Source organism: Aethalodelphis obliquidens, unplaced genomic scaffold (assembly GCF_003676395.1).
Source record: "Aethalodelphis obliquidens isolate GAN/ISIS:26980383/991018 unplaced genomic scaffold, ASM367639v1 scaffold13, whole genome shotgun sequence".
Lineage (NCBI taxonomy): Eukaryota > Metazoa > Chordata > Mammalia > Artiodactyla > Delphinidae > Aethalodelphis > Aethalodelphis obliquidens.
Genome location: NW_020837957.1, coordinates 31480241 through 31552329, shown reverse-complemented (window position 1 = coordinate 31552329; position 72089 = coordinate 31480241). Strand labels below are relative to the sequence as shown.

At 36.0% G+C, this 72089-nt stretch overlaps 1 pseudogene; it reads right to left on the bottom strand.

Annotated features, from left to right (window-relative positions):
• Positions 1-18363: 18363 nt before the first annotated feature.
• On the bottom strand, positions 18364-18962 carry LOC113624606 (bifunctional 3'-phosphoadenosine 5'-phosphosulfate synthase 1-like; annotated as a pseudogene).
• Between the last annotated feature and the right edge of the window lie 53127 nt (positions 18963-72089).

The following is a 72089-nucleotide window of genomic DNA, read 5'->3' as shown; positions in this document are numbered from 1 at the left end:
AATCCACTTATTTCCTAAGGTATGCTGTTTTTTTATTTTGTTGTAGATAGATGATAATCCTTCCCTTCCTATAACTCACACAAAGACAGTGAAGAGCTTCTTAGCATTTGAAAAGAATTTTATTTTTCCTGGATTTTGGGACTGGCCTTGCCTGGATCTCTATTCATGTTAGAGAAAAGTCAAAGAACATTATTTTTCTATTAAAGCAAAGGTTTATACATTAACTCTGAGCTTCAGGACACCACATAGAGCTGAAGATAGAAGTTAGAGTGACAGTGACACAGAAATGAAATGAATTGAAATTGCCACTGACAATAAAGCAGGAGGTAGTGGTAGGCAGTGAAGTCTTGTCCCTGAAAATTTTACAGCATTGCTGTTGCTGAAGGGAAGAGTAATTTAAGACAGTTATGGACCTAAAAAAAAAAAAAAAAGCAATAATGTTGAAGTCAGACCCAGTCTGTACGGGATGAATATTATTTGGTTTAAAACAGTGCAGAATGCATTTATGACTTTGGTAAAAAAAGAGAGGCTGATCTTGATGCAGTGAAAATTTGAAATGGGATTAGAGGGCCTTGTTCTTGGATTGCTGCTAAAGACAGGAGAGCAACAGTAAAAGAACGTCCTGGCATTAAATAGACATATGTGTGTGCAGTTCCATCCACTCAAGGTTTAGAATCAGCAGAAGCTTGCATTTTAAGGATATATTTGAAAAGCTCTAAAAAGACAGAAGTGGCACTCTGGGAGCATATATACATATGTTCCTAGTCTCACTGAGGGAGAATCCTGTATTATATAGGAAGTTGGTTGTAGAATAAAGAATCTGGATGGACCCAGAGGGTTTTATGCTAAGTGAAATAAATCAGACAGAGAAAGACAAATATTGTATGATTTCACTTATATGTGGAATCTAAAAATCAAAACAAATAAACAAACATAACAAAATAGAAACAGTCCTGGATACCGAGAACAAACAGGTGGTTGCCAGAGGGGAGGCGGTGGAGGGAGGTGAGAAATAGGTGAGGGAGATTAAGAGGTACCAACTTTCAGTTGCAAAATAAATGTCATGCATATGAAATGTGCAGTGTGGGAAATACAGTCAATAACTATGTAATATCTTTGTATGGTGACATTTCTTATTAGGCTTATCGTGGTGATGATTTTGAAGTGTATAAAAATATTGAATCACTATACTGTGTAACAGGAACTAACATAGTGTTGTAGGTCTATACTTCAAAAACAAACAATCTCATAGAAAAAGAGATCAGATTAGTAGTTATCAGAGATGAGGTAGTGTAGGTGGGAGGGAGAATTGGATGAAGGAGTCAAAATGTACAAACTTCCAGTTATAAGATAAATAGGTACTAGGGATGTAATGTACAACATGATAAATATATTTAACTCTGCTCTATGTCACATATGAAAGTTGTGAAGACAGTAAGCCCTAGGAGTTCTCATCACAAGGACATTTTTTTCTATTTCTTTAATTTGGTATACATATGAGATGATAGAAGTTCCCTAAACTTATTGTGGTAATCATTTCATGGTGTAAGTCAAATTATTATGTTGTACACCTTAAATGTGCACAGTACTCTATGTCAATTATGTCTCAATAAAACCAGAAGAAAAAAAATTAGGATGACATCATGTGTGCATCCACGTCCTGGCTCTCCCTCTTACTGTCTTTGTTACTCTGGGCAAGTTATATTCTTTCTCTGATTTTCAATTTGTAACCTATAATATGGGATTATAATTATATTTAGTTTATAAGATTAAGGGGTCGAATGAAAGAAATTGAGGATGTTTTGCCAATATCAAGCACTATATAAATGCCCAATATTGCACCTACCAGGTTGGACTCCCCCTTCTAAATATACATGGATAGTTTCACATTGGCATTTTATATCAGTTACCACCAAGGTCTTGGACAAAATTGCAAAGGAGTCAAAATTTGCATCATCCTAGTTTCTGTATGAAAACCTTGTCCATTCATTTCTTCTTTACCCCTGTTATACAGAGAGCCACCTCAGAACAGAGGAAAATTGAGAGGATGATGAAGTGAGTGGGGCAAAGATTACAACATGTAGGCTCAGGGTCTAGGGTGTATAGAAATTCAAGAACTATTATATAGTTTGAGACCTGAAAAAAACAATTTCGGCTCCAAATTCAGCTCAGCCCAGCTTATGTGGAATTACTATATCACACATTTATTGTGATGTGAGCATATTTTAATATGTTTGATATTATGTCTATCATATGCCTAGAATCTTAGAAGAGCTTAAAAGGGCCTGGTGGGGATGGCAAGGAAAGACTTGTTCACTACAGGTAAACCAGCATTTGGAAGCTGAGTTAGCAAAGAAAATGGATGCAAATGTCCAGCTAGAACAAGATGTGTGTGTGTGTGTGTGTGTGTGTGTGTGTGTGTGTGTGTGTGTGTGGTGAGGGATGAAGTGATCAGGCATATCCTCCAGCTACTGCTAAATATCCTTAGCAGTAGCTGGAGGATATTTTCAAAATTCACGTATTTCTGTCTCTTATTACAGAACATACAGTGAAATGTGGGGAGTGACATTCCAGACTATGACAGTTTTTGCTCCTCAGTGTATTCCCAGCTCCAGCAAAGGTCCTAGCACATATTAGGCACTCAATAAATGTTGAGTGAATAAACAGCCATCTAACAAGTCAGGGAGTACCCAGTGGTGCCAGAGAAGGCAGGGGGAGGATAGTGTCAGGTGCCTTGAATCAGGCATTAGGCAATGACTGGCCTGACAGTTACCCCAACTGAGGTGATGCATCAGGAGAAATTGAATTTCTGCAAGGGACCCTAAATAATAATAATAACATCATAAATAATGATATTATGAGTTTACTCTCTGCCAGGTGTTATAGCAGAACACTGACATTCATTATCACATTAGCGCTATACTGTAGGCACTATTACCATAGTCATTTTATGGACAAAGACTTAGAGAACACATGTTATTACCTAAGATCCCAGCATGTGGCAGAACTGGGACTGAAACTCAGGATGTTCAGGCTTCAGAACTGAGAGCTCTTAATGACTACAGTGTAGGAATCCTCAAGGGATCCAGCAAGAGGAAAACAGCTTAGTATGAAGGAGCTCAGATGGGGTCCTGGTTCTTAAGGCAGGAAACTGATCTGAAGGGAAGAAAACAGAAACCAGTTTCCTTGAATAGGAGGTTAACGTGCAGGTTAAGATATGGGGGAAGAAAGGAGCCTGATTTCTTGAGCTGTGACACAGGACCTAGGTTGTGCTGGAGCAGGACTGGGGTGGCTCCAAAGTTCAGACTAGCGGTCCTAAGTAGGAGAACAGGGCCACAGCTGCACACATAAAGGAGCACCGGATCTCACAGTTAGCATACTCGTGCCCATTCAAGTCGTAGACGTTCTTCACCGTATGTGAACCTGCCCTTTCTAAGCCTGGTCATCTCTCTCTCCTTACAGGGGAGTCTTTCTCTAAATAGGTCTATACGGTGGTTCTCGTCCATAATTGGTCATTAGAAGCACCTGAGGAGCTCAAAAACTATCCATGTGTAGGCTTCACCTCACACAGGTAAAATTGGGCTCTGTGGTATCACTATTTCTAAAAATTCCTACAGTCGATTCTACTGTGCAGCCAAGGTTGAGAACCATTGTTGGAGATCAACATTTATGATTAAACTAACCACTATTAATGTAAATTTGGCTTATAGGTATTAAGTGACATGAATGTATATATTTGAACATTTATGTATACTTTGAAAGAAATTTTTGGGTTACAAGTGAAGTCAAATTCATAACAGTAAATTTTTAAAATACAAAAATATAAAAGGAAAACGGGAGTAACCAATGATAACTACTGTCCATTTTAATAACATGTACTGAATTTAGTTTTAATTTAATTTAACAGAAGTAAAATAAATGAAACCCAAAGATTTGCTGAACTGCACATAAATGTTTCTTCACAAGAAAAGATACTTATCATTTCTTGACAATGTGATAGAAAACTGAAAGGCTCACAGAACAATAGCCAAAAGTACTAGCTAAAAGCCCTTTTGAATGCATAGAAGAATGCCTGAGAAATTAATAGAAATCACCAGAAATAAAAAGTGAAAGGAAAGCTGAGTGTTAGACTAGTGTTAATACTAAGGCTGCAGTTGGAGCAGAATTGGGTTATAATGGCTCAACTTCTAATGGAGAAAAAGTCCTAGGTCTGTGCAAGATGAAGGCTTGGAACTGAGACTCTTAATAAAACCAGGTATGTGAAAGCCTTTATCCTCAGTGAAAAGGAGTCTTTATCTTCAGTGAAAAGGTGAGTTAGGAAAAACAAGAACAAAAACAAAACAAAAACAAGTTGGCTCTGTTAACCTGGGCTCAAAGTAGAAGAAATTTCTTCTCTGACAGTTTATATCTAAGACCCAATCCATTGGACACAATTTATGTGCCTTCTCAGATCTGGTTGGACTTTCACATCTCTGGAGCCCTTAGTTGTTTCCTCATGGGGATCCCCAGCTGTTACCTCTGTTGTATTAGCTGCAGTTGTCACCACCTTATCTGTTAATGGTTTCTATACTTTCCACAGGAGCTGTAGCAGTTCTGGAGACCAGGCCCAACCCAACTGTACTCAAGAAATACTGTGGATCGATTCAAATAAGGCATTGTGCTGCATTATTTGGGAAATTCAAGTTAGAAATGACTATAATTTGACTTTTGGTTCATAACACTCTGACAAACCTAGTAGAGACAAAGAACAAACCTTCAGAAAAAAAAAAAGAACCCATAACTTATGGATTGTAAGACTCTCATAGATAAACCATGCAAAACATAAAGTTATAGTTCAAAAAATAACAAGGAAAATGCACACACACACACACATAAGTCAACGAAAAGCATGAATCAGGAGGGAAAAACAAAAATGAGACAACACAGGGAACATGTCCTTCAAGAGTTCCACAGAATAAGCATATCAAATGGTGAATATAAGGTAAAATTTTGAGTTTCCCCCAGAAGTAGACTCTAAGGGAAGGGCTCAAATGAAAGTAGTTTATGTAGTAAATGACCCCAGGATATACCAGGAGAGGATTGGGAAAATTAGGTGCAAAGGGGAAAGAAGCCAACAGACAAAGTGATACTAAACCAGTTTCTACTTTGGGCAAGTGGATCCAGTGTCACTCTGCTAGATGGTGTAGAACATACTTCAGAATTATCCCAAATGAGAGACAAGGAAGATGAGGATATTTAGACTTTGACTTCCTTTCCATCACTGGAAGAAAGATGCTTCTGGGACCATTAACTCTTCCATCCTTTGGATTTGCCTTGTGCATGGGTTGAGTGTGCTCCTAGGGTCAGGTAAAATTAAACAGACAGAGCTGCGGGTTTCCAGCAACAGACTCTGCCTTGTAGAGGTGAATGCAAAGGGTTGTGAACAGGAATATCAGGATTTGACTGCTAAGAATGTTTAAAGAAATAAAGGCTGTAATAAGAATATTTAAACAACAGTGGGGTATCATTAAGAAAATGGCCAGGCAGATTTAAAAATAAACTGAATAAAACTTTGAGGGAAAAAGAAATCCAGATATCAAAGTCCAAGTGGATGAGTTAAATGAATTAGAGACAGCTACAGAGACATTTAGTGAAATCAAATAAATATTTAAAAAATTATACAAAGTACAACACAGAGGAAATAAATGGTAGAAAATATGAAAGAAAGTCCAGAGTAAAAAGTTTTTAAGTATACTTAAATGGAATCCAAAATAATAGAGAAAATGGGATAGAGGAAATATTCCAAGAGATAATGGCTGAGAATTTTTCAGAATTTTTAAAAGATTTAAAACTTCAGAATCAACAATCCACCCAAAGTCCCAAGCAGAAACAAGAAAACCACTTATTAATACACAATTAGGCATATGCCAGTAACCACAGAGCATTGGAGACAACTAGGAAGTGTTATAGGCAGTCAGAGAAAGAAAAACTAGAACAGATCTCTCAGGAGCCAAAAAGGACAGAAGTATAATGCCTTCAAAATGCTTGCAGAATTTGCTGCCTACCTAAAATTGAATTCTCAATGAAACTATTATTCAAAATCAGAATAAAAACAAGGTGTTTTCCGATGAACAAAAATGAGAGTTTACCACCAACAGAGTTGGTTGTACTTCACCAAAGACATTTCTAAAAGACTCCAAGAAGATGGAAATGGACCCCAGAATGAAGGTTTTTTAGATCAGAGTTCAAGAAACCAAGGCCTGCCCTCTAAATCCAGCCTGTGGCCTGGTTTTATAAGGCCTGAGAGCTAAAAATGTTTTTTTTTGTTTTTTTGATAGTTTATATATATATATTTTTTTAACTTTTTTATTGGAGTATAATTTCTTTACAATGGTGTGTTAGTTTCTGCTTTATAACAAAGTGAATCAGCTATACATATACATATATCCCCATTTCTCCTCCCTCTTGCGTCTCCCTCCCACCCTCCCTATCCCACCCCTCTAGGCGGTCACAAAGCACTGAGCTGATCTCCCTGTGCTATGCGGCTGCTTCCCACTACCTAGCTATTTTACATTTGGTAGTGTATATATGTCCACATATATACTACCACTCTCTCACTTTGTCCTAGATTTATATTTTATAACAGCTTTAGGTTTACAGAAAAATTGAGCAGATAGTACACAGTTTCCATATACATTCTACTCTTCCCCACCTTCACCCCAGTTTCCCTTATTATTAACATCTTACATGAGTATATTTGTCAAGATTGATAAACAAATATTGATACATTGTACACATACATATATATAAACATATATACACATAAACAGATTAGTAGGGGCACACATACACGCCTAAGTGTATACCCATACATATACAAATGAACACCCACATTATCGATTGTTATGTCTTCTTGGAAACTGACCCCTGTTTATTCCTGGTATAGTAGTTTCCCTCGAGGGCAGGGCTTTTGTTATGCAGAGCAGAAGGCTCTGGGTGTATTTCAAAATGGCTGCTTTTCCCTTCCCCCTTCCCAAAGCAGAAGGGGATTTTTCCCTCTGATATGAGCTCCTGGAACTACAACTCATGAAAGTGCAGAGACCTCCTTATGATGGGGCCTTTAGGAGTTTTTAACTCTCAAGCTAGTCCACACTCAGCCTTCAGCAATTTATCGATTGCCATCTAAGTGTTCCTACCAGTTACTGGCTTCAGCTTCTGGTAAGCTGTATTGTATTAAGCCACTAATATATGGGGACTAGTTATAAAAGATAGTTTTACCTGAATACATATAACTTTCTAGCCACTGGTGGAGGGAAAATGGAATGTAAAATGCCTGATGGAGATTCAAAAGCAAGCAGGAAAGGAGTAGAGAAAAGAAAAGAAGCAAAGAAAAAGCAGGGTAAATATAAAGTAGTAGAACTAATTCACAATGCACTAGTGATCACAATAAATGTCAGTAGAGTAAACATGCAAGTCAAAATAAGAATATTTTCAAGTTTGGATAAATAATAAAATCTCTATATGTGCTCTTTTCAAACACAACATTAAACATTTTGACACATAATAGTGAAAAGTTAAAGGATAAATATTAGGCAAACACTAAACAAAGTAATCTGGTGTAGGTGTGTAAATATATCCATCTCTCTTTATTAGACAACATTGACTTCCAAATAAAAATATTTTGAGGGGCTAAGGAAAGTCAATGTTTAATGATAGAAGGTATAATTCTTACAGAAAGATGAAGAAAATCAGAATTTTTAAGCACCCAACACTGTAATGTTTATATATATATATATTTATTTATCTATATGTATAATATATTGTAATACATATATAGTAAAACTGACTGAATTTTAAAGAGAAATTACTAAATTAACATTCATGATAGGAAGTTTTAAACTCATTCATAAGGCATGATAGAGATAGAGACAAAAACATTGGTAAGGACATGGAGGATTTTTACAACACAGTTAGCAAGTCTGATGCAGCAGGCACATACACAGCTCTGTAATAGGGAGAAACAAATCTGATTCCATATTGGATCTGTTTCTTTAACCTTTGTATTCTATTGCTTTTGCTACAACTTAATCACTAAAGGGATGCTGCCTATAACTTAAAGTATACATAATGGCCCATCTCTAGGAACACTGCCTCCCATGTCTGAACTAAAATACCTTTCAGCTCATAGGAAACATCCTAACCAGGCCCACCTATGAACGGCTGCAGGAAAGAAGGAATTAACACATCCCTTCTGGAGTCTGGCTGAAACCAGGAGATATTTGCAACAGCTTATCACCTTTTTAACTTTACCTCTTCACTCCCCTGCTCTTTGTAAAAGAAACTAGCATCCAAACCCTGGCAAGATGGTTCTTTGGAACACCAGTCTACCATTTTCTTGGTCTGCTGGCTTCCTGAAAAAAGTCACTACTTCTTGCCCTAACAACTTGTCTCTCCATTTTTTGACCTGTCGTGCGGCGAGTGGTACAAGCTTGGACTCAGTAACAGCTCTATATCCAACAATTAGAGAATGTACATCCTTCACAAACACACATGGAACATTTATAAGAAATGTCCATATTCTACATCATTAAGCAGGTTCTTAAAAAAAAAAGAATTGATAAACAGATGATTTTTCTGTTTATAGTTTATATACTTTAGAAATCATTAAAAATGCTTATTTAAAAATCTATATGGAAATTATAATAAAAGACACTTGCAAATAATCTTTGGTTCTAAACAGGAATAATTATGGACATTAGAAAATATTTAGGACTGAAAATTGATGAAAACAATTCATCTAAAATTTAGGAGATGTAGGTAAAGCATTACTTAAAATAATTTTAACTCTTCTATTATTGTTTGAAAATTGATAACCTTAGTTTTAAACTTAAAGCAGTTAGAAAAAGAACAATAGAATAAAACAAAAGTAAGTTGGAAGAATGAAATAATAACAAGAGGAGAAATTAATTAAATAGAAAAAAAATTAAATAGAGAGGATCCACAGAGCCAAACACTCACTTTTTGAAATGTCTAATAAAATAGGCACCCCCTGGCAAGATTGAGCAAGGAAAAAAGAGAGAGAGAGGGAGAGAGAGCAAGAGAGAGAGAGAGAGAGAGAGAGAGAGAGAGAGAGAGAGAGAGAATCCATCAAAGAAGAATATTAGCAGTGAAAAAAAGTCATAACCCCATAAACAGAAAAAGATTTTTTTAAAAGAAGATATTATAAACAAGTCATTAAATTTGAAAACTTAAGACAAAATGTTCAATTTCTAGAAATATAACTAGCCAATAGTGATTCAGAAGAAAGTAAAACCCTGACTAGTCCTCAATGATCAAAGAAAATGAATATAATATTTAAGCCTCAGCCTCCCTCCTCGCATCAAAACTGGATATCTGAGGCAGCGAAATAAGACAAAATTCCAATCAACATCCTGGCTTTTTATTTTTTTTTAACCTACTTAGAACTTGACAAAATGATTATAAAATATATATTGAAGTCCAAAAGACTAAAATAGTCACAATAATTTGGAAGAAGTACAATATAAGGAGACCTCCTTCCATATACAAATACTCATTATAAACTGTAAATAATATAAAGCTATAAACAATAAAGGCAGTGTGCATTTCTCCAGGAAAGAAAAATAGACCGATGGAACTGAACAGAGACTTGAAATAGATCAGTACATGAATGGAAACCTTATATATGACAGAGGCAACATTGCTTACCAGTGGAGAAGGATAGGCTGTTGATTAAATAGTATTTAAAACTTCGATTATCAATATAGAGAAAAAAAATGAGAATCCCTGTCTCCAACCAAAAGCTATAAATAATTCTGTGTGGATTAAAGATCTAAATGTGGCAGCAACAGTGTAAAATGTTTTGGAGGAATTGTAAGAGACTATCTTTATAATTTCAGAATAGGGAAAGGAATAAATTTTAGTCAATTATTTGCTTACTTGGTATTATGAACTCAAACATTAGGATTGCCTAATAATTTTTACTAATATAATATCTGAACTGTTTTTTCTATGTTATATATACAGAGCCTTGGTTGATCACACTTATTCATCCCTTGAATGGAATACTATTGTTCAATGAATCAATAATATTTCATAGCTCAAGTAATTTTAAAACAGAGTTTAAATAAGTGGAATTCTTTAAATCTCAGATGTTATATTTTTTCCTCTAAAGCATGGGGAAAATGAGTTTGAAATATGTATTCAACAAATAGGGGGGAAAAGGTTGTAGCATTTAGTTTTAACTTTTAAAAGAACAATAAAATATGTGTTTTAAGTGAGCTTATTTTAAAAACTAAATTCATTGAATAAATCCTATGAGCAATAAGCTCAAATATTTTTATGTCATTCTAGATTTAGAGCAGAGTACTATAGAGTATTTATATTGATTTGCATTACTCTTAATACTCTTTGATTTAGTACCTCACATATAAAGACAAATTTGAAGATTGGCATGTAATGCTTTTCATATCATACTTTTGCCAATGGAAACATGATGATTGTCTATTTTTTATGTAATTGTTAATGACTAACTTAACTATAATATGATTTAAAAGTAAAATTTATTTTTATATAGTCTGTAGTTTTACAAACACAGGATTTTCTGTTCATTTGCACACAAGATGCAGCTATAAATACTTTGTACATTTGAAGTGACAAAACTAAGATGAGAGTGGAAGTCTTAATTGTATTCCTTTTTCCTTTTATTTTAAGCAACAAAACAATTTCATTAATGTATTTATTTGGGGATAGTTTTATTCAACTAAGAATATTTTGCTAATTTTAAAATGCAAAAACTATATATCTTTTCATAGACTAATATGATGGATCATCATATTTCCACTAATGTTTTTATGTGACTGTCTTAGGAACACTATTTCCTTAAAATACCTGCAGGATATCAGCTACATAAAGAAAGACAAGCAACTTTCAGTGTTATTTATTCATCCAGGAATAGAGGCTGTAGCATACAACACCACAGTTTTTGTTCTTTGATTAGCATGGGTGCTTCTGGTGACTCTTACTAATGTCTGCAAAGAATGTGAATGAAAGATGGGAATAGACAATATATTCAGTGCACTGACTTTCCCTCACAACCTTCACCACCACAGTTTCATGACTTTGCTCCATCATGAAGTATAGGGAAATAAAATACCATTTTTTTTCCCTTGGAAGGCTATATTCTATTGTTAATTTTTGCTGTTGTTGATTTACAGGTGAAAAGTAATCTAAAGTAATTTTTAAGATTTCTGGTCTACATAGAATGATTTTTTTTTTTTTTAAATGGTACGCGGGCCTCTCACTGTTGTGGCCTCTCCTGTTGCGGAGCACAGGCTCTAGACGCGCAGGCTCAGCGGCCATGGCTCACGGGCCCAACCGCTCCGCAGCATGTGGGATCTTCCTGGACCGGGGCACGAACCCGTGTCCCCTGCATCAGCAGGCGGACTCTCAACCACTGCACCACCAGGGAAGCCCTACATAGAATGATTTTGATACCATAGTATAGAATAGTGCCTGGAACCATTTTGAAGGATATTTTTTGTTACCTTCCTTTAATCTATTCTCCCCTTCTCCACATTTTTGTTTTTAACCAAGAGAATCTTTATATTTGGGGAGGAAATCTGCTCCTTCCTTTTTTCTAGCCATGCAGTTTGGGTGAAATTGAATGCACGTCCTGCTTCAGGGGTGACTCTTTGTTGTCTAAAATAAGAGTACAGACGGTCCTCGACTTACAATGGTTTGACTTAAGATTTTTTGGCTTTACGATGGTGCAAAAGCTATACACATTCGGTAGAAACCATACTTCAAATTGTGAATTTTGATCTTTTCCCAGGCCAGTCATATGTGGTACAATACTTCCTCATGTTGCTGGGAAGTACTGAGGGTAAAAAAACGATATACTTACCACCATTCTGTACTCATACAACCATTCTCTTTTTCACTCTCAGTACAGTATTCAATACATGACATGAGATGTTCATTATTTTATTTATAGGCTTTGAGGTAGGTGATTTTGCCCACTGTAGGCTAATGTAAATGTTGACCTGAAATAGACTTTCATATATCTCTCCAGCAAAGATGGGTTCAGATAAGCAGAGAATTGCAATTTGGAGTCTGCAAAGATGGCAAACCACTTGCAAGCACCACTTGCTCCCCTCCCTCACGTCTCCCCCCACAAGGGAGATAGAACACTTCTATAGAGGAGAAAAGGAAGTTGGGAGGGCTATAGTAAACAAAGAGTCCTTGGCTGTCCTTTCCAGGAAATAAGAGAAGTCTTTCTTCTTCCTTTTGTAGCTGGGTAGGGCCTCAAGGCATGAAAGCTCCCCTTTCTGGTCTCCCAACTCTTTTTAATTGAAGTTTCTGTTTATTAATTTTTACATACGTTTTCTGACCATGTTTAAGATAGGCTAAGCTAAGCTCTGATGTTTCTTAGGTTAGATGTATTAAATGCATTTCAACTTTGACATTTTCAAGTTATGATGGATGGGATGTAATCCCATCACAAATTAAGGAAGATCGGCATTGTAATCTTGTCACAGTGGTTGGATTAGGGAAGGACACGGATGTTCAGGCCAGTGAAAGGAACTGATGTACAACAGCTACTGTAAGAGACTCTTAGTTCCCTGAGTGTGAAGATATGACATCTAGAACTGCTGCAAACATTCTGCTGAAACTATCAGAAGAACCTGGAACTCCCAGAGGGCTACCAGGGTGGCACAGGGATACAGCCATCAGAAAACCACAGTAGAGAGGATATGAGAAAGAAGATCCTTGGGGATTTCATCTGAGGTGTGAGATCAAGCCTCATATTCTGACTTTTCAGTTACTTAAATCAATAATCCTCTTTGCTGTTTAAGTCATTTTGAGTTTAGAGATTTTTATTTTATTTTTTGTCACTTGTTATTGAAACATTTCTATTACAAATACTACATGGATATTTTGACTCTGAGAGACTGAAAACAGACAAATATCTTGATTCTTATTTAAAGATTCTTTGGTTTCAAGGAATAAAAAGATACAATTGGAAAATGGGAATTATTGGACAGATCTGGGGAAATGGAACAAAACTACCAGGGAAAAAAACAAAACTTTTTCAGGACCTCCAGTTTCTGTCTGTCTCTCTCTCTGTCTCTCTCTTGAGCACAAATTCATCTCATGTCTCTGAACATGTCTACTTCAACTTTAGTCCTTAAATTCAACAGATTTACTTGTATACCAATGATCATCTTTCTCCAAACCCTCCTCTACAAACTGCGTCTTCTCCAGTGTTCTCTTTCTTGCTGTTGAATCAACCATTCATCTTGTTACACTAACCAAAAAACTCAGAGTCATGTGTCTCACCTTTTCCTTATCTTCAGGCAAACAACATTCACTACATTACCAAGCCGTATGCTTTCTGCCTCCAGAATAATTGTCAAATTAATTCATTTCTATGTCACTACTGCCTTACTCCAGTCCAACCCTCATAATCTTGAGACTTGTCTATTGCAATTGATTCCTTTCTATTCTAATTTCTGCTCTTTCTATCCTTCAATCCATTTACCACATTGTAGCCAGTGATAATTTTAAAGCCTTTTAATAGATTTCTATTATTTAGAATACTACTAAAGCTTCTTTCCATGGCCTAAGGGATTCTGATCTGGTCATTCTTAAACTATGCCAAACTCTGTTGCTTCTCAAAATATTTACACATGCTGCTTCCCTCACTTAATTCTTGTGTTTTTTTTTTGTTTGTTTGTTTGTTTGTTTGTTTGTTTGTTTTGCAGTATGCAGGCCTCTCACTGTTGTGGCCTCTCCCATTGTGGAGCACAGGCTCCGGACGCGCAGGCTCAGCGGTCATGGCTCACGGGCCCAGCCGCTGCACGGCATGTGGGATCTTCCTGGACCGGGGCATGAACCCGTGTCCCCTGCATCGGCAGGCGGACTCTCAACCACTGCACCACCAGGGGAGCCCTCTTATTTGTTTTATTATATGTTTTCCTGACATCCACAAACTCCTAGCTAGTCACTGAGTTCCCTTGAATTTTGTACACAATATTTAATGGCTTTATTGATATGATTCAAATACCATCAAATTAACCCATTTAACGTGTAAAATTTGATATCCTTAGTATATTAACAGGGTTGTATCAATCACCAAAATGTAATTCTTAGAACATTTTAATCCCCCCTAAAAGAAACCCCATACTCACTAGCAGTCACTCCCTATTTGCTCCGATGATTTCCTTACTCCCTTACCCCCAGTCTTAGGTAAATATTTATCTACTTTCTGTCTCTATAGATTTGGCTAATCCAAATATTCCACGCAGGTGAAACTACGTATTGTAACATGTGGTCTTTTGTAATTAGCTTCTTTCACTTAGCAATGTTTTCAAGGTTCATCCATGTTGTAGCGTGTACCAATACTTCATTCCTTTTTATGGACGAAGAATATTGAATTTTATGGATGTGCCACATTTTGTTTATCCATTCATTGGTTAATAGACATTTGGATTTTTTCTATCTTTTGGCCATTATGGATAATGCTGCTATAAGCATTCATGTACAAGTTTTTGTGTGGGTATATGTTTTTATTCCCCTTAGGTTTACTCCTAGAAGTGGAATTACTGGGTCATATTGATAACTCTATATTTAACATTTTGAGAAACTGCAAAACTGTTTTCCAAAGTGGCTAGACATTACTACCATCAATATATGAAGCCTCTAATTTCTTTACATCTTCCTCAACACGTGTTATTATCTGTCTTTTTGAGTATAGCCATCCTAGTGGGTATTTCTCACTGTAGTTTTGATTTGCATTTCCCTAATGACTAATAATGTCAAGCATCTTTTGATGTGCTTATTGGTCATTCGCATGTCTTCCTTGGAGAAATATTCAAATTCCTTTCTCATTTCTTAATTGGGTTGTTCATTTTATTTTTGAATCATAAGAGTTCTGCATATTTTCTGGATACAAATCTCTTTTATATATGATATGCAAATATTTTCTCTCATTTTGTGTGCTGTCTTTTCACTTTCTTGATGGTATCATTGACAGAATAAAGTTTGAAATTTCAATGTACATAATTTATTTATTTTTTCTTTTGTTGCTTGTGCTTTTGGTCTCATATCTAAGGAACAATTGCCTCACCCAAGGTCACAAAGACATACTCCTATGTTTTCTTCTAAGAGTTTTATAGTTTTAACTCTTACATTTAAGTCTATAATCTATATTGAGTTAATTTTTTTCTATTTTATGAACTGAAGGACCAACTTTGTTCTTCTGTGTGTAGGTATCCAGTATTGCCAGGACAATTTGTTGAAAAGACTGTTCTTTCCCCACTTAGTTGCCTTGGCACACTTGTCAAAAATCAATTGACTATAAATATAAGGATTTATTTCTGGATTCTCATATTGTGACATTAGTCTAATTGATCTATTCTTTTGTTAGTACCACACTGCCTTGTCTTGATTACTATAGCTTCCTAGTAAATTTTGAAATCAGAAAATGTGAGTCTTCCAACTTCATTTTTCTTTTTTAAGATTGTGTGGTCTATTCTGGGACCTTTGACTTTTGTTTAAATTTTAGGATCAGTTCATCAATTTCTGTATACAAGCCAGATGGGATTTTAATAAGGATTACATTGAATCTGTAGATCAATTTGGGGATTATTGACAGCTTGATATTAAATCTTCTGATTGACGGACATAAAGTATCTTTCCATTTATTTAGATCTTTTAAAATTTATTTCAACAATGCTTTGTAGTTTCAGTGTGCAAATCTTGTACTTTTAAAGAATATATACCTAATAATTTATTTTTTGATGCTATTGCAAAGAGAATTGCTTTCCTGATTTCATTTGAAAATTGTTCCTTGTTAGTGTATAGAAATGCAATTGATTTTTGTATATTGATTTAATATTCTGTAACCTTCTTAAACTTGCTTATTAGTTCTAGTAAGTGTGTGAATGTGTGTGTGTGTGTGTGTGTGTGTGCGTGAGTTCCTTAAGGTTTTCTATATACAAGATGATGTCATCTGCAAATAAAGATAGCTTTACTTCTTCCTTTCCAATCTGTATGCTTTTTACTTCTTTTTCTTGCCTAATTTCCTTGGCTAGAATCTTCAATACAATGTTAAATAGGAGAGGCATGAACAAATATCCTTATCTTGTTCTTGATCTTAAGAGGGAAGTGTTCAGTCTTTCATCATTAAATATGATGGTATCTGTGGATAACATCATTAATGCTTTGTCAAGTTGGGGAAGATCTCTTATAGTTTGTTGAACATTTTTATCATGAAAGGATGTTATATTTTCTTTAATAGTTTTTTGGTATCTATTAAGATGGTTGTAGGATTTTTCTCCTTTATGATATTAATGTGATGTATTACATTAATTAATTTTGATGTTAAACTAACTTTGCATTCCTAGGATAAATTCTACTTGGTCACTGTCACCTTTTTTGTTTATTGCTGTATTTAGTTTGCTAGCATTTTGTTGAGAATTTTTGCATCTATATTCATAGGGGATATTCATCTTTGGTTTGCTTCACTTTTTAACAAAAAGAAAGCAAAATGTTTAATTTTACTGAATAAAGAAAGTTTACTCAGAGTTTACGCAGATCATAAGAATACTTAGATTATAACACCTGAAAGATCCACAGCTGATTGGAAGGAAGGAATAAAGAACGTAACTTATATTTTCAATGCTGAAACAAAAATCTAATTGCTACAGACGTCTTGTAAAGTTCCCCAAATAAGGTCTAGCCAAATTTATTTTCTAGTGGATTTTTTTTCAGAGATAAAAAGTAAGATTCAATATGTATATTATTGATTACAACTAATATCACAGTTTGAAAAAGTCATGGGACAGAAGCATAAATATAAAATAAAAAGACAAGATTTTCAAATTGTATTAAAGGTATATTAACCATAGTAACTGGAAAAGATATATTAAACTTAGCAGTGTACCACACAAGTTCAAAACAAAACTCATAAGGCAGACCAAAACTGATGCTAATTAAGGAAAACGGTCTGTTTTTTAGAAAGGGTGTCCAGACAGACACCACTACAAAGAAATGCCAACAGTAACTATTGGTCCCTTCTGTTACTTAGTGAAGTGTCAAAGATAGAGTGACTGGGTTAACAGCCTAAGGTTTCTCCAAGCATCTGCAGTATTATCAGCACGGTCCAGGCCTTGGGAGTCTTGACACTTCAGGATGTTTCTGGCCTTCTTGGGCAAGTCTGCACATTTGTGTTCCTGAAATAAATTCAAAGTCTTCATGGTGTTCAGAGTCATGGTAGTCTACACGCTTCTTTTTCTTGTTGTAAACTGTAACTTGAAGGGAAACTATTTCCAAGGTGATTAAGCCAAGGGCCATTGTTATCTCTTTGCTGTTATGAGTTGACTCATAAAGACCCTTCCCTGTTTTCTGGATGAGACATGCCAGCAGAGTCTCACCCAACAGTATAAAAGTTGATTCCTGCGACCATCAGTGTTCTGCAATGCTACTGGACCTCAGTTGGTCCATGATGGGATATGGAAGGATGGCCACCACTGTTGTTTCAGGATTCCTCTAGCACTACAGCCTGTTGCTTCCTGTGTCACTTCAAAGGAACATTATTATTTTTTCTCCAGCCATCAAGAGGGTGAAGGAGAAAGACAGGGCACCTATAAGCCCCTTTCTAGAAGTTGCTTTTGAGTATCCTGTATTAATGGAGCATGTCCATTGTGGACTGAGTTTCATAATTAAATTCAAAGGCAGCATCAGCCTTCATATCTTTAAACATCTGCTTTAGCTCAGTAGGAGTGAAACAATACTGATCAAGATCATCATTCTAATAAATTTGGTCAAAGACTTGAAGATCTCCTTCAGTCAGCCAATCTCCTTGTTCCAAAACAATTCTTGATGTAGGGGTGGACCTGAATGTTGTTCCTCACTGTCTAGCACAGTGTTCCTCCTTCCTGTGTTAAAAAAAAAGCTCTGGATTGTGAAGAAGAAGAGCTGCACAGTGACCCTCCTACATCAGAGCAAAAGCTGTCCAGATGTCCAGCATTTATCTTCTTGAGTAGCTGTCAGAAATATAGGCACTGACAAATTAATGATGTCCCCAGCCAGAAGATAATCAAAATGAAGGCAGAGCAAGTACTCCCCATTTCTCATAAAGTCGTTCAGTGAGATGCACCAATCTTTTGCCAAAACCTGCACACACTGCACAACCACTTTATTAATTTTTAATGCTGATAATATTTCTCCATCTGTTTTTGCCAAATGAAGTTTATTTTCTGGCACACACAAGATGTCACAGGTACAATATCCCATTCCCAAAGAAGTTCCATAACTCTTACTGCACACAGCCATTTATGTCACAGGAGTCTGTTTTCAGCGTCAATTCAGGGGCTTTTGGTTTTTTATATTCAGAACCAAGCCCAGTGAAACATTTAATTTCTCTAGCCCATGCTTTTTCTTAGAGTCCTTTGATAACCTCTGTTCACAAACATGCAGAGGTGCATTTAACAAATACTTCAAAGAAAGGCAAACTTGTACCCTCCCGAATTTGCCTTGTATTATTGTGATCTTGAGTATAAGGCGATATAAAACTTGTAATGCACACTAAGCCAGCACCTGTAAACAGCTTAGCAACTCCTGCAACTCAACGAACATTCTCATCTCTCTTCAATACTAAAGCCAAGGTTTTTATTGAGACCTTGATGAACGTTGTCACCAATCAAAGTACAGCACGGATAACCTGGCAAACCAAGTATTCCTCCAAAGTCATGCTCACCGTGGTTTTTCCTGCTCCAGATAAGCCTGTTAGCCAAACTGTGCAACCAAAAAAAAAGCCACCTCTGGTCTCTACCACCTGACCTCTTGTTCCTGCTGACATGGTGAGCCTGATAGGTGACATTAGGTGCTCTCTGCCTTCCCTAGTTCTGCATGTTATTGCTCAGTATGTCTTTCTTGTACAGGTTCCCAAGGACCTTCATGGCTGTAGAGAGTGCACAGGGTGCCGGGGTTTTCAACCCCCAAAGGTTAGAAGGAGGAGGGGAGGCCTGTGGGGGTGGAGCAGAGCAGGAAGGTATGCTCTGACCTAGGCACTTTATGCTCTAGATTCTAGTTGTGTGGCTCGTTGGCTGTACCTCTGATATGGGTCAGGGCAGAAGTATATGGGATTTTTTTTTTTTCTTGTGATATCTTTGGTTTTGGTATCAGGGTAATACTGGCCTCATAGAATAGGTTTGAAAATGTTCCCTCTTCCTTTATGTTTTGGAAAAGTTTGTGAAGGATTGGTATTAATTCCCATTTAAATGTTTGATAGAATTCATCAGTCAAGCTATCTGGTTCTGAGCTTTGCTTTGTGGGAAGTTTTAAAATTACTAATTCATTCTCTTTGTTAGAGGTCTACTCAAATTTTCTATTTCTTCTTCAGTCAGTTTTGGTAATTTGTGTTTCTAGGAATTTGGCCATTTCCTCTAAATCATCTAATTTATTGACATATAATTGTTTACAGTATTTCCATGGGATACTTTTTATTTCTGTAAGTTTGGTAGTGACGCCACCTTTTAATCACTATCCTGTAAAGGTAATCATTATCATGCCTTATAGGGTAAACACTTCCTTAAGCCTATATTCCTAAACACTATAGTTTTAATTGTTCTCTGAATTCCACACAAATGAAATCATATGCAATATATTCTTGTCTGGCTTCTCTTGCTTTATTTTATGTTTGTAAATTTATCCCTGTACCTTTAATTTGTTCATTTCATTGCAGTATACTATTCCATTGAATGAATACAGGCATACCTCATTTTATTGTGCTTCACAGATATTGCAGTTTTTAGAAATCAATAGTTTGTGGTCCTGTGTCCAGCAAGTCTGCAGGTGTCATTTTTCCAAAAGCATTTGCTCACTTCATGTCTCTATGTCACATTTTGGTAATTCTCACAATATTTCAAATCCTCCACCAGCAAAAAGATTATGACTTGCTGAAGGCTCAGATGATGGTTTCCATGTTTTAGCAATAAAGTATTTCTAAATTAAGATTTTTACATTGTTTTTTTCAGACCTAATGCTATTGCACACTTAATAGACTATAGTATAGTGTAAACATAACTTTTATACGTACTAGAAAACCAAAACATTCATGTGGCTTGCTTTATTGTGATATTCACTCTGTTGCAGTGGTCTGGAATCAAACCCACAGTACCTCCCAGGTATGTTTGTATACAACAATTTATTTATTCAGTGACATTTGGTTATTTTCTTGTTTTTAGAATATTATAAAAATTGTTGCTGTTAATGTTCTTAAACATGTGTTTTGTTTCTTACAAACATGCAATTATGTTGGATTATACGTAGGAGTGATCTGCTGAGACACAGGATTTATGTCTGCTCAATTTTAGTTGATAATGCCAAAGAATTTTCAATGTAGTTATATCAGCTGATACTCCCATCAGTAGTATATAAAGATTTCTATTGCCTTATATCCTTGCCAAAACTTAGTATTGTCATTAAAAAATATCTTTAGTCATACTAGCTTGGTTACAGTGGTATCACATTATGGTTTTCATATGCATTTTTCACAACAAAGTTGAGCTCCTTTTTATATTGTATTGTCATTTAGATAACCTCCTTTGAAAGTGCCTGTTGAGGCCCCTGCTTATTTTTCTATTGTGCTGTCTTTTTATTAGATCTGTAAGAGTTTTAATATATTCAGATAAGTGTCCTTTATTGGCTATATATGTTGAAAATGTTTTCTCAATCTGTATAGTTTAATTTATAATGTATTTTGATGAATACAATTCTTAATTTTAATGCAGTTAACATTTGATATTTCCTTTTTAGTTAGTGTTTCTTGGTTACTTGGTTAAAAATATATCTTCCTACTTATAGTTCATGATAATGTTATATTCTAGATAATTAGGTCAACTACTCACCTAGAATCAATTTTTATGTATGGTTTGAGCTAAGGGTCAAATTTTATTTTTCTCCATATTGATATTCAATTAATGAAGCATCATTGACTGAAAGAGCATCTTTCTCACACTATTTAGCAATACTCCACATGTCTTAAATAAATTGTCCACATACGCATATGATTTAATGTGACTCAAAGATTTGAAGGAACAAGGGGAGTGAGAGATTAACAGAATCTGGAGATGGAAAGACAACTGTAGCCATAAGAAAAGGCCACAGGACAAGAACTATGACCTTAGAGGAACATAGCCCCTGAAAGTTGTGGTACAATAAGGAATAAGCAGAGAAAAGAAAAATCCCACTTTTTGCCTCTTGTTTCCCCTTAAACTCCTGTTCAGTTGGAACCCAAATGGAAACCAGAAAGCAAAGGAGCTTGTTGATTCAATTCATACCTGGGACATAGCCCAGGTAGAAAGGTGAAGCCAGAACAAGAAGGTCAGACAGAAGATACCTAGCACAGCCAAGTACATTTGCCTCTCAGCAACCTCTCCTCATTTGTCCAGGTGAAATATTTGTTTCCCCACTACAGGAGACACCCAAAATGTCCCCTCTGAACTAATGCCTCATCATAGAGTAGGTCAATGCAATCAAAATCCTACCTGGAAAGTAATGTTTAGCCACCACCAGTGTTCTTCATATAAGGTAACAGCAGGAGGGAGTGGGGGGGGTGAGGAGGGAGGAAATGGGTGCAAGAGAAGCAACTAACTAACATAAAACATAGCTACTATATCCTCTACTTCTATAGTTAGACATGAGGCTTAAGTTGATAAAGGTAGCTGCCTTCTTCCACAGCCCATTTTATGTTTCCATCATTATCCATCTCAGCTGAATAGTGTTATTTATTTGGTGGGATGGTCCAACCTCCATATCTGTAGGCTCTGAATCCTTGGTGATTCCATATTTACTGGGTTGTCCTAGTTTTCCATAGTTCAGAATTATTGAGCACAAGGAATATGTAGATGCCTTAGTGAATTATCTGGCTCCATTCATAGTTTGTACCTAAAGGGTAGCGGTAACCCAATTTCAACTTTTAATCATGATGTGTCATCACAGACTATGCAGTGACACTCTTTCTGTCTGTTTGTTACATGTCATGAGGGTCTGAAATTTTAGAAGCAGTCTCAGCTTTTAACTCAATGAGGCTATAACTGTGTGTCTTGGTGGATACAAAGTTCCATTACTGGACACCAACTTTCCTCTACTGCACACCAACATTCCCCAAAACAAATATGAAGGGAAGAAAAGCTTTCTTTGGTAGTTTATTGATATAATACTTAGAGGGACCATTTTCACCTCTAAAACTTGATTCTAGCCATGGGAGAGTGGTACTAAGTATTAAGAACATACTTCCTCCTCTGTGCTAGAATCCCAGCCTCCCATGATGTTTTCTAGCTGATGCCGTAATTGTGGTTTCAGCAGGCTATTTCACCATTCTGTTTATCCATCTGCTTTCTGATGGGGAGACATGGTAAAGCCAGTGAATTATGTAGGCCTATGTCCATTGGCATATATCTTTCATTGTAAATGGTGTCACCCCTTGTAAGGTCATATTGTGCAGAATGCCATGGCTGTAGATAAGGTATCTGGAAGGATGGTACTGGTAAAGTTCTGTGGACAATAAAGGGATTTCTGTATCTGAAAAATAAGCCTATGTCTGTGAGGACAAGTCACTCTCTCTTTCATGACAGAAAAGTTTATTTTAATAACCTTCCACCAGGAAGCAGGCCAGTCTGCTGAGGAATGGTGTCACATGGAGCTGCTTGTGGCAGGTGGACCACTTGGCATGGTGATATTAAGATCAGGCTTTATGGGGGGAAATTCATGTTACAGAACCCATGACTAGCATTCGACCCTGCTCCTCAGAAATACTCTGTACATCGGTCATTTGAGCAAGAGTGGGGGTCCCTGGAGAAAGACACTTACTGATAGCCACAGGGAACAAAACCTTGTGCATCTGACTATTGAAAGCATTCTCCACGGTGGATTTGTTCCTGTGGGAAAAAATCTCACACTTTGTATTCTTTCTAAAGAAGTTCTCTATGAAACTCTCTCATAAATCACTACTCTAACAACTTAATTCTTTCCATGTCCCTGACCATTTAGACAACCTGTTGCCACTGCTCATGAATCAATATATATCTGCACTTAATTCTACCTTTCCTTCCATGCACAGTGGACAATCAGATGTACTACCTCAATTTCTGCGATAGGAAATATTTACCCTCATTGCTGTCTTTCAAGGCTACCCCCGAGTTGGACTATATTAAGGTCACTATCGACTTCTAGCTTGAATTAGCATATTAAGCAGGTCTACCTATAAGCCATAGTTTTGTTTTCTCTTCTCCTTTATTGGTCATAGGGTAGGGAAGCCCTATGCAGTTCCACATGTGGGTTGTTGGAGAGCTGATAAAGCTGTAGAAGTACCTTGGGGATCTGAGCCACCAGCCAATGAAGTTAACTTGTGCCTTCCAAATCTGTTTGGGCAACCAAGTTGAATATATCATTTCTTTTTTACAATGCAATGCTTATAATGCACATCTAAGTTGATGGTTTGATTAATCAGATAACATCTAGTCTATCGATTACAAATCACTAGGGTTCCATAGACAAAATTTTGGGCAGGCCCAGAGCCCAGTAGCTAGTCAAGAGCTCCTTTACAAAAGAAGAATTGTAGCTAGCATAAGGGCATTGCTTCCTTCCCAAATCTTAGTGGTCTGAGCTGTGATTCACCTATTGGACTTGTGCAAAGCTTCATATGATATCCCTGTCGGCCACAGACAATTTCAATGCCACTGTGTCCAAAGAGTCATAATTCAATGAAAAGGTCAACTGGCACACAGAAGAAACTGAGAAGCCTAACAAATTACTAAATAAGGTTTATGTTTCTTCCCAAACACAAAGAAACTCAGCAAGAAGTGTGCCACTTTCTTCATGGTGGTCAATACAATTTGCAGCAACTTATTTATCACTATGGAGAGAATATCCTGACAGTCCTTAGACTATTGGACCCTCTGAATATGGTATGCTTCTAAATTTTCATAGTCCTATTTCCTACCTTCTGGCATGCGTATGTCTTACTAAGGCATCTAAAGTGCCTGCCACTTTGTGTTCATTAGATTCAGTTAGCATAAAGTCACAAATGGAATGAACCAGTGTCATGTTCTATGGGATATCAAGGGGACTCAGGGCTATATTATGACAGCACAAGACAGTTGACATAACCCTGAGACAAGACCATAAGTTTATACTGTTGTACGTGTGAAGGTAAACTGCTTCTGATTATCTTTGCTGAAAGATATAGAAAAAAAGCCAGGTCAATCAGGTCAATTGCTGCATGCTAGCTGCCAGGGGCTGGGTTGATTTGCTCCATGAAAGATATCACGTCCAGAAATGCACCTATGATTGGTATCTCCACCTGGTTAAGTCTGTGATAACTGACTTTTATTTTCCATGACCCACTTTTTTTGTGAACTAGACACAAGAGATTGGGATATTATAGGAATACTTTGTCTTTTTGAAGGCTTTGCTAATCTCTATAATGCCTTGGGGAATGCAAAATTTCTTTTGGTTTACTTTTCTTGACAGATATGGAGGAAGGTGAGAAGTTCCATGGGACTTATTTGGCATTTTCTACCATAATAGACTTCACTCAGTTTCTACTCCTTTTCCACTAGTACTCTGATTTTAGCACAAGACAGTTAAGCCCTGAGTCTGTGTTGCCATGCTACAGCCCTTATAACCAGGCTTTGGGTTTAGTTTACATCAGTACTTTACCTGTGACTATGGAAGATGAGAGATCCTTCAGAGCTATTATTAGGGCTTTATGACTTTCAGCTCTGATTCAGATTTAGAAATTTTTTTCCTGAGTAATCTTTATGGGGTCATCTGAAGTCTCCAGCTGATCTCATAATCATTTTTGTTGTCAAAGTAATCAATTGGCATAGCCATTTGTTCTGCCAATGTCTATTCTCCTGGTGTACTTCCTTCCATGCCACCAACTGAAGGACCAGAGGGCTAGTAAGAGCGGGAGGCTGTTACTATTCCTAGGCCTGAAAGGGCAATGGGAAGGAATGAATACTAGAACTAGAAAGGATAGTGGTATAGAGAAGGGTAACGGACAAGAGCTATATAGATTTTAGTAGAGGAGCACAGTCACCCACTATAACACAACGGAGAGAAAATTAGGGGATCAAATACCGAAACTCATTCTTTCCCACCCTATATTATCCTATCTCCCACTGGCCAAAGGAAATAAGAAGCCAGAGGACAAGGGAACCCATTAAGGCAGTCCCTATGGATCATCCTCTTGCTGTACAGAGCAGAGAGAAGGGTGGATTTGGCAGGGCAGAGCTATCTCATGCTTCCCAACTCTTCAACTGGCTAACTCATCTTTTGTTTCTTAGCTGACATGCTATTTCCCCAAAGAAGTTTTCCTAAAGCCCTAAATACAGCATCATAGAAAGGCTCAACAGTCTTCTCTTTTAGCACACTGCTGTTATTCTTGATAGACCTCATTACAATATGTATTTATATATGAATTAGTTGAGTCTATAGGTTAATTTACATAACGGCTCACTATTTTATATTTTATTCTTTCATATTTGAATACCTGGTATCTTACACATAGTAGATACTTATTAAATATTTGTTGAAAAAAAAATAAATGAAATAATTAGACCTATGTAACCTATGACCTAAACCTCCACACATATTATCATCTCTTTTGGAAAATGTGTTCTCAAATGTAAATCATTGACATTGCCACAAAATTTGTAAAACACAGCATACTTGTAAATCATAACCAATCTGTGTGCATCGTTTATACCCTATCTCCTGTGGTAGCTTAAATTACTTTATAGCAATTTGTGTGCCTTCATATGTTTCTAAGTTCTACTAAGAACTGTAATGTGTTTTTCTTACTATTGAATATTACCACTGAAGTATTGGTATGACAATTCAGTCTTGGGAAACTAACTAATATTTCTGGAGAAATGAAAAAATGTTTCTGGAATTCTGAAAGATTTTACACAGTTGATTGATGCATTACAGGGAACCCAGAGAAAAATGTGGAATAAGAATGAAACTAACAACTAACAATTAAACACTATGGTGTGTGCCAGACAGAATGCTGGATGCTTTATATATATATTACTTAGTTAAACTTAGGATGTTAACACAGTAAATAGATAATTATACTCCCATTTTATGGATTGGAAAATATATCTTTAATTAGGAAAGATGATTCACAAGAATATACTTAGTGGTGTCAAACTGGGAGCCAAGTGATTGAGCAGGTATGAAACCTAACTATTGCCTGGTCACTAAATATTGTTATTATTGTAATACTTCAGTGTCAATTGACACCAATGCTGAATGTAGCTTCTGTAATGGCACTTATCCAGTGTGGGAGGCTTATTATGGAATGATGTCAGTATCTTCTGTCATCAATTTCATAAAAAACTAACTTAGCTTTTCTTTGGTGGTTCTGATATATTTCAAAAAGATTAAGTGTGTTACTGTCCTGCTATACAGCTATGGGTAGCTCTAGCTGGTCAGTCTTTGGCAATGTTTAGGCATTTTACCTGGGTAATTTAATGGTGTCACAGCTTCATGTATGTGCTTAGGACCTGCAGACAACATCTAGTGTAAAATAATCCAAGAGAATAAGATGTATCAATAAAAGAGCTTTGTGCAAAATGCCACATTAAATATTATTTTAATGGTTCAAAACTTTGACCATTAAAGTTGAGTTTTAGCTCAAAGCACAGAAGTTCTTTAGCACTAACGCATTGCTCTAAAGAAAGGTCAGAGATTTTTTTCTGTAAAGGGCTTGGCAGGCATATTTCTTTGTCACAACCAGCCAACTCTGTCACTGTAGCATGAACAGTCATAGATAATCTGTATAGGAATGAATATGTCTATATCTCAATAAAACTCTGTGAAAGCCAAAACCTGAACTTCATATATTTTTAATGTGCCATAAAATCTTCTCTTTTTTTTTCAACCATTTAAAAATGTAAAAATCACTCTTAGCTCATGAATGATACAAAAGCAGGTTATAGGCTGGATTTGGCTCATGGAACTAATAAGTTTTCTCATTTTGAACAGGTCATCTTCATCACATCTTTGGGGGTGAAGACACTTCTGAACATTTATCTAATATCATAAACATTGAATTGCAAGGACAGGCTATTTCCCACAACTGGAGCCTAATTATATGAGCTGGAAGTCCTGTAAATCTAAGGTTTAGTGAGAAATATGCTCATGGTCACTTATTATTTGCTGCTTAATATTTAGCATACAGTATTCGCCATTTTGATTCACTTAATAAACAATTCCAGTATGTATTAATCCCTTTAGTATTTCCTTCTCCCTCTTTTCCTTTTTACAACAATAAAAATGGAATTCCATTTTTACCTGTCATATAGGTTCCATGCTGTTACCTCTAGGAGCTCAAAGTGTGAAATAGGAGATATTGATCTAATAAAAATAGATGAGGCATATAGTCATTTACTAACAACTCACCCAAGAACAATGGGTGATGCACAAAAGCTAAGATACATATACTGTATAGATACATACTATGTAGAAATCTACTTTCTGTGTCAGGAACTGTATGACTTTTCCTACTAAAACATCAGTATCTGGATGCTAAGGCCCATTTCTCTGAATGTCTCTTGCATAACAGATGGAACTGGTGGAGTATATGAGGGAAACTACTGCTCCTTTCATTTTTCTATTTATCTCCATGATGTGTGTATGTGGCAACGTCCTTTTGCATTTTTAGCAGGTGTTTGGATGAAGCTGGATTCAAATGAAAAAATAAAAAGTCCAAATAAGTTATTTTAAATATTACTGTTGTAAATATATATGTATATGTTTGTATACATATATTATACTATATACATATATATGTCTTATCTTACTCATACATTTAAAAAAAATTTGGTTGTTAAAAAATTTTAGAGTGTTGTAAAATATCAACAAATAAAGTATTAGTGAAATAAATACAGACAATATCAAAATAAAATAATATTCAGATATAAATAAATCTTACTTTCAAAGGCCATTTTCACATTGTCTCAAGATTCAGCTGCTCAGTTTTAAGGGTTGTACATTTTATGAGCTCTGATTGATAGTACTTAGACGTGACAATAAAAATAGTAATTTCATTTGTAGATATAAACTGGATCATTCATCTATCCATTATGAAATTATTCAGCCTTAACTTATGCATAGCAACAACATATTAGGTATTTAATCAGGAAAGACAAGATTTGGATTTACAAAAGACACATATAAAGTTTCATTCTTTGAGAAATTACGACAATTCAACATTGATTAAACATATGGACAAATGCAAGGTAATATGAGAAGTAATAAAACACACACACACACACATCCACATAAAAACCCATTAACAGCAATAACCATTGACTAAGGACTTATTTTATCTCAGGAACTCTGCTAAATGTTTTATCTGTATCATCTCATTTAATCCTCAGAGAGACCCTGTAAGGAAAGTGTTCTCTCCATTTTCGTTATAAGGCAATTAAGTCCCAGGGAAGTGAAGTAACTAGCCCAGGGTTACACAGGATTGCTCACCCTGGATCTAATCCCTAATCTTCCAAGCATCAAAGTCCACAGAGGTCCTCCCTGACTGGTAAAAATGACACATCCAAAATCTGAGGGGAATGGGTCACCTCCCAGATGACAGTTTAGGGTTAATTTGTTCTTTGTTTCTAAGATCAGAGTAGCCTTTCTGGAAGAGGTAATATTTGAACTGCACTTTAAGGAAGGTTATGGATGTGGAATGGAATTGATGGTAAAGGAAGACATTCGCAGAGCGGGCCAGGAAGGCACTAAGCAATGTGAGAAGTGGGAAGTTAAGGCCAGGGTCTGACATTAGTGTCAGTACGCAGAGGGCTGGGTCAAGACTGGAGAGGAGCTTGGAGCAAGTCAGGATAGATGGAGTGGTGGAAGAGCTCCTGCAGTGAAGTGTCCTGGAAATGAGGGATCTGGGGTGGGCCCGGGGGCATGGATCATGGCTGTTTGTGACATATGTGAGGCCTGGACTCAGAAAGCAAGAATCAGTAATGGGGGACTGCTCTGGGTCAGAATCAGGGACATTAATGCAAGTCACTGAGTTTTCACAGGAAATCAAAAATTGAGTATAAAAACAAATCACAAAGGGAAGAAAAGGATAGAACTAATGTTTATTCAACGTCATCAGTCTTAAACATTATACTGAGATAGCATTATTTCACAATTGTTGCATTATTTACTCCTCACAACAAACCTTCAACCTATATACTGCTTTTTTAAAAATTAATTAATTAATTAATTTTTGGCTGCATTGGGTCTTTGTTGCTGCGTGTGGGCTTTCTCTAGTTGTGGTGAGCGGGGGCTACTCTTCTTTGCGGTTCACGGACTTCTCATTGAGGGGGCTTCTCTTGTTGCGGAGCACAGACTCTAGGCTCATGGGCTTCAGTAGTTGTGGTTTGCGGGCTCTAGAGCGCAGGGTCAGTAATTGTGGCACACTGGCTTAGTTGCTCCACAGCATGTGGGATCTTCCCTGACCAGGGCTTGAACCTGTGCCCCCTGCATTGGCAGGCAGATTCTTAACAATTGCATCACCAGGGAAGCCCCCAACTTATATATTGTTATTCAGAAATGAAGCAGATCAACCTCAGAACACTTAAGGAACTTGCAAAGACCCATATGTCTAGTATTTAGTGAGGTCAGGATAGACACTCCCATCTGTATGCTTATAATGCCCACATTTTCCTAAATAGCAAACATGTATTTAGCACGGAATATTGGCAAGGGACTTTCTGATCAGGGAATACAAGAATGTGTAAGTTCCTGCTCTCAGAGGATATACAAACTAATCACACAACTCAACAGAAAGATGCCAAACACTCTGTTTTACATTTCTTTCGCCAAGTACTGAGTCACAACTTTTGTCCTTGAGTAGGAGACCACTGACAAATATTTGTTTGATCTAATCATTCAAATACTCCTACATAAAATGTTTTCTTTTACACACATATTCTTTAAAGTGCAGTTGCATCCATTTTGGTAGATGGCTTTCTTTTCTTATTTGCAACTTCGTCAGTGTAATCTGGGGAGGCGATCGATATCTACTCTGTGAAGTTCCAGAGATCTCCCCCCTCCACTGTCTCGTGGCATTTAGTAATAGGACTGACACCCATATTATTTTCATTACTTATCACCACCTTTGGATTAAGATTGTTGTTCGCAGAACTGAAAGGAAATAGAATGATTCTAATACATCATAAAAAAGAATGTAACTCTATGTTGAGTTGTATTTCCGCTAAGGCATATCTCATAGAGATATACTTTTAAAATAAAAAGGGAAAAATGTAAAATAAATTGTTTACATGTGATACTTTGATACTATAAGAGTAAGGAAGCTTGAATCTTCATGTCTCTTTGAAGTATGGTACATGATCTGTAAAACTTCACAATTTTTCTTCAAATACAAATTCCTTTTGCTTTCACCTCCATACACTCATTTTAGTAAAAGAGTCATTAATTCTCTAGAAATTTGAGTTTTTGACATAGTTATATAAAATTATTGAATTTTAAAATAATCTCCAATAACACAGTAATGAAGAAAATGAACTCGAAACCATTGTAGGATGATAGCAATGTCTTGCCAAAATTTGTTGGATCCCAGACTATTGGGAATTAAATAAAAATAAGAACTTCAATTTTCTCTTACATACAATTAAGTTTAAACTAAACTAAACTATAAGTTTCCTTCTTTTTACTTGGTAACATTTGTCACACCTTAAGAATCTTCCTACTCAGTGTTGACTTGTAACTTCATTTTATGACCCAAGGTGATTACGTTTTGTAAGCTCATTCAGCAAAGTCTTCAAAGTATTTACAATTTTGATTTACGTGCATGCGTGCACACACACACATATGGTATACTCATTCAGAAGTGGTTCAGTTCAAAAGAAGTAGTCAGAGAAAATTGTCACTTAGCCACAAATCCATTACCTTCATTTCCCATTATTTTTTTTAAACCCCTATCTGTATTTTCCCCTATCTATAATCTTCTTTCTTTCCCTTTAGCACCAAACTTCTTGAAGGGGTGTACATACCTGCTATGCCCACTTATTTAGTCTAATGAAACTGTTCTGCCTAAGGTCCTAGATAACCTTTACTTTTCCCAAACCATGTGACACATTTTCCCTTGAATCCTCAGGTTTATTTAACACTTTTAAGCAACATTCCCTACTGAAACTTCTCTCTCTCTAAATTTCTATGTTAACACTTTCTCAGAGGTTGCAATTGTTACTGGCTTCTTAGTCTTCTTTTAATCTCAACTTTGACTTCTTGTTCTGTAAAATGTAGGCATTCTCAAGAGCTGTGCCCCCAGCCTTCTGCTGTCCTCTGTATATGATTCCTGAATGAGCTCACTCCCACTCATGTATTCAATCACAATTTACATGTCAAAGACCCCAAATGAATATTCTTGTGCCATGACCACTCTGCTGAGACCCAGAGCCACATGTCACAATTGACTTATTACTAGGCTTCTCTACCTAGCCACTCTGTAACCATTCCAAAGTCACCATGACCAAAGCTCACCCCAGTAATTTTATATCATATATTCTCCATCATTGCTAATGTAACTTAGCTTAGTGGCAACTAGGCAACTTTAGGAAAGTCATTTTTCATCTCTAAGCCTCAGTTTCCATATGTGCAAAATGAAAATAATAGTAATTTCAATAATTTTTTTTAAGGATTTAAAATCAGTTATTATGTAATCCACAGTAATGAATGCTAACCACATAGAAGTTACAATGGAATGGAGCAAACGTTAACACTGTCCTCATTTTATAGCAGAGGAACACAAAACACAATGAGGTCAAGTAAATTACTCAAAGTTATCTAGCTAATTTGTGCTCAAGTAGGATCTGAATGAAATCTGGGCCCAGAGCCTGGCCTTTTAATTGCTCCACTACTCTGTACAATCTTATGTATAATGTATACAGCACAATCCTTAGCACTTACTAGATGTATCAAAATCACAGGATGGGGAGGAGGACTTAAATGTTCTGGAAATCTGTATTTTAAAGAGCTCCCTGGTGAATCTAATATTCAAATGGGGTTAAGAACCAACATAGTAGACTCTCAAAAATGTTTGTTCCTTTTATCTAGATGAAAATAATTGAATCAGTTTGACCCTATGAACACTTTTAGAATTGCTGTAGCCATTAAGCTTAAAGTACCTTTTAGAAGGGCTCTGTTAGAAATTCATTTTTTGAAATGACAATGCAAGAGCAATAATAAAGACACACATACATAAAAAAGCCCTCAGTATTCATATAATCAGAGGCATTTAATACACACATTGTGTTTTCATTTGTATTGCATGATATTATCCTTAGGAACAAGAGCTTTAAAAATATTAGACTTCTGTATAACCCAGAAAAATCACTTTCCTAAGATCATTTGACTGCTGGATAGATAGTCCATCTGGCCTAAAAATGCTTCATCTTACCTTTCCTCATCTACCAAATCATGTGCTTTCTCTCCCGGTTATCAACACTTCTTCCAATTGTTTCTCATATAATTAGAGTAGGATATTTCATCCTTCAGCATATATGTGCAGAAAAACAAAACAGACTAAGTACACATAAAACAGAAGGCAATACAATAAATTCTGTTCTATTTTTCAAGAGTCCTATTAGTGTGTATATGTGTGTGTTTATATATATATATATTTTATGCTCACAACAAATACACAATTTATTATTCAGAAATAGCCAGATTTTTGTTTTGTTTGTAAGTAGCAAGATATAATCCTTCCTGACACAAATTTCCTAACACAAATGAAAAGAGAATTCATTGGAATAATTTGGGGTGTTTCAGTGAAATAAAAAAATGTGTATATAAATGTATGATCCAAATAGAATGGGAATGGGGGATGTTATGTGTTTGACAGCTCATCAGAAGGCCACAGGATGAACTACTGCAATCTTTCCTCCCAACTTGGTGTCATTTTGATTTGGTTTCAATGTATCTGAAGAGAACTTCATTGGCTTAACTTAGTTCTCACACCCATGAACTGAGTAGAGCATCTATTGGTAGTTCCACCAAGACTGTACACAGTGGAGTAGAGGTGAGTCTTCCAAAGGAAACTGGGGATGCAGCTAACCAGACAAAAAGAAGTTTGATAAGGGGAACTCCAAAGTTCAAATGTCCCCTCTCGTTGATAATGCTAGTTAGAAATATCACAATTAGTGCTAATGTAAAAATGTATTATATCGATTTTGTCATTTAGTGTCTTCTAATTAAGTTTCTTAAGCCTTAACTGAATATTTGCAAGTAGCTTTAAATGGGCTGTTTATTTGTTCTACTTATTGTGTCAGAAGTACCTCTATGGTTTTCTCCTTTATAGATAATTCCATTAGTTTTAAATGTCTCTAACCAATCTCAAAACATTCTGATCACCATAGGGAAAGACAGTTGTTTTCTTCTCAATATCTGTTCTCCTCCTGAACACATGTTTTCATGTCTCTTACAAAACTGTATTTCTCAACCCTTCTGTAACCTTGAGACTAAGTTCTGGTTAAGTTGATGTGCTGCTTCTGGAATTTCCTTTTTATGAAAGGGATATGACCCTTCCCCTGCCCTTTGTGAGCTGAAGTCATATCTTGGACCATGAGGTTGAGAGACGCATCCTGAGGATAAAAAAGCAGAAGAACAGGTATTTCCTGAGTCCCAGATGACTATGGAGGTGCCGTACAAGCCATAGACTAATTACAATGAGACATTTAAGTGAGAGAGAAATAAATGCCTATCTTGTTAAAACCATCACTATTTGGGGTGTCTATTATATAACTATGTGTCCTCACCAATATAGGCAGTTAGTATTCCTAATTCTAATATAATACAGCATACTCATATACACACATATTAGATATAACACTAAACAAGTGCTATTGATTCCAAGAACGGTAATACAAAATTCAATCTACTTCTTCATTGTCACAACATGTGTTGATCTCTGTGTCAGTGTGTGTTTTCTAAATCCATGTGCATGTGTGTGTGTGTTACTATTTACGTTTTCTAAGCCTGGACTCAAGACTATTTTGGAATCCTAGAGGAGAGGTTCTAGAGGTTAGGCATTAACATTTTAAAATAGCAATGCTTTTGTTCCTGAAGAATTATATTTTAAAACACACTGTTTCTTTTATATGAAAGATCGCATGAGTAGGATTGTTATATCTGAGAAGAAAATCAAAACTCTAGATTTCATTAAAGAGATTGTAAATCAAGAGAGAAAAACTACTCTGCATCACAAAATTGAAGGGGTCTTCAGTTTGGGTGGAGTTACAACCATGAAGATTGTTTCACTGCAAAAACGGTTCCTAAATATAAATGTGTGTTCCCTAGTTTAACAGTTACCCTCTGGAGACTGAAGCAGAAACTGAATGATGGGAAGAGCAACATGAAGGTCAATGTTCCACTTATGGTGACAGAGGGACCCTAAAGAGGTTGAGAGTGAGTTTTAAACACAACCTATATCTTGATAAAGACATTCCCTTAGACCAAGGCCTGGCAAACTATGGTCTGCTGGCCAAATCCTACCCAAGGCCTGTTTTTGTACAGCCCGTGAGCTAAAACTGATTTTTAAATGTTTCAAAGGTTGAAGAGGAGAAGGAAGAGGCAGGTGCAGAGGAAGGGAAGAAGAAGAAGAAAAAGCAATAGCAGCAGCATCTGCAAGAGAGAGCTATATGATCTGTGGTGCCTAAGATATTTACTGCCTGGTCTTTTATAGATAAATGTATTGATCCCTGTCTTAGACCCAATAACCTCAACAATATATTGAATAGAATATGCTGAAGTGGAGGATGTATTCATATAGATTGTCCTTGCATACAATAGAATCAGAATGTTTGTTGAATAAAAGAATCACTGAATGGATACTATGTTTCCAATGAAAATAAGGACAGTGGATTGCACGTCATTTATTCACCAGCAGACTCTATGATTTGGTGTGTAGTATGGTAAAAGCAGTTGCAGTGAGAAATAATTGGGAGTGGTTTTGTTTTAGTTCCCTATAAAACTATAGTATAGGGTTTATATAATCTCATCCCATAGCATTGTTTTACAGTTTGTATGCTGACTATAGCAAACTTGGATCAAATCGGCATCATGACAAATATAAATTCACTTGCCATTTTTCAGTATCTGGCACATAGCATATTTTAATTAATGTTGGTCAAATAGACAAATGAATACTTAACATTGTTATTATAAAATTGTACTCGAAGATTGCTGATTCTCTTGTCTAGTAAAATAGTAACCTTGGCAGTGAGTCGTTTTATGGCAGATATTTCCTTTCTGTCTTCATCTAAGAAATATTTTTCTCATGTATTTTCCTCCTTTCAAAAACCTGTGAGAAAGAAAACAAAAATCAATTATAATTGACTAAAAAAATGATTTTTCTGTTGTGTGAGCCACAAAGCTTATGTGACTTAAAGGAAAAATGTCAAAAGGTGATCAAGAGGTTAAAGAAAGACCACTGGTGCTGGCGTTTCCCAGGGTGATAATGAGGCATGTACTGGATTTTTCTCCTTTGGTGCAATTGTATGGTGTGTACTTCTTTTTGCAGATTGCTTTCAAGAAATGATGTAACACAAACCTCAGTCTCATGGACAGGCTTTGTTCACAAACTTCTCATTTGTGATACACTTCAAGTACTCATGATCCCCTTTCCCTTCCCAATGGTACTACCCACTTTAATCTATAAAGTAAAGGGAGGCTGTAGCTGGAATGGAATTTAAATGATTTTTTTCTATGACCGAAGCGTATCCTAAGAGACACTTCAATCAATTTCAAGAGTTTGAGCCTAAAGGTGTGCTTTCTTCAGGGTAAGGTCAAGGCAGAGGAAAAAAGGAGCTGCACGGCCATGTGGTTTTCTGTTGTCCAGATCAAATCTTTGAACATTTTCTTTTCGTCATCAAAGGACATCTGGGAAGGCAACATATAGAAAATAAGATCCATGACTTTGGCTAATGTTGTGAAAAATAAAGATGAGGATCAAAAGTTTAAAAGGACAATCTTGGCTTAAAAGAAAAATATGAAAAGTCTGTCATTGTATTCTGTAGCATGTGAGAAGGTGTTTAAATTATTTGGTCTATGGACATCTGGGTCACACTTGCATGATAAGAGTTCATTATAATAGAAGCACACCTGTCTGATGTAAATTATTTACAAATAGCATTTAAAATAGTCAGTGGAATACAGCTCACCAAAGGAGAAATGAAACTGACTCTTCAAAGAAAAATTGGCACTTGTTTTTTTACAGATGGAGAAGATCTGATAAGTTGAAATCTAAATAAACAAGTACTTATAGTAAGACAACTTTAGATAATCAGTAGTAATAAATAAGACAGAATGATCATTTCTTCAGTCTCTGTGCAAACACTAATTGAGTTTTGTCATTAACCAAGAACTGAGCTAAGTGCTAGAATAAAGACATGGCAAAAACCCAATTTCTGCCTTTAAGAAGATAAATAGTATTAAAATGGATATGGGAAATCTACAAATCCAATTCTCATTTTCAATAACTAAACTTCTTCCCCTCACCACAGGTTTTTCAAAGCAAATTACCATTTTGTTTCATTGAATTAACCAATCTAGGTGTCTACAGTTAATTTTATATTCATTCATTAAAGCAATGAAGAGACATTCTAGGTGGGCATATCTCAAGGCTGGGAAATAAACAAAGATGAAGAAGACATTTCCTATCAGAAAATGTACAGTCTAGTCAGGTACATATATGCTCAAATAACAAAGTACTTAATGAAAAGTGTTATCATATTACTAATAATATTACTAACAATAACTAACACTTATGTAATGCTTACTGTGTGTTTTACATATACCATCGTATTTAATCTTTGTAACAACACTGTGATATAAGTACACATTTTATCTGCATCTTATAAATGAGAAAACTAAGAGGAAAAAAAGTTGGATAACTCGTCCAAAGTCATGGTGAAGGTTGATTCAAATGGCTCCAGGTTCTATCCTACTAATCACTATATTCACAGGAATTTAGTGGAGGAAGAAATTATTTCTGATGAGATGATAAGAAAAAAGTTACATGAAGGAGTCATCATTAACATAGATTTATAAAAATATCTAGAATTTCATACTCCAGCTAGGAAGAACTAGTTTATAGCAGACCACCCTCCCACTGAGAGCAAAAATAAAAGCTGGATATGATTTTTAAATTGTTGGAACACACCAGAAAGCAATCAAGGCAACAAAAACTTGGAGACCCTGGGTTCCAGAGAGGAGGAAAACTAGTTAAATGTGTTATTCTTGGCAGCTTTTCCCTTCGAGTCATTTGTTAGTGCATATGCAGTGTGGGTGGAAAGACTCAGAAGCTAAAAGCAGACAGATGCAAAGAGTGCAAAAAGGCAGAGAATTACAGTGCTGTTTGGAGATTAAAAATGGAGTTCAAAATCTAGCAAGATTTGACTACATCAAATCTTCTAGGTATTTAGTTAAGCCTCCTGAAGGAGTATATACTAGGGATAATAGCAAACTAGAAGACCAAGCCTAAAACCAGTTACAATTAGCTTAGTCCCTGATTACATTAAGGTGATCAACTTCCTCACTAACTGGCTACCAAAGAAGCACAAGAAAGAATATTAGTGATTCTGATAGATAAATCAGTAAAAAATATTCAAAAGGATTGAGAACATAGAAAAAAGAATAAGAGGCATCTAATACATAGAGAATTTATATATGTGATGCACAGACTTTTAAGACTGAAGAAAAACCAGAATAAAGGCCCCAAATTATCCAAAACTGATGAAAGATATTAAGCCACAGATTCAAGAAACACTAGAAGACAACAACAGGATGAAGACAAATAAAACTACACTCAAGCACATTATAGTAAAATTTATAAAAAGTAATGGCAAAGGGAAAAATCTTAGAAATAGAGGGAAAAAAAGACAAATTACTTTCAAAATAACAATCCTACAATTCGTAACTTACTTCTTAAGCAAAAAAGTAGAAGCCAGAAGAAACCTGTATGAAAAATTTAAATGCTAAAAAACAGATTGCTATATTAGAAGTCTCCTTTTAGTGGAAATACCTATAAAAAATGAGGGCAAAGGGGCTTCCCTGGTGGCATAGTTGTTGAGAGTCCGCCTGCCAATGCAGGGAACATGGGTTCGTGCCCCAGTCCAGGAAGATCCCACATGCTGTGGAGCAGCTGTGCCCGTGAGCCATGGCTGCTGAGCCTGTGCGTCCAGAGCCTGTGCTCCGCAATGGGAGAGGCCACAACAGTGAGAGGCCCGCATACCGCAAAAAAAAAATAAAAAAAGAGGGCAAAAAGCAAGACAGAAAATATTATGTTTGATGCCAGTAAAACCCCCTAGAAGGAATACTAAAATATTTGCTTAAACAGAAGAAACGCCACCTCATAGGGAAGAATGGAAGTGGAGAGGGGAATACTAACAATGTAAGTGGTGAAGATGTGAATATATTCAAATAAATAGTGACTATAAAAATCAATAATAGGCTTCCCTAGTGGCACAGTGGTTGAGAGTCTGCCTGCTGATGCAGAGGACACGGGTTTGTGCCCCAGTCCGGGAAGATTCTACGTGCCATGGAGTGGCTGGGTCTGTGAGCCATGGCCACTGAGCCTGTGCATCCAGAGCCTGTGCTCCACAATGGGAGAGGCCACAACAGTGAGAGGCCTGCGTACTGCAGAAAAAAGAAAAAAGAAAAAAAGATCAATAATAATATACTGTGGTGGTATTTAATCAAAATACATGACAAGAATAACACAAAAGTAGGAAATGTAATGAAAATTACTTGATGAACCCAAAAGAAGTTAGAAAGGGAGAGAAAAAGGAAAGCTAAAAGAAGTGAGAGAAATAAAATATTAAGATAGTATATTTAAACCTAAATGTATCAATATTTAATTAAATTAGTAATAAGGTTATTAAACTCTCCAGTTAAGAGTTAAAAATTACCAGAATATGCAATTACTGGCAGTTACATGCTGCTTACAAGAGATAAAAACTTAAAGACACATAGAATATTGGAAAGTTAAGTAAAAGTAAAAACAGTGTAACATTTAAACAGCAACTAACATAAACTTTATATTACTAAGTCAATATTAGATATAATAGATTTTAAGACAGGAAGCATTACTGGAGGTAAAGAGGGTCATTTCATAATGATAAAAGGGTCAATCCACCAAGAGTATATAATAATTTTAAATTTGTACATACCTAATTACATAGTTTACAAAGCAAACACTGAAACATTTAATAGATACATAAATCCATGACCATAGTGAAAGATTTTTAATGCATAATTTCCCAAAAGTTACAGATAAAGCAGAAAAAAAATCAGTAAAAATACAGAATACTTGAAAAAAAGCTTGACTTAGTCCTAATTGACAATATAGAGCATTTCATCTGAGTAAACAATATACATGAGTGGACTTGGAGTATTTCCCCAAATTTTCATATGCTGGACTACATATACAGAAAGCAAGTCTCAACATATTTCAAATAATTGAAATAATACAGAGTGTGTTTTCTGACGACAGTAGATTTGAGTTTGAAATCAGTAAATAGAAAAATAACTAGAAAATCTCCTAAAGTTTGAAAATTAAATAACACATAAGTAAAATAAGAATTATCAATAATATATTAGAATACATTTTGAGTTAAAATATAATGAAGAAAGAGTATATAAAATTTGTGGTATAGGACTAAAGACATCTTCAGAGAAAAAAAATTTAGCCTTTAAAGTACATATGTGAAGAAAAAGCCTGAAAATCAATAATGTATATGTATCCATCTGAAGAAGTTAGCAAAAGAGCAGCAATTTAAACCTAAATAAAGTAGAGTGAGGGGAATAATAAAGAACAGAATTTAATGAAATAGAAAACACATAACAGATAAAATCAGCAAAACCAAAGCTAGTATTATTAAAGCCACAAATTGGTAAATACTTAGTAAGACTAACCGAAAAAAAAAAAAAAGAGTGAAAGGAACAAAATACCAATATTAGGAATGAAAGGAGGGACATTATAATAGATCCTACAAAACATTAAAAGATAATCAATAAATATTATGAACACTTCCTTGCTCCCAACACTGGAAATTTACAGAAAATGAAGTCAGAATACTGTCTATAAAACTTTTTTCAAAAATAAGAAAGAACAAATTGCAACTAATCTTTGAGGCCAGCATAATCTTAATGCAAAACTTGAGAAAAAAAGAAATTACCAGCCAAGCTTTGTTATGGACATGAATTAAATATCTTAACATAATATTAGTATGTCAAACTCAGCAATGTATACAAAAGACAATAATATATTACCACCATGTTAGACTTTTTACAGGAATACATATTTTGCTTAATAGTAAAAAATCAATCAATGTATTTCTAACTTTACAGTGGAAAAATCTGACAGATTCAACTTTAACCAAGTGATCAAAGTTAGTATCATCATTATGGGGACAGACTAACATCATCTATCTCCTGGTGCACTGAGGACACAATATTACTTCTGAGGTATTCTCAGCAAAAATGCATAGCACAAATCTAATCATGGGAAAATATTAGACAAACCTCAATTGTGGAATATTTTACAAACTAAACTAGTAGGAATTCTTAAAACATATCAAGGTCAAGAAAATATACCAAAAAGACTTGAACTAAATGCAATGCATTTATTCTTAAATAAATAAATAAATAAAACAAGTCATTATTTGGAGAAATGTGCATTGTTAAGTTTATTTGATTATGTATGAGAACATCTTTATTCTTGGGAAATAACACTGAAGATCTTAGCGATAAAGGGTTATGATGTCTCCAGCTTACTCTCAAATTGTTCAGAAAAAAAAGTGTATACATTTTAGAGTGAGAGTGAGAAAAAAGGAATAATAAAATGAATTCAGAAAAATGTAAACAATTGGTGAATCTGGTTAAAGGGTATAAAGACTTTCTAGGATTGTTCTTATAACTTTCTAGAAAGTTTGAAATTTTATAAAATGAAATATTAAAATATTAGTCAATATACTTCACCTCATTCAAAGAATAAAGGAGCAAAATGTCAAGATCATTTCAATAGGTAGTGAAAAATTATTGATAAAATTCAAATTTTATTTATAATTAAAGCTTTTATATACTATAGATAGAAGGATGCTTTTTTTTAAAGTTTGATAAAGGCTATCTACAAATGATTGCAGCAAATACTGTACTTAATGATAAATTTAGAAAAAAGTTCCCTAAAATGGCTATTGCCACTTCTAATCAACAATACAGAGGGTCCTAGCCAATGAAATAAATCAAGAAAGAGAGGTAAAAACTAAGGACTGGAAAGAGAAAATAAACTTTTATTGTTCATATATGACATGTTTGTGTTTACTGAAAAAGGCAAAAACAAACAGATATATGGATACAGCAGTTAACTTAGTAAGTGATTTGGCAAAGCTTCTAAATGTAGGGTTAATATACAACAATCAACTGTATTTCTATCTACCAGCAACAAAATAAGTAGAAAAAAAGAAATATTTTAAAATCATACTATTTACACAGCATGAAAATGTTTTAAGTATCTATGAATACACCTAAAAATGGTGCACAAGATCTCTAATAGAAAAACTACAAAATATTATTATCACATTAAAAAAAAAACTTAGATAAATGGAAGGATATACCATGTTCATGGATAGCAAGATCCAATATTTTAAGATGTCAATTCTCTGCACGTTGATGTATCAATTAAAATTCCCACATTGTGTAAAGTGACAATATAATTCCAGAAATTGTGTAAAAACTTAAAGGGCCCAAAATAGTATTTTATAGATAATAAAATAGAAATATTAATATTACCATATGTTAAGGTTAATATAAAGCCATTTTAATTATATTAGTGTGTTAATGGTACAAGGATTGAAAAATAGATTAGTGGATCAGTACAATTCAGAAACAAAACAATATTTATGGTTACTTGACTTATTACAACGTGACCTTGTAGAACTGGGTCTTTTTAATAAATGGTACCAGACCATTTGAGTGTCCACATGGGAAAAAATATAAAACTGACTGCTACCTTACACTTATATCACACCTAACATATAAATTCTTAAGGTAAAAAATTAAGTTATCTATCTAAAGCTGTGCTGCTCAAAAAGGTAGCCATTAGTCATATGTGCCCATTTAAATTAAAATTAATTAAAATTAAAATAAAAATCCAGTTCCTCAGTTGCACTGGCCACATTTCAAGTGCTTAATAGTTACATGTGGCTAGCAGTCACTGCATTTATGTAGAATACGTCTATCACTGCAGAAAATTCTATTGGACAGTGTCAGAAGAGGATTACATAAGAAACTATATTTATGACTGAGGGCTAAGAAAATAACATACTGACCATAAAGGAAAAACTGACCTAATACATAGGGAATTCTTAAAGATGGAGACTAACAGGAAAAAAAAGAAGAAAATAGACAAAGTCATGAAATATTTATACAAAATAATAAACAAATGACTCCTTAATATATGATTAAAAATGTTCAATGTCAGTCATAAAGAGAAAAAAACACATAAAATACACTGATGTATCATTTTTTACCTGTCAAATTACTGCCAAAAGATTGACCATAGCCTCTGTTTGAGAGGGGTAGAGAAAAAGGACACTCTCACACATTACTAATGGGAGTACAAAGTGGTACAACCACAGTGAAGAGGAATTTAATATTATTTATACAAATTATATGTTCATGTACTCTTTAAAATTTTTATAATTATGTATATTTTTATTGAAATATAGTTGATTTACAATATTATATTAATTTCAGGCATACAGAATTGTGATTCAGTATTTTTGCAGATCATATTCCATTGAAAGTTATTACAAAAAAAATGGCTATAATTCCCTGTGCTATACAATTATATTTTTGTTTCATTTACTCTTTGACCCAGCAATCCCATTTCTAGGAATTTAGTCTGAAGACCAACCCGTAAAAATACAAATAAATGTATGCAAAAGATTACTCATTGTGACATTAACAAAAAATTGGAAAACAACTTAAATACCACACAGAAAGTTTAATATGCTCTGGTACATTCACACACTGGAGTATTATGTAGCTGCTAAAAACCAAATAAATAGAAATAACAATAGAGATTTCTTTAAGGTAACAAGGAGAAATTTCTAGGATATGCCATTACATGGAAAAAGCAAGAGGTGAATGCATACATATAATATGCTACCTTCCCGCTAAGACATAACAAGAATTGAGACTATATAGATAATTGCTTAATTTAGCTAAAACAAGTACAGGAATAATGAACCAGAAAGTAATGAAGTTGATTACCACATGAATTAAGTAGAAGGAGTACAGATGTGACTGTGGTTTCTCTGAGTATATATTTTATAGGTTTTATTTAGATCCATGTATTTTGCAAAATAAATAAATAAATAAAATTAAATGAATCAACAAAGATGGAGATGAAAAGAAATCTCATACTGAAGACAAGCGGAACCAGATAAATTTAATTTCATATAGCACTGAAAAGATAACCACAAACAAGAAAAAAATTAATCCATGTAACTTTGAAATACTGTATTCTGTATCCTCAGAGGTATTCACTCTAAGGATAAAGAGAACTGAAAAAAAAATATGAACTTTTCTTACAAGGTTTGTTTTGGTAGTGATATGGATGAAGCAATTCCAAAATTATTTTTTATGCGTTATAAGACTGAGCAAATGAGTAAATATGTTAATGAAAAAATGAAACTGTACAAATATCATGAGTCAAAAATATAGAGATGGAATACAAAGTCATGAAGTAGCTGAAGTTTCCCAGTGTATAGTGAGAGGAGAAGATGGCTTTTAAGAGAGGTGAAAATTTATCCCATTTCAGCAGTAGATAGCATTTGAGAAATCCACAGTATGGGTTTTTTTTTCTTTCTTTCTTTTTTTTCTTGTCAAGGTTGAATAAATGTTGTATTATATACAACAAAATAACTTTTTAAAAAATGTTAAAAAAAAACACTTCAGCAATGATCAGGCAATATTTTAAAATATAGAAGAACAAGAAAATGATAGTTCAGGGTTTTGTTATGAATATTTTTTGTAAATATTGAACAGTTTCTTCAGGCAAAGAATTTTTTTTTTAAATCATAGACTTCTGAGAGCCCAACTCTGAAAAATAAGCTAATGTTTAAAAATATGAATAAAGGGGAGATCGGGAAGATGGCGGAAGAATAAGATGCGGAGATCACCTTCCTCCCCAAAGATAAACCAGAAATACATCTACACGTGGAAAACTCCTACAGAACACCTACTGAATGCTGGCAGAACACCTCAGACCTCCCAAAAGGCAAGAAAGTCCCCACGTACCTGGGTAGGGCAAAAGAAAAAAGAATAGAGACAAAAGAATAGGGATGGGACCTGCAGGAGCTGTGAAGGAGGAAAGGTTTCCACACACTAGGAGAGTGCCTTCAGGGCAGAGACTGGGTGGCACAGGGGGGAAGCTTCGGAGCCGCAGAGAAGAGCACAGCCACAGGGGTGCGAAGGGTAAAGCAGAGAGATTCCTGCACAGAGGATCGGGGCTGACGGGCACTCACCAGCCGGAGAGGCTTCTCTGCTCACCTGCCGGGGCGGGTGCAGCTGGGAGCTGAGGCTTGGGCTTCAGTCGGAGCGCAGGGAGAGGACTGGGGTTGGTGGCATGAACACAGCCTGCAGGGGGTTAGTGCACCATGGCTGGCCGGGGGGGAGTCCGGGGAAAAGTCTGGACCTGCCAAAGAGGCAAGAAACGTTTTCTTCCCTCTTTGTTTCCTGGTGCGTGAGGAGAGGGGACTAAGACCGCTGCTTAAAGGAGCTCCAGAGATGGGCACGAGCCACGGCTATCAGTGCGGACCCCAGAGCCGGGCATGAGACGCTAAGGCCGCTGCTGCTGCCACCAAGAAGCCTGTGTGAGAGCATGGGTCACTATCCACACCGCCCCTCCTGGGAGCCTGTGCAGCCCGCCACCACCAGGGTCACGTGATCCAGGGACAACTTCCCCGGCCTCCCCAGGCTCTTCCCGCATCCGCACCTCTCCCTCCCTCTGGCCTGAGTGAGCCACAGTCCCTGAAGCAGCTGCTCCTTTAACCCCGTCCTGTCTGAGCGAAGAACAGATGCCCTCCGGAGACCTACACGCAGAGGTGGAGCCAAATCCAAAGCTGAGCCCCGGGAGCTGTGCAAACAAAGAAGAGAAAGGGAAATCTCTCCCAGCAGCCTCAGAAGCAGCGGATTAAAGCTCCACAATCAACTTGATGTACCCTGCATCTGTGGAATACATGAATAGACAACAAATCATCCCAAACTGAGGAGGTGGACTTTGAGAGCAAGATTTATTATTTTTTCCCCTTTTACTCTTTTTGTGAGTGTGTATGTGTATGCGTCTGTGTGAGATTTTGTCTGTATAGCTTTGCTTCCACCATTTGTCCTAGGGTTCTATCCATCCGTTTTTTTTTTAAATTTTTTTCTTAATAATTATTTTTTATTTTAATAACTACTTTAGTTTAACCTCTTTCTTTCTTTCCTTCCTTCCTTCCTTCATCGCTCCCTCCTTCCCTCCCTCTCTCCTTTCTTTCTCTCTTTCTTTTTTCTTTCTTTCTTTCTTTCGTCATTCGTTCGTTCCTTCCTTCTTTCCCTCCTTCCTTCCTTTCTTTCTTTCTACTTTTTCTCCCTTTTATTCTGAGCCATGTGGATGAAAGGCTCTGGGTGCTGCAGCCAGGAGTCAGTGCTCTGCCTCTGAGGTGGGAGAGCCAACTTCAGGACACTGGTCCACAAGAGACCTCCAAGCTCCACATAATATCAAACAGTGAAAATCTCCCAGAGATCTCCATCTCAACACCAACACCCAGCTTCACTCAACGACCAGCAAGCTACAGTGCTGGACACCATATGCCAAACAACGAGCAAGACAGGAACACAACCCCACCCATTAGCAGAGAGGCTGCCCAAAATCATAATAAGTCCACAGACACCCCAAAATACACCACCAGACGTGGACCTGCCCACCAAAAAAACAAGATCCAGCTTCATCCACCAGAACACAGGCACTAGTCCCCTCCACTAGGAAGCCTACATAACCCACTGAACCAACCTTAGCCACTGGGGACAGACACCAAAAACAACAGGAACTACGAACCTGCAGCCTGCAAAAAGGAGACCCCAAATACAGTAAGATAGGCAAAATGAGAAGACAGAAAAACACACAGCAGATGAAGGAGCAGGATAAAAACCCACCAGACCTAACAAATGAAGAGGAAATAGGCAGTCTACCTGAAAAAGAATTCAGAATAATGATAGTAAAGATGATCCAAAATCTTGGAAATAGAATAGAGAAAATGCAACAAACATTTAACAAGGACCTAGAAGAACTAAAGATGAAACAAGCAATGATGAACAACACAATAAATGAAATTAAAAATACTCTAGATGGGATCAATAGCAGAATAACTGAGGCAGAAGAATGGATAAGTGACCTGGAAGATAAAATAGTGGAAATAACTACTGCAGAGTTGAATAAAGAAAAAAGAATGAAAAGAACTGAGGACAGTCTCAGAGACATCTGGGACACATTAAACACACCAACATTCGAATTATAGGGGTTCCAGAAGTAGAAGAAAAAAAGAAAGGGACTGAGAAAATATTTGAAGAGATCATAGTTGAAAACTTCCCTAATATGGGAAAGGAAATAGTTAATCAAGTCCAGGAAGCACAGAGAGTCCCAGACAGGATAAATCTAAGGAGAAATACACTGAGACAAATATTAATCAAACTGTCATAAATTAGATACAAAGAAAACATATTAAAAGCAGCAAGGGAAAAACAACAAATTACACACAAGGGAATCCCCATAAGGCTAACAGCTGATCTTTCAGCAGAAACTCTGCAAGCCAGAAGGGACTGGCAGGACATATTTAAAGTGATGAAGCAGAAAAACTGGCAACCAAGATTATTCTACCCAGCAAGGATCTCATTCAGATTTGATGGAGAAATTAAAAACTTTACAGACAAGCAAAAGCTGAGAGAGTTCAGCACCACCAAACCAGCTTTACAACAAATGCTAAAGGAACTTCTCTAGGCAAGAAGCACAAGAGAAGGGAAAGACTTACAATAACGAACCCAAAACAATTAGAAAATGGGAATAGGAACATACATATCGAAAATTACCTTAAATGTAAATGGACTAAATGTTCCCACCAAAAGACACAGACTGGCTGAATGGATACAAAACCAAGACCCATATATATGCTGTCTACAAGAGACCCACTTCAGACCTAGAGACACATACAGACTGAAAGTAAGGGGATGGAAAAAGATATTCCATGCAAATGGAAACCAAAAGAAAGCTGGAGTAGCAATTCTCATATCAGATAAAATAGACTTTAAAATAAAGACTATTAGAAGAGACAAAGAAGGACACTACATAAATATCAAGGGATCAATCCAAGAAGAAGATATAACAATTGTAAATATTTATGCACCCAACATAGGAGCACCTCAATACATAAGGCAAATACTAACAGCCATAAAAGGGGAAATCGAGAGTAACATATTTATAGTAGGGAACTTTAACACCCCACTTTCACGAATGGACAGATCATCCAAAATGAAAATAAATAAGGAAACACAAACTTTAAATGATACATTAAACAAGGTGGACTTAATTGACATTTATAGGAAATTCCATCCAAAAACAACAGAATACACATTTTTCTCATGTGCTCATGGAACATTCTCCAGTATAGATCATATCTTGGGTCACAAATCAAGCCTTGGTAAGTTTAAGAAAATTGAAATTGTATCAAGTATCTTTTCCGACCACAACGCTATGAGGCTAGATATCAATTACAGGAAAAGATCTGTAAAAAATACAAACACATGGAGGCTAAACAATACACTACTTAATAACGAAGTGATCACTGAATAAATCAAAGAGGAAATCAAAAAATACCTAGAAACAAATGACAATGGAAACACGATGACCCAAAGTCTATGGGATGCATCAAAAGCAGTTCTAAGAGGGAAGTTTATAGCAATACAATCCTACCTTAAGAAACAGGAAGCATCTCGAATAGACACATAACCTTGCACCTAAAGCAATTAGAGAAAAAAGAACAGAAAAACCCCAAAGTTAGCAGAAGGAAAGAAATCATAAAAATCAGATCAGAAATAAATGAAAAAGAAATGAAGGAAATGATAACAAAGATCAATAAAACTAAAAGCTGGTTCTTTGAGAAGATAAACAAAATTGATAAACCGTTAGCCAGACTCATCCAGAAAAAAAGGGAGAAGACTCAAATCAATAGAATTAGAAATGAAAAAGGAGAAATAACAACTGGCACTGCAGAAATGCGAAAGATCATGAGAGATTACTACAAACAACTCTATGCCAATAAAATGCACAACCTGGAAGAAATGGACAAATTCTTAGAAATGCACAACCTGCCAAGACTGAATCAGGCAGAAATAGAAAATATGAACATACCAATCACAAGCACTGAAATTGAAACTGTGATTAAAAATCTTCCAACAAACAAAAGCCCAGGACCAGATGGCTTCACAGGCGAATTGTATCATACATTTAGAGAAGAGCTAACACCTATCCTTCTCAAACTCTTCCAAAATATAGCAGAGGGTGGAACACTCCCAAACTCATTCTATGAGGCCATCATCACCCTGATACCAAAACCAGACAAGGATGTCACAAAGAAAGAAAATTATAGGCCAATATCACTGTTGAACATAGATGAAAAATCCTCAACAAAATACTAACAAACAGAATCCAACAGCACATTAAAAGAATCATACACCATGATCAAGTGGGGCTTATTCCAGCAATGCAAGAATTCTTCAATACACACAAATCAATCAACGTGATACACCATATTAACAAATTGAAGGAACAAAAATATATGATCATCTCAACAGATGCAGAGAAAGCTTTCGACAAAATTCAACACCCATTTATGATAAAAACCCTGCAGAAAGTAGGCATAGGGAACTTTCCTCAACATAATAAAGGCCATATACGACAAACCCACAGCCAACATTGTCCTCAGTGATGAAAAACTGAAAGCATTTCCAGTAAGATCAGGAACAAGACAAGGTTGCCCACTCTCACCACTCTTATTCAACATAGTTTTGGAAGTTTTAGCCACAGAAGTCAGCGAAGAAAAGGAAATAAAAGGAATCCAAATTGGAAAGAAGAAGTAAAGTTGTCACTGTTTGCAGATGACATGATACTCTACATAGAGAATCCTAAAGATGCTACCAGAAAACTACTAGAGCTAATCAATGAATTTGGTAAAGTAGCAGGATACAAAATTAATGCACAGAAATCTCTGGCATTCCTATACACTAATGATGAAAAATCTGAAAGTGAAATCAAGAAAACACTCCCATTTACCACTGCAACAAAAAGAATAACATATCTAGGAATAAACCTACCTAAGGAGACAAAAGACCTGTATGCAGAAAATTATAAGACACTGATGAAAGAAATTAAAGATGATACAAATAGATGGAGAGATATACCATGTTCTTGGATTGGAAGAATCAACGTTGTGAAAATGACTCTACTACCCAAAGCAACCTACAGATTCAGTGCAATCCCTATCAAATTACCAATGGCATTTTTTACAGAACAAAATATCTTAAAATTTGTATGAGGACACAAAAGACCCTGAATAGCCAAAGCAATCTTGAGAATGAAAATCGGAGCTGGAGGAATCAGGCTCCCTGACTTCAGGCTATGCTACAAAGCTACAGTAATCAAGACAGTATGGTACTGGCACAAATACAGAAAGATCAATGGAACAGGATAGAAAGCCCAGAGATAAACCCACGCACATATGGTCACCTTATCTTTGATAAAGGAGGCAGGAATGTACAGTGGAGAAAGACAGCCTCTTCAATAAGTGGTGCTGGGAAAACTGGACAGGTACATGTAAAAGTATGAGATTAGATCACTCCCTAACACCATACACAACAATAAGCTCAAAATGGATTAAAGACATAAATGTAAGGCCAGAAACTATCAAACTCTTAGAGGAAAACATAGGCAGAACACTCTATGACATAAACCACAGCAAGATCCTTTTTGACCCACGTCTTAGAGAAATGGAAATAAAAACAAAAATAAACAAATGGGACCTAATGAAACTTCAAAGCTTTTGCATAGCAAAGGAAACCATAAACAAGACCAAAAGACAGCCCTCAGAATGGGAGAAAATATTTGCAAATGAAGCAACCGACAAAGGATTAATCTCCAAAATTTACAAGCAGCTCATGCAGCTCAATAACAAAAAAACAAACAATCCAATCCAAAAATGGGCAGAAGACCTAAATAGACATTTCTCCAAAGAAGATATACAGATTGCCAACAAACACATGAAAGAATGCTCAACATCATTAATCATTAGAGAAATGCAAATCAAAACTACAATGAGATATCATCTCACACCAGTCAGAATGGCCATCATCAAAAAATCTAGAAACAATAAATGCTGGAGAGGGTGTGGAGAAAAGGGAACACTCTTGCACTGCTCGTGGGAATGTGAATTGGTACAGCCACTATGGGGAACAGTATGGAGGTTCCTTAAAAAACTACAAATAGAACTACCATATGACCCAGCAATCCCACTACTGGGCATATACCCTGAGAAAACCATAATTCAAAAAAAGTCATGTATCAAAATGTTCATTGCAGCTCTATTTACAATAGCCCGGAGATGGAAACAACCTAAGTGTCCATCATTAGATGAATGGATAAAGAAGACGTGGCACATATAAACACTGGAATATTACTCCACCATAAAAAGAAACGAAATTGAGCTATTTGTAATGAGGTGGATAGACCTAGAGTCTGTCATACAGAGTGAAGTATGTCAGAAAGAGAAAGACAAATACCATATGCTACCACATATATATGGAATTTAAGAGAAAAAAAAATGCCATGAAGAACATAGGGGTAAGACAGGAATAAAGACACAGACGTACTAGAGAATGGACTTAGGATATGGGGAGGGGGAAGGGTAAGCTGTGACAAAGTGAGAGAGTGGCATGGACATATATACACTACCAAACGTAAAATAGATAGCTAGTGGGAAGCAGACGCATAGCACAGGGAGATCAGCTTGGTGCTTTGTGACCACCTAGATGGGTGGGATAGGGAGGGTGGGAAGGAGGGAGACGCAAGAGGGAAGAGATATGGGAACATATGTATATATATAACTGATTCACATTTTTGTAAATGAGAAACTAACACACCATTGTAAAGAAATTATACTCCAATAAAGATGTAAAAAAATATGAATAAAGAGTATTATTGATTTCTTCAAGTGTAAAAGTTCACTTAGCCTCCAAATGGGTATATCCATTGGCTTATTGCAAATATAGAGAATACATTTGCTTGTGCTGAAGTGTCCTGAGCTGAGTGCAGTTATACATTTTGTGGGGTTATCAGGCTCTTTCATGGAAGTAAGTTACCATATCAGCAGGGACAAATAGATTTTGATGAATAAGAGCTGTTTGGGTTTTACATGGTCAATAAATAACCATCTTCTCTTTTCTATCCTAGTTTTGATTTAAAAAAAAAAAACGAGAAATACACCAAAAATGAGATAAATATTGCACCTTAATTACTGGTAAACATTTGGTTGAAAGTAATGACACAATGGTAGGTAAATGGGCCTACTGGCACTGTCACCTACTGCCAGTCTAGACACTTGTCTAAAAGTAAGTTTGGATTGGAAGAGCTGACACACTTTTATTGCTGAGTTACATTGGTCAGAGTTGGAGATGGAAGAAAAGAGAATGAATCCTTAGTCATTTTTAGTAGATTGTCTCTACCCATTCATTAAATGTGGACACATCAATCAGTTATTTCACTTTCCCTCCATGAAAAAGAATGAGTAAGAAGATGAGGGAAGATATCATCAATGTTAATCTAGAAGTAGTCCCTTTTCCTGGAAACAGGAGTAGGAACCAGAATAATATTTTAAATTCCTGTGGTCGCCTTTGAACCGCAAATCTTAAGAATTAACTGGTATCTGTTCGGTCAATATGACTTATTCAATATGACTTAAAGTGAAACTGATTTATTTAAAAATAAAAACGCCCAATAAAAAGTGTGAAATAATATTTTATAAATTCATATTATTTCTCAGAAATATTCTAAAACTTTGGGCTATGTAGTTAAACTCTGGGAAATTTTTACATCTCATGGGCTTTTGAAAAATATGTTTTTTTTCCATAAACTATTAAATTTAACACTGAGCATTAGATGCAATGTAGAGTCAGAACTGAGATGTTCCAAGATGAAATATATCTTGCAGATCTTAAGAATGTTCAAGTAATCATATAAAGGACACCCTGTAATTATAGCATTGCAATAACACAAATTTGGGTATATACTAGCATAATTGGAGATTGGTTCCTGTTCTTTGCAGTAGGCTCACCTGAGCGATTTCATTAGCTCGTAATAACATGACTGCATTTTATGTAATTAGTATTTTTTCTCATAACACTGTGGTAGAATTTTATTCTCCATGTTTGTACATTACTGTACAATAAAGTTATTTATTGACTAGCATTAGGCCTATAACTCCACATCTTTTATGGCTAAAAATATTTATTATTGAATAGATTAAACAGGCAATATTAATCTGTGCTATGAAGTCCACATACATTATTTTCTGATTAAGTGAATCATTAGTGAAGATATTTGGATGTTCCTAATCAAAATAATAGTTGATGATGACATGGATTGAGTGCGGTATCTGTGTATGTCTGATTACATCTCACGTTAACACAAACTAAGCCTACTTGAAGAAAAATGTCTTAGTTTGGTCTCCTTAGAAGCAGAGCCCGAGATGGGAATTCTTACACAAGCAATTTATTGGAGGAGTGATCTCAGGAATTTATTGAAGGAGAGGAGATAAGGGAAGAGAAGAAGCTAAACAAGGGTCTGGCTCTAGGAGGAAGTCTACACTCAGTCTGGTCCTACTGGAAGTGCTGGAGAGCAAATCTCTTTACAGAGTTTGATCCACCTGGAGGCAATGGGCTGGGCTTTTAAATACCCTGCTAGTCATTGGGATTGGGCCAGGGTAAAACCTAGACATATCCAAGTAAGGTAGCTGCTATCAACTAAGGGCGATCCTCTGGAGAAGGTGCAGATGTAAGCTTCAGCACCCAATGTCTGTAGTAGTTAGTGTATGAACTTGTTAGGGCACTAAAAGGAATCTTGACAAGCACTAACAGCACCAGCTATAGAAAAAAAGTGGGGAGAATTTTAATCATCTGTTGTCTTGACTATATTATGCCAGATAGTTAGAATTCAGCTCACCTCTCCCATCCTGCCTATTGCATTTCCGAGCTCTGCTCCTGCTCAAAACTTGTCTAGAAATACCTAGAGTTCTGCATCGTGCTCATCAGGCACAAAATAGGAGCTTTCACCCCAAAATAAGGAATTGCACAGCAATTATATTTTAAAGGTAGAGACCCTCTTTTATACCATGTAAAAATAACCTTGGAAGATAAAAATCAAGAGTTTTGAATACATTTGAATCATTCCTCCACTGATAGGAAACTTGTACCTCTGTTTACTATTACTCTGGAAGTCTGTGAGTTTTGTGGCTGACAAAATGGAATCTTCACAGAAATGGAAAGCTCATTCATGCTTACCACCTCCTTATCTGTGAATAAAATGTTAGGATTGTTTTCACACATTTTTAAGTCTCATTTATTCTGGATGGGGAATATAAATTGAAATTAAATTACAATCTATGGAGCATATGGCTGCTTATTTCCCAATATCAATTCTTCTTTTCTATTTTAATAGAGCTCCTGAATTTTAGCTGGGTAGATAGCCACCTAGAATAAAGATTATATTTTCAATTCTTTCTTGGAGTTATGCATGCCCACATGAATTTTTGATCAAAAGGATTTTATTAGAAGTGATACTTTCCACCTCTGATTCGTGACCTTCAAAGGAAGATGCAAGCCTCTTGCCTCCTTTCTACTCCTTTCCCCTTCTGGACCTGGAATGTGGATATGGTGGTGATTATGTTTGGATCACATGGATGAGATCAAAACTTAGGATGACAGAGCAACAATATAGAAGAAGTCTGGTCCCTGACACTGTCTAGCCTTCATATCAGCCCTGAGATTCTTCAATCTCGTTTGTTACATGAGAGACAAATAATGTTCTGTCATGTTTAAATAACTTTTATTTTGTGTTTAGTCCAGCAACCGAATCTATACTCTAATTTAGCTGGTCCATCAAGTCTTTTTCAGTGATATTTTGTATTCTGACATTCTTAAAGCAGTGGCAGCAAAGCAGGGATGGATCTCTTCTTACATTGGAAACAAATAATTTGAATAATTTCAAGCAACATTTTTGATCTGTTAGTTTTATTTAAATAATTATTTATTATTATGAAGCTGGGGATAAAGCCATGATCAACAAAAATATTATTTTATCAACAGAAACTTAACTAGTTTAAATGAGAACCAAATATTGTTATACTGTGTCACAAGGGGTATAGATTAGTTCATGTTTATGAAAAGCTCTGAAAGTGTCACAAACATAAAAGCACAAGGTATCAATGCATTTACTTTGTGACAAAGATTGTAAAATTGAAGATGACTATAGCAGTTACACAGAAAAAAAATCATCTAGAAACAAAGAAAAAGCATATATCTTAAAGGAAATAGAAGTGAATGGTAAACTACTGTTTCTACAAATTACCCCTATCTATCTCAAAGTCACATATTATTGTTCAGAAGCATTATGGTCTCAAATTTCATAAAATGAGGTATTTAAATACACAACATCTTATTAATCGTCAATTTGAAATAGCAACAAGGTCTTTGAAAAGGTAATTTTTATGTTTATTGTCTTAATTCTAGGACATGTACCAATCTAGAGAGAGTGAGAAAAAAGATTAGCTTTCCCAGTAGAAACTACAAGTTTTCCAAAGTACAGTATTTCAGAAACTGCTGTCAAGACTAGAGGTTACATTGTTAATAGGTTGAATTTAAAATATTTCTTCTTACATAATAACACAATTTCATCTTCAATATACCTGATTCCAATGAAGAAAACAAAGTTCTTTGAAGAACGAAGTCATCATAATGAAACATAAAGATAAGTAGGAGGAAGGGGTAATTTGAAAACTGAACTGAGTCATTGACTTTAGACTATTTTTTAACAGGATATAATATGAAATAGATTTTTGTTGTGTCAATAATTCACCCAGAGAAATTCGATAGAGGAAAGAAAGTGATAGTGATAGTAATTTTTTAAAATTAGAATGTGAGCTAAAATGAAATTATTAGGCTTAAAAAGAAAATAAAATTTAGTAATGCTCATTCTTATTTTATGAAAAGTATTACTTTGGTATTAGATCATTCAAATATTTAGAAACAACTTTTTTTCATATTTCTATGGACTAGGGTTTCTGGCTGAAGTTTATAAATGTATTGAGCTTGGACTACATGACAGGTGCTGGGCAAATTATAAGAGATAGAAGGATGAGTAAGACAATATTTTTCCCTCAGATCTTTTGGAGGTGTAATGATACACATTGTGGAAGTGTCGACTGGTGCAACCATTCCAAAGAGCAGTTTGTCAGTAGTTAGTTGAATTGGAAATATAAATGCAATGTCACCCAGCAATGTTCCTCCTAGGTATATGTTTCAGGGAAATTCTCACGTGTCCATTCTCACTGTTGGCGCAGTGGTTGGGGATCCGCCTGCCGGTGCAGGGGACGCGGGTTTGTGTCCCGGTCCGGGAGGGTCCCACGTGCCGCGGAGCAGCTGGGCCCGTGGGCCACGTCTGCTGAGCCTACGCGTCCGGGGCCTGTGCTCCACGGCGGGAGAGTCCACGGCGGTGAGAGGCCTGCGTACCGCAAAAAAACAAAAACAAAAACAAAAACACTCACTAGAGTATTGTTGGGTTGCACTCCACAGGCCTGCAAACTCTGTACTTGCACAGCCTTAAGATCATAGAAAGAGTCTGGAGTCAGTGACAGAGATATCAATAATTTAATGGATAGGAGAATCTTACATTTCTGAGGCAAGGTCCTGGAGTGACACAACATTATGTGCAGCAGACAGCAGGCAGGACAAGGTGCCAGTCTTCTCTACCAGGGGTAGAGGGAGGTTACCAGTTATAGAGGGAATTGACTGGGATGGGATCATTGGTTACCAGAGAAACCAGCAGAGGAGCACACCCCCTCACTGCCCCTTTGATAAACTGTCAATATCATTGTGGAGATAGTTCTGATCTAAAAATTAGAACAATCACTAGCTGGAGCCAGGGGCACGTATGTAGGCATTTACTGATTAGGCTCTATGATTAAGAGAGAGAGTCAGTCATGTGAGTAGGGTGTAGGTGAAGCAGGCACTGGTTGGGCAGGAGATGTACAGAGAGCAAGAGAATAGCCATCTTCGGTGGCCTGACCATACAAGTATTCACTACAATATTACTTGTGGTAAGAGGAAGTTGGAGACAGTAGAGCTAACTGCTATTAATAGTGGGTGTGCATTATAAAAACTATTCAGCAATTGGAGACAAAGGGACATATAGAAGTATACCAACATGATAGACCATAAAAACAGCTCAGGTTGACAGAGTAAAAAATCAAGTTGATCTAGAGTATAATAGCATGAATCTCAATTAAAAACATATGTGTATAAAATATTACTGCATGTTTTACAAGAGCACCTAAAGATGAAAGAACATACTTAAAACATTTTAGAATGAATGACCATTAGGAAAGAAAAAAAATTGAAGTGCAAAACGAGAATGAAAGGAGATAAATAAATTAAACAAATATAAATAAAAGAAGAATAAGAAAGAAACTCAAAAGAAGGTCTTTTGTTGGAAAATGATGGTATTGGATCATCATTATGGATTGAATGCCTGTGTCCCCTCCCCAAATTCATATGTTGGAGCTCTAATCTCCACTGTAATGGTATTTGGAGGTACAGGCTTTGGAATATAATAAGGTTTTGAGGTTGGAACCCTCATGAATGGGGTTAGTGCCCTTATAAGAAGAGACACGAGAGAGATGATCTCTCTCTCCACCATGTGAAACCATAACCAGGAAAAGGGCCCTCATCAAGGACCTAACCATACTGGCACCCTGATCTCAGATGTCCAGCCTCCAGAACCATGAGAAATAAAATGTTTGTTGTTTAAGCCATCTAGTCTGTGGTAATTTGTTATAGCATCCCACACTGATCAAGACAATCATGGATTAGTTAAAGAGAATAAATTCTCTACACCTACTATGAATATAACTGAAATTAAAACAATTCTGAGCCATGCTTCTAACAATACAGTGGTCTAGATAGTTTGAAAAAGTTTTACTCCTGAATAGCTAAAAATACTAGACTGAAAATTCAAATACTGTAGCTGAGTTTTCAAAACAAGGAGAGCAGGCAGATTCTGAAGAGGGAAATGACTACCAGTGTGATGAGCATAAACTGATTGTAGGCCTACTTTGAGAAGCATTCTGAGGTTTAAAAATATATAAGGGCAATTTGGGAAGGAGGCAAGGCCTTGTACTCACTTAGATACATTGTTGGAACTCTTGCAATCAGAACCCTTGAAAGCCAACAAATTTGGTGAAAATGAGAGCTACAAAAAATTTATTCACCAGCAAATGGAGAATTTGTAGCCATAGTCCTATCCTTATGCATGTGTGGCATTTGAATTTACACTTCCCGGTTGATACAAGAAATCTTAAGTGGAAAAATAATTTAAAAATGGTCTTAGGTTTGTCATGCCCAACCAGAGTGCCTGGCAGGAATAAGCACACATCCTTTCTGAAGGGTTATACCTCAATTCACACTCCTCTGTATACTCACAGATTACTTACACAAACTAACATTAAAATCACATGGGGAAATCAGGTAAGAAAAAGAGTTCAAGAAAATCATATAAAAGAGAATTAACCCCTACCCCAAAGTTCAGATTTTGGAATAATTAAAGAATACAAAGTGATTACATTAAAAATTATTAAAGAGATAAAATATGGGCCCAAAATATTGGTAAAGATTAGAAGACTATAAAAATGACTAGACAGTACTTTCAGAAAAAAGTACCAAATGGAGCTCCTAGAAATAATATATGCATAATTTATATATATATATATATATATATATATATAAATAATTGAAACTAACCATGAAATCAGTAGTTTTGACAGCAATTAGAAATAGTTGAAGAACAAATTAGTTAAATAGCAGATTGATCCAAAAAAAAAAAATGTCAAAGTATAGAAATAGAGATGGAAAATAGAAAAAGGATGTAAGAGTCATGGAGATGAGAATAGTTATTCTGAGATACATCTATTCAGATTTCTAAAAGAAAAGAATAGAGAGAATGGAGACAAGATAATAATCAAAGATATAGGGGCTGATTCCAGACTGATTAAATATAAGAATGATCAGATACAAGAAGCAAAAATGAAATCCAAGAAGATAAATAAAGAGATTCACATTTAGATCCATTAGAATAAAACTATAGAGATCAAAGACAATTAGAAAATCTTAAAATTAGCCATAGGAAAAAAAGAGAAATAATCCAACAAGGGAGAACAATTATACTATGAGCTGACTTTCTTACAGTTATCATAAAAGCCATAAGAAAGGGAAATAGTATTGGAGAGACAATTACTGTCAATGTAGAATTCTGCACCCTGCAAAATTATTATTCCAGAATATGGTTGAAGTGAAGATATTTTCAGACAAGAATTTGCCAAATATTGATTAAAGGAAAGTCTCAAGGTGGTAGTTAAGAAAAAAAAAATCCAGGAAACATGATGTAAAATCATGTAAGAAATAATGGTAAGTAAAGAGACTAAAATAAACAAGCAGGTCATTCTAAAAAAATAGTGGCTGTGTAAACAACAATGTTAACCTCTACTTTGTGGGCTAAAAATGATAATGACTAACAATGAAAGACAAGATGGAATTGGAATTAGTGGAGTTAAAGAATTCTGAAATAGGTGTATTATTGAAAAATGTAGTATTGTTAACTCTAGATTTAGTGTAGTATGCATATTAAAAGTTTACCATTTCGGGCTTTCCTGGTGGCACAGTGGTTGGGAGTCTGCCTGCCAATGCAGGTGACATGGGTTTGAGCCCTGGGAAGATCCCACATGCTGTGGAGCAGCTGATCCTGTGCCCCACAACTACTGAGCCTGCACTCTAGGGCCTGCAAGCCACAACTACTGAGGCCCATGCACCTGGAGCCCATGCTTCACAACAAGAGGGACTACCGTGGTGAGGGGCCCGCGCACCGCGATGAGGAGTGGCCCCCGCTCGCTGCAGCTAGGTAGGGCCTGCGAGCAGCAATGAAGACCCAATGCAGCCAAGAATAAATAAGTAAATAAATTTATTTTTTTTAAAAAAGTTTATCATTTGAGAGGAAATTGATACACAAATAATTCAGTGTGCATTTCCTAAAAACAAGAGCATGTCTTGTATAACTCTAGTACAACTATCATAATCAAGAAGTTAACAACAGTAGGTACAATATTATTATTCAAATATTGCAAATTGTTCTACTCTCACCTTTTAGAGCAAAAGAAAACAAAAACAAAACATTTTTATGATCCAGAATCTTTTCCATGTATTTTTGTTGTTTTGTTTTAAAATCTGGAATAGTACTCAATCTTTCTTTGTCTTTCATAACATTATGTTTTTGAAGAGGACAGACTGGGTTTTTTATTTTTTCTTTTGGTAGAATGTTGCTTAATTTGAAATTGTCTGATATTTTCTAATGATTAGATTCAAGTTATGAATTTTTGACAGGAACATTGCAAAAGTATTCAAGTTCATTAATTCTTTTTTCTACAGTGTCTGAACTGCTGTCAACCCCATCCAATGAATATTTTATTTCTGATATTATAATTTTCAATTCTAACATGTACATTTGTTTCTTTTTTTCAGTTTATATTTCTCTCCTTAATGACCTCATCCTCTCATCCATTATATCAATCTTTTCTTGCAAATTATTTAGTATGTTTAAAATGGTTAAAATTCTTGACTAACAATTCCCACGACTGGGTAATGTCTGAGGCTGTTTCTGTAGACTGTGCACTCCTGACTACAAATCATATTTTTCCACTAATTTTCATGAATCATAATTTTGTATTCATTCATTCATTGTATATAAAAGTGGAGTCTGAATTCATTGTGTATAAAAGTGGAGTCAATAAAATTATTGCCTTTTCATTGTTCTGTTTCCAAGTATACAAGCACTTTCAGAGTTTTATGGCTAGAATGAGGGATTGATCATTCAGATTCCTTATAGAGTTGAATTGAGCTATGTCTCAGCTAATTTAAATAAATTGAGTTCTCATATTAATAGCCCAGCTCCTAATTTCCTGTACCTTTAAAAAATGATATCAATATTTGAACTGGAGAGTTGGGCTGCTATTTCCAATATTTTTGGTTCACCTTTGCATTCAATTCCATCAGAACCCTGGAATATAATTATCATGTAAATGTGCAGGACTACATTTGTAGCCCCTTATCCACTGATGTTTTCTCTGTGAACATTTATGAAGGGGGTATGGAGGGAGAAAATTTTTTGGCCTAAAAGTGTTTTTGCATTTAAGGCTCTTCAAAATTCTGATATTCATCACTAATATACCCGTAATATTGTCTAAGATTTAACTAATTTCTCCTTGTCCCATTTTTAAATATTAATTAGTGCATTTATTGAGATTTTATCATGTACCAGGTATAATATTAGATACTTTATATTACATTAGGTCATTTAGCCTTCACATCCGTTCCATAAGCGATTTTCTTCTTAAATAAGTCAATGAGCTGAATCACAGAGAAGTAAAGTCACACACCTGGTAAATAGTGGAATTAAGATTCAAATCCATGTGAATGTCACCAGATACTCTTACCTGGAATGTATTCAGTGGACCCTCAAATATTTGTTGAATGAACAGTTATTTAACTGTTGAGTGTAGAGCTCTTGGAGTGCTTGGTGTAGCCAACATGATGATATGCCCTCCAGTGTAATTCTGGAAACATCTACAGTTCATTTTCTTAGTATTTCCATTGCAAGACTGTAGCATTTTGCTTCTCAAAAGTCTTACCATTGCATCTAGCAATTAAAAGTTCTATTTAGAGTGTTTTATTTTATTTTTTTAATCTACTGGTCTGGTGCTGTTTCTCTGCCTCCAGATCACTGTCCTGATCACTTACTTTCCATCATAATACCGTATTTATTTTATTCATAGTATTTAAAGAATTATAAATTTTGTTAAAGGAACTCAAGCATGCCTGGGATATGCATTTTAAATTCAATTTTCCATCTTCCTAGGATAAAGGGGATTTTAAACTCAGTTAATCTTGGGACCTTCTCGCCTCAGGTTAATGGAAAGATCAAGGGTACTCTGGAGACACTGTCATCATGGCTCACGACTGCTCCAAATCCATCCCACAGGTGCAATGACTCAGTGATCTCTCCTCTTTGAGGACCAGCTTTCTTCCCAGGATGCTGCCAGGAGCAGGTTCCTGTCTCTACTCTTCCTGGACCCTAATAGTCTTCTCTCTTTCCAACCTCTGCTATTGCTTTTATTCTTAAAGAAAGCCTTTCCCTTCTTGTTTTTCCAGAGATATGTCCTTTCCACTTTCCTGCTGGAATACATTGTATAATTTCCTCAATTGCTTTTGGCATTTGAAAACAAAAGCTAGGAAGGGAACTACATATTAGCCTAGTTTTAGCTTTTTTCCCTGCCACAAACTTTCCCTGAACACTGATAAGGAAAAAAAAGGGGGGAAATATAAGGTTAAAAAGGAGTAAACTAATATCTTAAAATATTTTACAAAGTATGGTCGCCACCAATGTTGGGCTCATTTGTTTATTGCCTAACTTCCTCAATAGGCTGGGAGCATAATGAAGGAAGGAGCCATATCTGTCTTGTTCATCATTTGTCTTTAGTGCTTTACACATGGCGTGTGTTATAAGTAAACATTTGTCGAATGCATGAATCAATGTGATAGATAGTCTACTTTATCCACTTTATCAATGGACTGCTAAATCCATGGAGATATTTTGTATATGACTAGGAAGAATTCGCCAAAATTAAGCCACATGGAATCCTATCAGATATGATCATTCTTTTGAATCACGAAAGGCTTAATGGACTTTTATTAAAGTGAAAACATTTACAGGAGAATTAAAACATGAATCTGTTACTAACATTTTAGCAGATTCAGTACCTGTAGCTCAAGGCAGTGCCTTACAGAAAAGTGGCACAGGTTAAGTACCTACGAGAAAACAGGGCCCTGCAGAGAGGAGAGGGGCTGCAGAAAATGAATTCTTTCCAGGAATGCGCTCCTCCTATGCTTGTAGCCATGGACAATCATCTGGGAAACATATGCGTGCGAGCACGCATACACACACATATGCACACACAGACACCACCATCAAACAAGGTAGAAGAGCTCATAAAGTATACCCAAATGTTGGTGGTCCATTTCGTAAAGGACAGCATACCAAAGGTAGTTATAATATCAATATAAGGTAATCAGAAAGTACATATAATAGTATAATTAAATGGATTCATAGCTGATTATAAAGCCATTCCTGAACAATATTAATAGTTGACTGATTTCTGTTTCATTTTTATTACTGAGAAGTATTCTATCTGGGTCCTATCCTAGAAAACATAAGATGTTGTTTATCAAATTTTAATATCACATAAAGTGAAAAGTATATTTTTATTAAGTGCTTACTATGTTCTAAGCAATATGTTTGGAATTTTATATATGTTCTGTCATTGAATTCTTTCCACAATCCAGGTCAAAATTTTATTTTCTTTATTTTATATTTTATGTTCTCACTCAAAGCACAAATGATTGCTAATATTCTGTTGAACTTATACTTTGAGGAGGTTAACAAAGAGCTAAGCCCAAGAAGAAGAAATGTAATTGGATTAAAATTTTAATTTGACACATTTGTTCAAAATGAATGATGGTACAAGATTAGAGTACTAGAGACCTGGATTAAAGCATTTCATTCACAAGTGACTACGGAGATATAGTTAATTGTAAACTCAATACAAATCAAAAGTGTTATGGAGCTGCCAAGAAAAAACTAATGTAAATGCTGTTGCTCTAATGGAAGACTAGTATCTCATTAAGGAATGAAATAATCCTATTGAAATCTGTGCTGGTACATCCACATTTGTTACAATGGGTGCTGTTCTGGACACCAGTACTAGAGGAGCTTTGACAAACTGGAGGGCCTCAGCAAGACGGCAGTCAGGATGTTGGAGAAAATTTTATATGATTAAAGGTTGAATGAATCTGGAGAAAGAGTAGGGGGTGTAATAGGAATATTCAAACAATAACAACAAAGTCAAAATAGCATAATAGCTCTTTTTAGCTGCATTATGTTTCAGTGCTTCATTTCATTTGATCCTCACCATAACCCTGTGAGATTGATGTTATAATGGTTTCACTGAAAAATTTGTAAAAAGAAACAAAAAAACTGAGTCCCAGAGAATCTACGTAACTTCCCTCAGATCTCAAATATTTTGATATTTCAAATATTTGATGATTTTTTATGTGAAATTATGTTCACTTTTTAAATTTATGCCTGTAAAAGCAAGTTCTAATTACCAGATTGGGGGAAGAGAGCTGGAATAATACAGAAGAAAATTTTGGTTTGATATTTAGAATAAATAAACAAACAAAAACTTTCTAAGGAATAGAAACATTCAACAATAGAATAGTCTTCCCTGTGAGACAGTGAATTCTCCCTCCCTGGAAGTCACTTGTCAAATATGTTGGAAAACTGAACTCTGAGGAGGATAACTCTCAAAAAAATGTCCTCTCTAATCTCTATGAATCTGGAGGTGGGGGTGTAGAAGATGCAAATGTTAAATGTGAATTATGAATTCATTCTGGGGAGATTTATATTGAGTGGATTATCTCTTGTAAAAGACACATCCCAGAGTACCTCTCTTCCTGCAGCCTTCTTATCCACCTCTCTCTTCATAACTCAGTCCTTTAGCCATTTACCATTCATTATGCTGCTGTTTGGGATCCCTGGGAATTTCAGCTGGTCCCTCGCCTCAAGTAGCTCACACTTTTGTCTGTATAAGTAGACAGTTATTCTATGGTGCCATGAGTCCTGAGACAGAGATGGGGACCAGATTCTGAGAGAATGCGGAGTAGAGCTTATTAGTATCTCTGGTGAATTCAACCAGAGGGAGGAAAAATATTTACAGTGGAGAAGCTGAGTTTATAATGGATGACAGAGTAAACATTTGCCAAGTGGAAACAGAGGAGTAGGGAATTTCAGCCACACTTTAGCCCATAGACAAGAAAGCTGCGGAGATAAAAGGAACTGCTGATAATTTAGTATGACTGGAGAACTGAGACCTATGGGAACATAGGTAACATCAAAAAGGGCATGCTAGGGATTTTGGACTTTGTCCTACAGGTGATGGGAACAATTAAAGGGCTTTAAGGAGAGAAACTCTGCAAAACTATGAAAGTACATATTCTGAAAAAATATCATATAAGGCATTTCTATGGTTTGGATTGTTTGCCCCTTTCTCCTCTCTGTTAGTGAGTATAACCAAGAATCAACTTGAGTACATTTTTGGCTTCACAATAATCTGCCTTCTGAAGAACATCCATAATAAGGGTTATTTCAGAAAATCTGTCATGAACTTATTTTGTTTTGATGTTAGTTATAAATGCCTTGTGACAGATAAGAAAGGAAAGAGCCAAAGTGTGTTTAACCAGGTTAAAATTTCAACCTCTGTAAATGTTAGAAGCATGACTTCTCCAGATGAAAAGAAATTACAGGCAACCTTTAGAAGTTTTGATGTACATCTTTTCCATAATGCTTCCTTTGTCCTTGTTTGTAGCATTCAGTCCGCCCACCTTGCAGCTTTGCCCCATCAGGCAATCCAACAGGGCACTGTTTCTCTCATGTTCTTGGTCCTATTCCTAGGAGACTGCTCAACCCATTGGTCAGAGTGGCCCCGCTGAGTTTGCTCTGCAGCTTTGCTGGTGAGCTTCCCTGTGACTTGCTAGGCTGAGTTGCATTAAGCACAGACACTTTCTGAGGCACCAGCTTTCCATGTAAAACTCAGAGCGACATTAACCTTCTCCCAGGCCAATAATGACAGGGCTAAGAAGAATACAGGCCTTTCAAAAGAGATTACTACAAATAAACTTCATAATTAAAAATAAAATACCTTTGTCATCTAATGCCACTTTCCCTCCCTGCTCCCATCCTCCTTTAGAAATAGTGGAGAAATTGGCCCTCATTCTTTCCTTACTCCTGATTGGTCTCCATATTTTGTGCTATTAGCCTCCTTAGACCAGCCCAAGTATTTACAACACAAAATTCTGCCATCCATACTGCCCACGTTCTCTTGATTGAAATCTTTCAGTGGCACTTGAAAACAGTCTGGTCACAATGTGGGTTTATTCCACATTGTCTCTTAAATTTGTGATGCAGTTTTTGTAAATATGATGATAAAAAAATTCGATGGGGCTCTATGTTCATTGTTTTATTTAGATACTGACTTGGTAAACCTAATTGTACATTCTCAAATTTGCTTTGGGACCATCTCCTATTTACTTGACTTTCCCTCAAACCTCAGAACTATTATTTAGAGGCTAAACAACAACAATTAAAGAGAAGCTTTCACTTGCCTTCAAATAAATGGTTCTCTGATTTAATCTTTAGAAATGTGTGTGAAAAGCCTCCGGAATCAGCAATAGTGAAACCAGTCTTAGAGATGAACTTGTCAGGTTCCCAGCTGGGTTGGAGAAGGCAGCTACTCTGTGTATTTGCCCTCAACATGGAGAGCAATCATGAACAAGAACCAACATCATCTCTACTGCTGTGATTAGTGTCAAAGAACTGGGTCCCAGGAGGCTTGATTTCCTGAAGAAAATACAGTGCCATATGTTACAATATTTTTTTGTACAGTTCTCATATGTCATTAAGGTTTCCTCTGTCCTAGAAATTGTCCTATCAAATGTCCTTTTATTTAAAATATATTTCTAAAATAACAAGTTTTGCCAGTTGCTCAGAATTGACCTTTTTGAAAAATAAATTGCCATTTCACTTTTTAAGAAAATATCCTATTCTTATTCTAAAGGTGTAGGCATAAGACGTAATTCATTTAAAGACAGAACAGAAGAAAAAAGGGAGTTTGATTGAAGCCTCAAGTCCTTTTCTCAACATGGAATCTGCTTGTCAAACAGTGTTTTAGTAATTAATACAGTTTAATCCTGCTGAACAAAATATTTTCTGCTGAATGAAATATTTTCCTTTAATTTTTTCCATTTAAATGTGAAAGACTGAGGTTTCTGAAGCACAAGGCAACATGAATTAGTGAAAAGCATACAGTAATGGAAACTAGGTCTCCAGACAACTATCTTATAGAATTGTTGTATCCTTTAAATAATAGACTGTATATAATGGACATGACACAGTGCTCAGTAAGTGTAAGGATTTATTGCCTTATTTCTTCTAGAACACTGCTTTTTAAAATGTTACCCTCTATAAACTTCTAGAATCTACTCAAACAATAAAGAGGTTAGGAGTAGTAACTCGCATTCTTAAAACAAGAAGAAGTTGAACAAACTAAAAATTAATGACTTCTATTGATCCACCAGAGTTATGAGGTCACAGGGCAAACTGCCACCCTGAAACCTGGTGAGATAGGTAAAATTAGAGAATTAGAGCTGAGATTTCCTTACTGGGAGCAGAAGCCACTGGAGCGATATTTTGACAAATTGTTGGAGGCTAAGTGTGGACAGGTATGAGAGTGAGAAATTCCTGGGAGCACAGTCTTTAGGGAGACCCACATTTCCATGGGTTTTACTTCCTGAAACCACCCCCCCCCAAGTTCTCACATTGAAGATCTGAAAAAGATCTCCTCCTTGTGCCACTGGAAAGGTTTGAGTAACTGTTACCTAACATACCCAGAGTGTCCCCCATGACAAAGAACTATTCTCCAAGGGAGACTTTACCAGAGCCTCATCCCACTAGAAGGAAGGACATTTTTTTTCATTTCAGCCCGTTGTAGCCCTCTTGTCTCATCTAAGAAGGGAAAAATGCCTAAGAAACAATTTTGAGTGTCACAATCTGAGGACACAGGCTAACTGAGATTTAATCGCAAAATTATAGAATGCTTCCCCTCCCCCACACATTCCCACCATTCCAATAACGCTCCAGTGTTAGTTTCTGTTGTACAGCAAAGTGAATCAGCTATAAGTATACATATATCCCCATATCCCCTCCCTCTTGAGCCTCCCTCTCACCCTCCCTATCCCATCCCTCTAGAGCATCACAAAACACCGAGCTGATCTCCCTGTGCTATGCGGCAGCTTCCCACTAGCTATCTATTTTACATTTGGTAGTGTATATATGTCCATGCCACTCTCTCACTTCATCTCAGCTTCCCCTTCCCCTGCTGTGTCAAGACCATTCTCTACATCTGCATCTTTATTCCTAAATACAGTTTGGTTACTAAGAGATGGTTTGATCCATTAGGTTTTTTTTTTAAGGTTTTTTAAAAAGATTTATATCCCACTGGATGTAGGAATAGGGCAACTTTTAGTCTAGGGCTAATTATTTCCCACTGCTGAGGCAAGATCCTTCTGAACCCTCTGCCAGTGTGCCATGAATTGTGAGGTTTTCTTCTCTAGGTGATGGAAACAGGCACTATTCCTATTGCAGTGTGAATACTGAGCATGGTTCCCTCCATTCCTCTGAGATAATTCTATCCAGCCTTGGGAAGATTTCTCTCACATATGATCAGTAAGTACTCTGCTCAGTATCTGAGAAGGACCTCTGAAGTCTCTGGAATTATCTCTCTGTGTAGCTCTCTCTCCTCCAGGATTCTATCTGGCAAAATCTAGCCATGTTGTTCTCCCCAGATTTTCAGCTCTGCCTACCCAACTTGGAGAGTTAATAAGCTTTGCCTGAGGTTTCTTTCTGTGCACTGCAGTCTCAGGATGCTTCAAGCAGTAAGCTGGGGAAATCATAACACACCTTGCTTGCTTCCCATCTCAGGATTTACTGCCCTTTATTGGCTGGTATCCAGTGTCCTGAAAACTGTTTTATCATCTGTTTTGTCTTTTAATTTTGGTTGTTTCAGGCAGAAGCAGAATACATCTGTTCCTTAGTCTACCTTGTTTGATAACAAAACACATATCCCTTTTTTTTTTTTCTTTCAGTACGGGGGCCTCTCCCGTTGCGGAGCACAGGCTCCGGACGCGCAGGCTCAGTGGCCATGGCTTACGGGCCCAGCCGCTCTGTGGCATGTGGGATCTTCCCAGACTGGGGCACAAACCAGTGTCCCCTGCGTCAGCAGGCAGACTCTCAACCACTGCACCACCAGGGAAGCCCAACACATATCCTTTTTAAAGCATGCAAATTGATAACCTCATGCCACTCTATACATCAATACACCAACTATGGCAAGTAAAGCTTGGGTTTTATGATTTGTACACTTTGGGTAAACTCTGTAAAGAGCTGGAACTCCCTACATGCTTTCCTATTACTGGTTGAGTGTCTCTATCATGCACAAAAATGTCTAATCCTTACATGCTTGAGGCCAATAACTCCTATTTCAATATATATCAAGTGTTCACAGTGGGAACTTAATGAAGTTTTAAAGGATATGTTGGATTGCAGTATGTTTTCCAATTTTATGACAGTGAAATTGAAATCACTTCTATTAATTTTTGTGAAAAGAATTCTATCAGGTAAATCAGGACACAAAATTTAAGGGAAGAAAAACAGGAATGAAAAATTAGGTCATTGCCGCAGTAGCTATAAATTGTGGAAGAAAAATATCCTGATTGCTCAGTCCAAGTTTGAGCTTTAAATCTTTTACTAGCTTCTTAACTTGCCTGTCATGTGCTGAGTCCTGGCAGGTGGCTCACCACAGGGACTAATCTGGGGACATTCAATTGCACAGAGAGCTATTAATCCCTGGAGGTTAATGGTGCAGACTGAACTGATTGTCTGGCATTACCCACAGCACTAGGGAACAATGTTTGGGGCTCAGGACCTACCCAACAGGATGGAGATGGCGTTGGAGGTATTGTCACCAGCCTCCAGCCCTAGAGATCATCCAGAAAGAACTAATGGGCCTTGCTATAAGTTAGAATGGGCTACGCACTTGTTCTTAAATCCTGGAAAACAAACTTACTTGGCCATCATCTTTCTACTCTTCCAATAATAAGATTAAGTAAAAAGCAGTATACATAGATATGGGGGAAGAAAATAATCTACTAGAGCAATGATACTGGAAACATTTCTCCCAGTACCTCTAAGAAGAGTAAACCTGATCTAAACCCATCTAAGAAGCTTCCTTGCTCCTTCTGCCCTTTAGGGAAATAGATTATGCCATCAACCATGGAGGAAATTTATTTGATGCCTCATACTATTTCATGAAATTTTGGGAGCATTTTGTATTCTGCACTATAATTTTTCTGTATGTGCTTTAATATAAAATCTTCAATTACTTACTATTAAATTATTTAGCTTACTCTACCTCCAAAGTATCAGATAAAATTGTCACTCCAAGAAGATGTATTGCATATAAGTGGCATCATGCACTCAGCACATGACCAGGTACCCTTAGGTATACACATAATCCAATCTGAGAAGATCTCTATGAGAATAAAGTACATCAGGCAGAGGAAATATGGTTCTTTATGTTCTGTAAAGGCAATCTTACACCTAATCACTATTGAAGATGCACAAGAAATATTTTTCAACTCTCTTACTGATTAAATTTTGCTAAACTGTACAGTACTACTCACAAATCTCATTCTTTTGTTTAAAATGAAATAAAACACTAGCAATGTGATCTTTATTTGTATTTAATTTTTCATATATGTAATATGCATGTGGGTATATACTTTTATTCAAGGAAATATACTCAATGTATGTATATTATCTTGAAAAAAATAACCACAGATATATTACAGAGATATTTGCCTTATTTTATTTTAATTTTTTTATAAATGCTTTTGTCATTAAATGATCTCTGAGCTTGGAAACTGCCTGTGAACATAGAAGTAACTGGAATATTTGTTGGAAGTCATTGAGATTGCTTTTGTTAGGCAGATATCTATTTCTTTTTGGTGAGAACATTTAAGTTCTACTCTCAGCAAATTTCAATTATATAATACAGTATTATCAACTATAGTCACCATGTTATACATTAGATCCTATTAGACCTTATTCATCTTATAACTGAAAGTTTGTACCTTTTTACCAACTTCTCCCCATCCCCCACCCCAACCCCAACCCCTGGCAACCACTTTTCTACTCTCTGTTTCTATGAGTTTAACTTTTTTTAGATTCCACATATAAGTGAAACCATGCAATATTTGTCTTTCTTTATCTGGCTTATTTCACTTAGCATAATGTCCTCCAGGTTCATCCATGCTGTCACAGATGACAAGATTTCCTTTTTTTTTTTTTTTTTTTTTAAGGCTGACTAGTATTCCATTGGGTGTGTGTTTGGAGTTTTGATATATATATTTTCTTTATCCATTTGTCTGTTGATGGACACTTAGGTTGTTTCCATATCTTCGTTATTGTGAAAATGCTGCAATGAACATGGGAGTACAGCTATCTCTTTGAGATAATGGTTTTGTTTCCTTTGGGTATACACCCAAATGTGGGACTGCTGGATCATATGGCAGTTCTATTTTTAACTTCTTGAGGAACCACATCATTTAACCTCATTATTTTCCATAATGGCTGTACCAATTTGCACTCCACCAATAGTGTACAAGTGTTCCCTTTCTCCACATCCTTGACAGTATATGTTATCTTTGTCTTTTTCATAATACACTTCCTAACAGGTGTGAAGTGATATCTCATTGTGGTTTTGATTTTTGCTTCCTTGATGATTAGTGATGTTGAACACCTTTTCATGTACTTGTCCATTTGTTACATCTTCTTTGGAAAAACGTCTATCTTGGTCCTTTGCCCATTTTTAAATGGGTTGTTTGTTTTTGTGCTGTTGAGTTGTATGAGTTTCTTGTATATTTTCAATGTTAACACCTTATTGGATATGCGGTTTGCAAATTTTTTTCCCCTATTGGACAGGTTGACTTTTCATTTTGTTGATGGCTTCCTTTGCTGAGCTGAAGCTTTTTTGTTTGATGTAGTCCCATTTGTTTATTTTTGCTTTTGTTTAGGCTGCTGTTTTTTAAATCTACACAAGAATTTTGTTTTTTTTTTCTTTCTGGTCTTCAGAGAGCATGAATATATATAAAAAATAACTAACTAGGACTTTTTATTGTTGAATAAAGTAATCTGTATAAAGCCAAAAGTAGATTTAACTTTAATAATTCCTCAGTAGGTGTTTTGGGGAAAAGTCACTTAACAGAAGTTTTGGATTCCATGTTGTATTTTCTAACATTGATTTAATATAAGAAATTTAGTTGGAAAAACGTTCCAACTTGAAGAAAATTTACAAGGGTCTATTCCTCCTAAACGTTTAAATTACTTAAATGCTAATAGCTCTTCTAATGTGTGAATTGGCTGCTCATACCACTCAACTATGCCGACATCTATGGATTTCTTCAGGAGGCTTTTAGGGAAATTTTCTATAGGTCTATACTCTCTCGATACAAAACTCTAGACATGCTGTAAATTCAGGCTGCTGTGTCTCAGCACAGAGGGAGAATACCAGTGTGAGCACTTAGAAACATTAAAAACGTGTCTCTTTCCCCTCTTTCTTTGTCATATATACCTTCGTTAGCACCATCTCTTAGAAATCAAGTCTTTAAAAGGAAACTATTCAGGCAGTGTTTAAAAAAAAAAATAGAAGAAAAGCTAAAGAAAATACAAGGTCAAAGTATGATGAGAAAAAGAAGCAGGCCATCTGAGAAAATTAGTGAGAAGAGTGATGGGAAAGAAAGAGACAGAAACACAAAGAATGTTGTGAGGGCTGGGAATCAAGGTCAATACTGAAATTACTTTG